General features: G+C 45.7%; 4 protein-coding genes and 2 long non-coding RNA genes across 6 annotated transcripts; 3 read left to right on the top strand and 3 right to left on the bottom strand.

Annotated features, from left to right (window-relative positions):
- Nucleotides 1-3,512: 3,512 nt before the first annotated feature.
- LOC100282315 (tyrosyl-tRNA synthetase) lies at nucleotides 3,513-7,283 on the bottom strand. Its single transcript, NM_001367062.1, has 9 exons — nucleotides 6,945-7,283; nucleotides 6,528-6,811; nucleotides 6,283-6,379; nucleotides 5,962-6,067; nucleotides 5,700-5,782; nucleotides 4,748-4,893; nucleotides 4,429-4,534; nucleotides 4,012-4,071; nucleotides 3,513-3,769 (listed from the first exon to the last, which is right to left on the bottom strand). Exons 1-9 carry the CDS (start codon nucleotides 7,188-7,190, stop codon nucleotides 3,749-3,751), a joined length of 1,149 nt encoding a protein of 382 aa, NP_001353991.1. The 5' UTR covers nucleotides 7,191-7,283; the 3' UTR covers nucleotides 3,513-3,748.
- Nucleotides 7,284-8,379: 1,096 nt separating this feature from the next.
- Nucleotides 8,380-9,810, bottom strand: LOC100284417 (aquaporin NIP5.1). Its single transcript, NM_001397565.1, has 4 exons — nucleotides 9,472-9,810; nucleotides 8,936-9,367; nucleotides 8,766-8,827; nucleotides 8,380-8,648 (listed from the first exon to the last, which is right to left on the bottom strand). Exons 1-4 carry the CDS (start codon nucleotides 9,721-9,723, stop codon nucleotides 8,504-8,506), a joined length of 891 nt encoding a protein of 296 aa, NP_001384494.1. The 5' UTR covers nucleotides 9,724-9,810; the 3' UTR covers nucleotides 8,380-8,503.
- A 10,923-nt stretch (nucleotides 9,811-20,733) lies between these two features.
- On the bottom strand, nucleotides 20,734-23,211 carry LOC109945494 (uncharacterized). The gene is made up of 2 exons (XR_002268690.1): nucleotides 22,735-23,211; nucleotides 20,734-21,072 (listed from the first exon to the last, which is right to left on the bottom strand). It is a non-coding gene; the product is annotated as an uncharacterized lncRNA (long non-coding RNA).
- Nucleotides 23,212-23,224: 13 nt separating this feature from the next.
- On the top strand, nucleotides 23,225-52,968 carry LOC103655213 (FCS-Like Zinc finger 10). Its single transcript, XM_020552027.1, has 4 exons — nucleotides 23,225-23,339; nucleotides 51,099-51,675; nucleotides 51,783-51,821; nucleotides 52,902-52,968. The coding sequence occupies exons 1-4, from the start codon at nucleotides 23,225-23,227 to the stop codon at nucleotides 52,966-52,968; spliced, it is 798 nt and encodes a 265-aa protein (XP_020407616.1).
- A 2,364-nt stretch (nucleotides 52,969-55,332) lies between these two features.
- Nucleotides 55,333-56,047, top strand: LOC109945493 (uncharacterized). Its single transcript, XR_002268689.1, has 3 exons — nucleotides 55,333-55,353; nucleotides 55,435-55,462; nucleotides 55,983-56,047. It is a non-coding gene; the product is annotated as an uncharacterized lncRNA (long non-coding RNA).
- A 6,105-nt stretch (nucleotides 56,048-62,152) lies between these two features.
- LOC542570 (basal layer antifungal protein 2) lies at nucleotides 62,153-62,748 on the top strand. The gene is made up of 2 exons (NM_001138521.2): nucleotides 62,153-62,294; nucleotides 62,405-62,748. Exons 1-2 carry the CDS (start codon nucleotides 62,204-62,206, stop codon nucleotides 62,599-62,601), a joined length of 288 nt encoding a protein of 95 aa, NP_001131993.1. The 5' UTR covers nucleotides 62,153-62,203; the 3' UTR covers nucleotides 62,602-62,748.
- The last annotated feature ends 9,014 nt before the right edge of the window (nucleotides 62,749-71,762 follow it).

Raw genomic sequence — 71,762 nt, 5'->3', positions numbered from 1 at the left:
GAACCTCGGTAAAACAAATCCTTGTGTCTCACTTCCTTATTAGCTTGCGATTTGTTTTTACGCCCTCTCTCGGACTCGATTACATTTCTAACGCTAACCCGGCTTGTAGTTGTGATTAACTTTATAAAATTTCAGTTTCGCCCTATTCACCCCCCCCCCCTCTAGGCAACTTTCAGGGGGCATATGTTGGGCACCAAATAGGCCGTGCGGACGGTCCACACTGGTGGGGCGGACGGTCCGCACGCGCAGAATCAGTTAGGGTTCCGAGTTCTTGCTATGGTTGTTGGCTAGATTCGCGGAATTAACTCGGGAGATTTGTTTGTAACGGGTCTAGCCCCCTCCTCTATAAATACAGAGGAATACGGCCGATTAAATCATCAACAATCGAATCAATAATCAGTTTATCTCTCATTTTTACCTTAGGCAATAGGAGTAGTTCTAGTTTAGTTCTAGTTTAGCCTCAATCCCCAAATTCTTCCCTTCTCTTCGGCTCTACGTCGATTAGAGGTGTCTAGGTCAGCCTGCTGACCCTAGAAAACACCTAGAATCTCTTCTCCCCGATGGGGTCCCTCCCGGGAGCGAGATTCAGGCGCCGTCGGAGAACTCTGTCGCCCCTACGCATGCGCGGATCGTCCGGCCCATCAGGCAGGGAACCCTTGCCCTGCTCCAGGTAAAGGACCATCCAGACCCTGGTCGCAGACCATCCATGCCTATGCAGAGAGCACCGCCGCCGGTTCTCAACGCAGTGATTGGCGCCCGAATCGGCGCCAACACAACGGTCTTTCATGATACTAGTTAAGTGCATGTACCTTGATAATACAGTTTCCATATACTCCTTTCGTTTTTTATTTCAAAAATAACTAGTGGGCGATAAATATTCGAGAACGAAAGCAATATTATATAAGTAGACCTTGTTAGATGAGATAGTTGTTCAAACACATTCCAAAACCTTTTCAATAATGTATGTTCTAACTGAACTGATCATTATATCTGATCTCAATGTGTCTACCATATAACCAGCATAAATGCATTTCATATGTCGAGTGGGAAACCACAATTCCAATCTAGCGATGTCTCCCGTGAGATGGCTTAGACGACACCAAACTCTAGCTAACATCGCCCCTGCCTCCTCCCCTCTCTGCCTTGGTGCCAATAGAGTAAGCACCCGAAAGTCCCGAGCGTGAGCACCCGAAAGTCCCGAGCCGCTTGCGCGTAGTTGCGGGTCCTCCTCACATGACATGGCATGGTTTAGGGGGACCAAGCAGGATCCAATTCATTAGAGATAAAAGTGAGCATCTGGATTGTTAGAACAAATTTAATATTTTAAAATAGATATGTATGAAATTTAATGTTGATCTTTTCTTATGTTATCAAGCACATTATTATAAATAAGAATAAAATTTTGTATTAATTGTTTTATGCATTATTTGCCTCCTACAACAAAAAAGTGAAAATATTCAAATCCGTACTCAAATCTGTATCCGAATTTTGTCTATAATTCAAAAACGATATATGATAAATTTGAGGTTTATATTTTATAATTTTTTACAAGCTCAATGCTAAAAACAAGAATAAGAATTTACATAACAGATTTTATATCCTATTTATTTGTAATCAAAGAAAAAAGATAAAAATGATATTCGAATAAGTATATGTTTTCATCCCTATAGCTCGTTGGTCACCGGGCCCATGTCGCCCAGACAAATCACCGTGTCATGCTTGGGCCTTAGGTGTGTGACAACGGCCTAGGTCTAGTATGGCTCGATTTATTTTTTTCTCGACTTCTTTTTATAAACATTTATATCATGCTTAGTATATAATATGTAAAAACGTGTGTTTTGTTGACTAGGTGGATGTAAATGTATTTAAAACCAACAATCATGGTAAGAGTATCTAAATTATGCTTGAATATAGAGTATAAAACATAAAGACACGTTTGTTTGAAATCAACATAGTTCAAATACCCATTTGTGCATAATTTCAGCTTTTTACCAAGTAAATGTGGCAATATATCTAGCCTAAAAACGATTAGGGTGCTAACATCAAATCTTTCACGTTAGGATTCATCATCTACAGTTAAGTGCAATCCCACATGAAGACAACACCCTATTATATAAAAATGTTGGAGTTCTTTAAAAAATAATATAAAAAGGGTGGAATTACACTCCACCATAGATGGAGATTCGATAGATAAGATTTGATATTTGTGTATTGGCACCCTAACCGTTTTTACAATAGATATGTTGCCTTTAAACGTAAAGAAGTATGGAGAGGTGAAGAGGTAGGGCTCATCCAAGTTCGAGCTGGCTCGTTAAGCTAACGAGCTGACTCGGCTCGTTAAGCTAACGAGCCACATAGTTAGCTCGACTTGGCTCGTTTATGAGCTTGAGCTGGCTCGTTTAGCTCGCGAGCCAGGGTAGAAAAACAATATGTATATAATAATTAATTTCTAGTTAATTTTAAACTGATTTAATAATAGAAAATAGTACTCATAGTTTTACATACCACATCAATGTAACACCAAATTAATAAAACTTATCACTCATCAATTCACAATTCACACACATGTTCATCAGTTTAACCTATAGTTATATTCACATAGACCAATTTAACACATAGACATAGTTCATCAATCATTAGTTTAACTCATAGGTTATAGACAACACACATACATATAACATGTTTATCAATTGTTACTAAATGATATGTATATAGTTTCGTTTTACTGAAATATGTTAGCTAGTTTAGCTCGTGAGCTAGCTCATTAACAAACCGAGCTGACTCGTTAACGAACCGAGCTAGGATGTCAGCTCAGCTTGTGAAAAATTTCAAACGAGCCGTTCCGAGCCTACCACGAACTGAGCGAGCTAACGAGCCACAAGTATTTCATTCAGCCATATGAAGAGGTCACGAATGAAACACAAAGAAACTATATATATTAGTAGAGATTATAGTAGTAGAGATAGAGATTGGTAAATACTTAGCGGATAACAGGTAGCTTGTATAGAGTTGTCTTCCTATTCTTATCCCTCCAATTTTAAGAGATAACTGAGGACAACCCTAGGATAGTCCAGTCTCAACTTTTGACTCTAAACCAAACAACCTTATTTAAGAGATCGTCTCATCTCGTCTCGTCCTGTTATTGTAACCAAACACACCCTAACTGATTAAAGGATTTGTATTATTAAAAAAAGTATAGTGTTTGATTCCAAAGTACGGTGGAATAAAGCCACTTTGTTCCTCATTTGTTATTGTTTAAATTGGTTCTATATAGAACATAGTGCTTATAAAAAGAGAAAAATATATTAAAATGTTGAACCATTTAACTCCCAAAATCTCTCGGGCACAACCGCACCCTAGCATGAAGTCGCTCTATCCCAACCGGCTGCAAAACCAAACTAACTAATTTAAGGATCCGTATTCCGTAGCAAAAGGAATCCCCAACGCTTGCTATTTAGCTCCATTGGACATGGCCAAAAGACATTTTTAAATCTACATGCCATCTCATGTCTCTCCTGGATATTGGCTTTGTTTATCTTTTATCGAATACTTACAGTGCAACACTGTTTAGGTTGAGCCCTATGATGCACATCAAGTAGTCAACAAGTAAAGTATTCTTTTTATATATCTAGAAACATGAAACTTTTGAGCTACCTATGCAACTAGTAACAGAATAGCATACAAGAATTTCAAACGGCGATATCCACCCTAATGTAAACATGCCCTAAAGATGGACAGCTTCCACTCCTCAATTGGTTACTCTGTACTTCTGCAGAAGCAAATGTTCCAATTAATTTCATTAGACGGGCAATGTTGACAATAAGAATCAACAGATGAGTCCTATGGAGAGCTACTACAGAAAAAAATGCAAGTTGAATGAGTTTATCTCCCTCTCTGATGGAATTTGCATAGTATGCCTCCTGGTTCACATTGTTACATTGTCTGCTAAACGATTTTATGCAGATAACCATAGCATATGTCTACCATGTGACTGTGTTCGAGACGATGTACCTTGACAGTGTTAAGAAGAACTTTGGCTTCGTTGTTGTTGTTGAAATGATCACGAACAGGCTGAAAAAGTGAGATTAGTGAGTCAAACCTACAAGTGTGAACCAGCTCTGAAAAAATTGTGCAATGATAGCTTCTTCCATAAGAAAGGAAGATCTAGCAATAGGCAAGACGGACAAGTTCATCTGAAACTAAACTAGCAAGAAACAAGACCCATGATGCAGCAATAAAACAGCCCATCAATTCATTTTGTCAGGACTCAGGATAGCAGGCTAGCAGCTGTCACAACTTCAAAGGCATCACAGTGTGCAAGACACGAAATTGGCAAAGATTCAGAATGTACATGTTTCTGACCAGAGAAAGACTACGATACTATTATATAGAAGAAAAAAACAAGGTCGAGTGAAGTGAAAAATTTACCTGCAAAATTTCATTTATTGCTTTTGCCAGTGCAGGTTTGACATCGGCAGGATGCAAAGCACCAGTCTCGTAATCAGAAATTAGTTCATTCATGCATGTAAATGTCCTGTTTGAAAGCAACCGCCTTAGAAGTCCCTCAGAGATAATAAATCATGTTATGTTGGAAATTCAATAACCTAATTTCTGCATAATTAATTGCATGACCACAGGTGTCAGCCAAATATAAATAATGATGGCACAGAACTTTATATCTCCCTGGTTCCACCACATTATTGTCGGAAAACAAATAATTTTAGCAGATGAGAAATAAAAATATTACTTGTTACCACCATTGCTTTCCTTACGGATGACCTCAAATCTTCCAAACCAAGGGAAAACAATGTATTTAATATACTCCAAACAAGGATTCCCCTCAACAATTTTGGGAGGGCAAAAGGCTTGCTTTATCTTCACATTAACTTGGGCCTGCAACAACAGCGAAGCTTATGAAACTATATTAACCTAGAAAGAAAGAAGTGTAGAACACATGCATGATGCTACTTAGCTACTAATCAAGATCAAACGTTTAAAAAGGCAGGTAATGTAGACAAACAAGAGAGCGAAAACTAATTCCATAAGGCAAATTTTAGATTGGAGGTTATTATTAGCTTTTTTTGTGCAAGGAAGTTATTATTAGCTTATAAAACAGTGATGACTGATGTCTGTACTCCATCTATATTCAATATAGTATCATGACTATTCATGAGCAGCAAAAGACATAATCCAAGCAAACTACAGATATATAAAAAGAAATGATAATTCAATTCATTAACTACAATAAGAAAATAAAATGAACAGCTAATTAGCATGTAGGACTATGGTTAATCAATTACAGGAACTTTTCATATATTAATGTAAACGATGCATCACCCCCATATACATATAGATGAACACCAGATTTTAAATATAGTTGTACATCTTTATTTTCTAGCAAGGAGATGACAAACATATACTACAACTGTGCAACATTTTAGCCAGGCAACAGGCATTATCCTTCACCATGCTACCATCTCCACTGACCCAAGCAAAATAGCGTTGAACTCGAACCACTCTTGAGCAAGCATTGATGCATAAAGCAATTTTGCGTTGACCTCGTTAATATTTTCGAGTAAGCTAATCAACTGATAAATATTACATTTTACTATTACACTGCACCATTAGGTGTCACAAGAAGCAAGGGCAACAAAAGAATGTTGGTGAAGAAGAAAAAATATTTCATGAGAAATATATACCTCATCATCTTCCATAAAGATAGCTGAGGATGGATCACTCTTTGACATTTTCTCCTGGCCTTCTTTAAAACCAGGGAGCATATCTGCAATTCGGGTTAAGCGAAAATACATGCTCCACAAACAAAGCAATGAACAACCACTTGTTATGAACTCCATCACTATACACATGACCATGACAAAGAGAAACACATGTCCCCAAAAAAATATTTAAAGGGAAAAAAAGAGAACAAGATCAAGGTCACTAATCACTTAATCAGGATACGATGCGAAAGAATAATTGGTTTGTTCTTCCGTTTGATGTCATCGCAGTACTCCCTAGCTAGCACGTTGACCTTCCTTTGGTCCATCCCCAACTGGCATATGTCAGCCTACAAAAGTTAAGAATAAGGAAAGCTATTTGTGTACAAAATTCTTATTTCCAGATTGAAGCTGCACACCATTGAAATATTAAAAGCCTTTCAACCATCATTAATATGAGTAAATACAGTCAGAATGGAGATACCAAAAGCCTTACAAACGCAAAGAGAATTTAAAAAAACTTTACTTTCAGACAATGGAATGCAATAGCGTCATAAATACTTGCCTTTAAGAAAAATATATCAGCACATTGCATGCAAGGGTAAAAAATCTGGGCAGCAGTCAAGTCGTCCTGATCACTTCTGCCCATAATCTGGCAGCATCTGCAAGTAAAAGAAAAATGGAATCACTTGCACAGTTGCACTTCGCAATAAGCACATGAAGATTAAAGAGGAGATAACCAACTATGTACATGCTCAAGCTCTCGAAGAAGGCTTCTAATGGAAAAAGGCAATCTAAACAAGCGTGTACCTCATTATCCTTTTGACGTTGTTTTTCCGGGCAATGTCCATCACAATTGGCCAGTACTCGTGTGCGCGCTTGTTGATCTCCTCGGAGGACCACAGGAACTCCACCCCGTCAAGGTTCATCCCAGCCGCTTTCCAAATCTCGATCATGTAGCGCCCTACCGTCTGGATCTTCTTCAGGTCGCCTCCCATCTTGTTGTTGAGCTGCGCGAACCAGTCGGCGATCCAAATTTTCACCTTGCACCCGGCGTTGACCATCTTGTTCACGTTGATGGTCTTCACAACGCCCTGAGGATACGAGACAGCGTATGTCACGATTCACACAACCAAGTCTGTCTTCGTTTGAACCGTGCAAAAAATCATGTTTTCCCTTCTACTGATGGTTCGCTGGATGCGGGGGGCTGAAGACAGAAGGTCAGACCTGAGCGATGTGCATGCGTCCAGAGGGCTCGAAGCCGTCGTAGCAGATGGGTACGGGCTTGTTCTCAAGCAGTCGCCTGAGCTCGTCCTCCTGGATGCACTCCTCCCCGATGCCCCGCAGCATTTCGAACCGCTCATCCAGGGTCATCGCCGCCACGCCCCCCGCAAGACCCTCGGCGGCCGCGGCAGCGGCGGGAGAGGAAGAGGACGCGCCGGGGGCTGCCTCGGGTGCCGGCGTGGAGTCCATGGAAGCGGCGGCGGAGGAGGGAGCCCGCGGAGACTGCCGAGAGCAGGGGATGCGCGGTGTGCCGTGTGCGTGAGAAGATGGCGGCTTTGGAGTGCCGCGGCCCGCGGAGGCGGCAAGGTTTTGCTGCGGATCGGGCCGTGGTTGCTCACATGTATACATGGCCAAATGGGCTGCCCTGCCCGGGCCGTGCCGTGCTGGTACGGCACTAGTGCCTAAGATCAGGTCTAAGCACGGCATTTAGCCTGCTTAGCCGTGTCGTGCCGGCACGGTAGGTCCATTTAGCTCGTTTAGTCCGTTTAGCCCATTTAGTCCGTTTAGCACTACACCACATAATTTTAGTCAGACATTCACAAACACAGTTAAAACATACTAAAATAGCTAATATTAAGCTGTTTAGTGTAATGGCTGACTCATTAAAAACCTATCTAGGTAAAAACTCACCCTTGTGAGAAAACCCTAGATATGAAAAAAGAGTACAACACACAGCTAACTAGTCGTTCTTGGATCTAATCATGCATAATCGTGTCTAACCGTGCCTAGGGGCTAATCGGGTCGTGCCCGTGCCGGCCCAGCATGCCCGGTGTTCGGCCCAGGCACGGCTACCAATCGGGTCGTGCCGTGCCGTGCTCCGGGCCGGCCCGATTAGCCCGGCACTATTGGCTATCTATACTCACATGTACAAGTGTTCCCGGTGTGGAAAAGTTCATTCTATCTTTATACTACACTGTATCTTCTAAAAAACTTCATACTCTTCTTCAATTGTATCCTGGTTTGGTGAAGTTTTGAAGATGCTTTTGTCTTTTTTCAGTTAAAAAATCCAATAAATACTTGTCAATTTTTAGAACCACAAAATACATTTCAAAACGTTTACTTTTTTTAAAAAAAAAATCTAGATATGTAGAGGGGATATGAAAAATCTAAACAAAATACTTATATCTGATGAAAACATCTCTTGATGTAGAGGACTAGAGGTGACAAATATATATTTGTAGTTTTTATCGGAGGAACTAGAATAAGTCGATCAACTTTGTAGTAATGTATACAATAATACAAACACCAGATGATGTGTCTATTCTAGTCTAGTACATGATGTGTCTATTCTTGTCAAGATCATATTTATTGGTGTACAAAAACACCAGATGATGGCAAGCACGATCGACTAGAGTATTACAAGATCAACCAATATTAATGCGTACGTTTGAGTGGTTTTCTACCATGCATGCATGCAACCGCATTTAGTTGCGAACATATGTATCGAGCACCTTCTGTTTCCGATCCATATCACTAGCTAGATTACATGGATGATAGATACATCACTTGAGCGCATGGTAAGCTCCACATCCAGCAATGGCGCCCAGCGGAGGCGCAACCATATAGACCCAGATCTTGGTGTACGTCCCCGTGGCGATCGCCGTCCCCAGCGTTCTCGCCGGATTCATCGACGCTCCGGTCGACTCCCTGCCACCATTTTGAGTGGAAACCTTATCAGTTACTCGATCCATCTAGAAATAATGAAAGAAGCGATATGATATTGGATCGATCGAGGATTTGTCGATGTGTGTTAAACGTACGTACCCGGAGATGAGAGCGCTCATCATCACCGCCGCGCCAGCTCCCACTGCCACCATTTCTTTCACCTGCAGATGGAATCGAGATTATATTGGTGGATCGACGTCCGCTAATTTGTTCGGATGGATTCAACAGTTCCTTATTATGTATGTATAGATCAAGAAAATAATTATTACTGCTTTGGGGTCTGTGGCAAGAGCGGTGACGACGAAGAGGACGACGAAGGTGGTGATGAACTCGACCCAAAACGCCTGAGAGGCGCCGACGCTAGGCACGGTGGCGACGGTGGGGCCTAGCAGGTTCGCCGGACCAGCGTAGAGCGCCTTGGCCACGAACGAGGCCGCCACGGACCCGAGGAGCTGGGCGGCGGCGTAGAGCGCGAGGTGAGCTGGCGGGAGGTGGCCGAACACCGCCATGGCGACGCTGACCGCCGGGTTGACGTGGCCTCCGGACACGTGGAAGATGGAGGAGACGACCACCACCACGGCCGTCCCCCCGGCCACTGCCACGCCGAGCACGCCCAGCGCTCCGCCGTGCGCCTCGTTCGTGATCAGCGCCGACAGCACGGTGAAGACCAGCAGGAACGTCCCCAGGAGCTCTGCTGCCACCTGATATATGGATAAAGCATGCAATGCAAATGAGCACACAGCATCATGTGGTAGTGCATGAGTTCGTCATGGTTTGCACTTCTTCCCATATATTATATTATTACCTTCTTGGTGAGTGCAAGCGCCACCCTCTTTGCTGAGACGGGACGAGCAGGTGAATGATCCGATGGTGCCTCGTTTCGCTGGAACCCTAGCGGCAGGATCTTGCTGGAAGGAGACCTGCTGTGCGGGATGATGATTGATATCCTGTCGTCGCTCGTGTTCTCCTTGTCCACCAGCATGGAAGCTGCTGCTGCTGAAGGGATGCTCACTGAGAAGTCCATGGAGACATTCCTGCGACGGCCGTCGTCCGCCATTAGCACTGCTCCTCCTATCCTAGCTATATATATCACACAGCAGCCGATGCTCGTGCGGTCATTAATTTGTTGATTACACTCTGACGAGCTCAGGATGAGAAGAACGGTAGCGATTGGGTGCATATATATACGGATCGAGAGCCCAGCATTATATAAGTATTATTTTGATCGATTGCTTTGGTTTTCTATCGGTAGCTGGCTCAGCATGCGTGGAGCAAAGCGATGGATGTGACGCACCTGTTTGGGGCCGACACAAACAAAAGCAAAAGTTCAGCTGAGAATGAACTGACAGATTCATCAATCATCACACGAGTTCAGAAAATAGCCAAATGGCACTACGAGATGCTCCGACCTACCAGCATTTTTACCTGTTCAAACCATGAGAACGGAAACATATATATACTTGTATCGATCACCTTCCATGGGAATCTTGGCGATGTTAATTACTGCTTGATGCCGTCTGCTTTCGCCGGCCGGACGAGACCGATCCGTTGCTTAGAGGATGTTTGTTTCGTCGAATGTCGAAATGTAACACAAATGATGGATTATATGAACTATTTTTTGTTTCTCTTTCTAATACTACTATCCAATCCAGTTATAACTAGTAACCAATATCGCAGATAAAAGATCCAATTATCATTCCGTATGAACCAAACAACACCTTAATCTGTAATGAACTGACACGTAAGGACCATTTTATGATATATACTGAGACTAAATATGCTACACTGTATAGATAATTATGCAATTCGGTATACTGCGTAAAAATCTGTTATCAGCTGCATGCGCACAAATTTATGATGAAAATAATATGCAATGAAAGGAAATGAATTGCATGCATAGAAACAAAAAATCGTATTTAATGTTTAATTTACTTCATAAATATAGTATCCCTCCAACAACCATGCACCTAAACACATTAGAATTAGTTTATGACTTATACTTATACTAATTATACTATACGGTGTAGATATTTATGCAATTCGGTACACTGCGTAAAAAAATCTAGCATGTTGTTCACTGGTGGACGCATCTCCAGGTTGTAGCGTAAAAACCATAAGTTTTAAGCATAAAATCTCTCAATTATAAGCGTAAATACCTGCCAATGTGAGAGGTTGATAGCTCTGGTAGGTTGTTATTACGATCCTATTTTTATGGTAGATTTCAAAAATATGGCAGTCGCATGCATGCAGTTTCTATTTTTATACAGATCCAAAAATTATGGCAAAATGCATGCATGAGTCAAACACGTTCTCTTGCATGCACGTAAATTTAGGAAAGATATGTGTGGCGGTTTCTATATTAAATGATTTATTTCCTCCATAAATTTAGGATCGCTGCAACAGACATGCAACTAAAACTCGTAATGACCATTTTATGATATATACTGATACTAAATATGCTACACTGTGTAGATAATTATGCAATTCGGTATACTGCGTAAAAATCTGCTACTAGCTGCATGCACACGAATTTATGATGGAAAGAATATGCAATGAAAGGAAATTAATTGCATGCATAGAAACAAAAATTCGCATTTAATGTTTTATTTCCTTCATAAATATAAGATCCCTCCAACAGCCATGCAGCTAAACGCATTAGAACTAGTTTATGATGTATACTGAAACAAATTATACTACACAGTGTAGGTATTTATGCAATTCCTTACACTGCGTAAAAAATCTGGCATGTTGTTCACTGGTGGACGCATCTCCGGGTGGAGCGTAAAAACCTTAAGTTTTGAGCATAAAATCCCTCAATTATAAGCGTAAATACCGAGTCAATTAGAGGTTGATAACTTTAGTAGGTTGTTATTACGATCCTATTTTTATGACAGATCCGAAAAACATGCCAGTCGCATGCATGCAGTTTCTATTTTTATACAGATCCAAAAATTATGGCAAAATCGTCGGAGTTTCCATTGCATGCGCGCAAATTACGAACAGCATAAATCAAGGAATTGTCTTTCCAATGTGCATGCAGTAAACTGATATACGAACTCTGTGTTTAAGCATAAAATCGTACAGTTTTTAGCGTAAATAATACATGTGGTAGGCATAAAACACAATAATCGAAAAGAAAAACTGCGCCGGATCGGAGGATTGTCGCAGAACCTCCCAAGTTATCGGGCCCACATGCACCTGTCCTTGTCTCAAAGACCTCAGACAGCTATGCATGTGCACCAAACAACTTAACAGGATCTGTCCGAGTGCCCCGAGGACCTCGGATAAACGACTTACCGCCAAGATCGTAGGATTAAGTAAACACAACTCACATACAAACACTTGCAGCGGAAATAAATTCTTTATTACAAAATGATTACAAGTTACAACATTTACAAGTTATAACAAGATTACAATATATATCATCGGAGTTGATTACAAAAGAAATTGATTTCAAAAGATTACAATTTGAATGTATAAAACATTTATAAGTTTTAAAATACATGCTAGCTTAAGTGACAATCCTCAATAAGGAAGCTAAAGATGGGATATACTTATATAAGAAGGCCGAGCCCACCGGCACTTAGCACCATCCACAACAGAACAAAATTACAACCTGAAAAACAACAGGGAATAAAACCCTGAGTACGCAATTACTCAGCAAGACTTACCCGACTAAAGAAAAGACTCTCAAGGGTATGCTGGATTTAAGGGATTCAAGGTAAAGCTTGTCAAATTTCAAAGACTCGTTTTTGCAGAAAAGCTTACTAGTAGTGGATCCTTATGCAAAATTTTTACTTCACAAATTAAGTACTTTTCCTGAATCTAGATTTGTCTGGTCTAGAGCATTCACTTGTCCTACACTAGCTTCATTTTATCAACTTTAATTTCACTTGTTATCTACGCTGAAGGTCGAAGATCCAGTCTTCATATCCGAGAAGTTCGGCGATCCGAATCGATTAATACCCAGCTGGGGATCTCCAACCACACGACATATGTAGCACTTAACCCTTGCATATGTCAACTCGCCCACGGTTTTCTCAAGACCAGAACGGGTCCCCGCCAACCGAGAGCTCAGTACCCCACCATCCAGCCTCTTGCCAGGTGGATACACGATACTCTCGCCATCTCTCCACTCCCATTGCGGGCCGGCCTTTCTGGTATTGGTCCAACCGAGGCTAAGCTTACCCATGATGAGGCATGTGGCCAGTTAAAGGGTCCTAGATCAGCAGGCCAACAATCGGAACGGTCCTTAATCGACACAGACGGGCGACCTTTCCTGCTCAACGTCTGGTCTCATTTTATTTAAACCATTTCCCAATCTTTGGTACCTGACAGAGGTACTTTTTCTGGATGTTGAATCCATCATGGCCATATGGATTCACCATCCCAATTTCTTTTTCACAAAAATTTCCCATATCCCATGTAACACATCATTTTTTTAAAAAAGAACAACTTTTAATTATCTAAGCAGGGCTAAGCATCTTTAGTTCTCTTTATAAAACAGGAATCAAGATAATCAAATTCCAAGGAATGGCAATGCATCAATTGTTTCATCACTCAACTCCTATCACCTAATGCAACATATAAGTGATAAAAGTTTTATAACAACAAGGAGGTGGCAAATGCACCGGGGCTTGCCTGGGATAACACTAAGTCAGTGTTGTTAGATGATGTTTGCTTGGCGAGCATCTCCCATTCTGGCACTTGTTTGATTCACCCATTTTAGCTTCGTCCATCAGCATTATCTTGAGATCAATCCAAACTTTGTCTTCCACATCACGTGATCAATTAACGTACCTAAATGACATGCATAATGCATATGAGTGAGTAGGAGCATATATAGCACAAGATAGATAAGCTATACTAAGGAGGATACAGACTTAAAGCAAAACATCACAACTAATTCTACATCAAACATGACGTTCTAGTCAATCGGACCTAAATCAATCATCAAGTAACATTAGCAACATACAAGTCCTAATATATTTAGAATATAACATTGATGTACCACAATACTTAAAAACAATTACTATATGTTGACATATCACTACGTATCACAATTACGTTTGTCTGGCTTAACCAAATCTAACACAAACATCAAAGAATATTGAACCCTACACAAGCTATGTATTTTCCTTAACTAGAACATAGGATCGAGAGTCAAGTAACAATTCAAGCTCACAATTATTGAACACATCTAAAACTTAGTATGGTTAAAAGTCACTCATCTAGCTTTCTCAAACATTCCTCTAGATTAACTATCAACGTATATCGACTAAACAAAACATCAAAACATACTTAGAACTAACGGATATTTCATTACCAATTAACATAGGGTTCAATGAAATTGCACTCATCTTAACTTAAAGGTCTAAATGGTCGCTAACTCAAATACACTCACCAAAGTATTTACTTCCTTCTTAAAATGCTAAAGTCTAAGGCAAGCATTAAGAAAGAAAAGAACAAACATATGCAACTACCATACTTCATTGATCAAGCCAAGGACTAACCAAATCTAGTTACCTACACAAGAAATTCCAAGCAAATCATTTTAATGCTTGCTGATTTTGGACAGCAATACAGCAGTCAGTTGTTTTATTCATAACTCACACGATATTCATCCAAAAATAGTAAACTAAGACTTTTTGGAAAGCTTATAAAGTCCTCTAAAATTTTGGTATTATCATCACAGTGAGATTCGACATATAGAAATATCAAACAGTACTAAACGCAATTTCTGTCCAGATTTAGACAGAATTCGACTACTCACTTCAAAAATCCATAACCGGAGTTTCAGAAATCCAAATCAGGTGATCCTACACTTTTTAGAAAGCTAATAGAATTGTCTACAATTTATTTGTAAACATCTCAGGGTGATTCAATGTGTATCGAAGTCAGTTAATACAAACAAACATTGCTGTCCAGATTTGGACAGATTCAGACATCACATTTCAAACAGCCATAACCTGACTTCTAGATCACCAAAAAGGGTGATCCAAAATTTGTTGGGAAGCTTAAGAAAAGTACTAAAATTCTTCTATAGTTACTAAAGACTGGTTCTCATTTTAACTTAGCCAAAAAATGCAATTTTCGAAACCTGTCCAGAATTGGGACAGATTCTGAAACTGGACTTGGAAAAATCATAACTCCTAAACTACTAGTCCTATGGTTATGAAATTTTAGCACAAGTAAGATGAAGAGGTTAGCTACAACTTTTGTATATAACACTTTCACAGAAAACATGATTTACTTCACTCAATTAGTTGCACAATCAAAACTGTACGTGCAGGTTTGGACAGCAATACCGTCATCACTTATTTTAACCATAACCATGAATACAATCATGTCACTATCCACGAAGAGGTATCACCACTAACTCATGATGCATATATATTCACCAAACACATCTATTCAATTCATCTAACAATTCAATCAATACTAAATAATGAATTAGCTTACCAACACTAAATAGACTCGGATTTCACAAGAGCAACAAGGATCTCCGGTTCATCCATTCCATCAAACACCTAGAGCGCGTCGAACTGAAACACTGTTTCTTCTCCATCGATTTCCCTAGAACTCTCTTCCAATCTCACACACAAACACATAGAGTTTCACAAGCGTCATGACATGGACAACAAACTGAAATCAAAATACAACACGCAAGGACTAGGGAAACAATAAAGAGATTTGGAGCTCACCACTTGACAAAAGGGAGGGGGCTGGCGCTTGGGCTTTCATTCATGGAGAACAAAAGAAGAAGGGGAAGCTGCTGCTGGCGTGGGGAGAAATCAGGGAGCAGAGAGGGGCGGCCATGAGGGGGCTAGGAACCTGGCTAGGGGCTTTGACGCCATGGGAAGCTGGAGCACGCCACAAACAGAGAGGGGCTGGGCGAGCTCAGCTTGGGAAGGAAGATGAGGGAGGGGCGGCCATGACAGGAGGAGGAAGATGGCCGTAGTTTCTGGATCGATGAAGATGACTGAGAATGGGATAAGGGAGGGGCTGGTCGCTGGAGGCCTGGAGAGGATGAGGTTGAGAGACACGGACGTGTGTGTAGGGATGGGTACCGTGACTTCTAGAGTTCACTGCGGATAATGAGAGGAGGATACGGTTTGGATAAGTCAAAGGCAAAATGGTGGAGATGATAAGTTAGGATTCTTTTTTTTAATAATTTATGGATAAATACGGGTGCTCGAATTAACATTTAACAGATGCAAATCGATTGGACCAAAATGAGATCGGTGATAATAGTTGAACAGTGTTTGATTTGGTAGGTATTCCCAGAATCAGATAAATTTTTATGAGATATTTATACCCGAACGTTTGAATCTAGGTGAGATACAATCGGAACGAACTGGAACGATGTCAACACCGATATTTTAGACCGCGTTCAATTTGATTTGAAATCAAATAATTTCATCTGTAGTCTGAACACCTGATTCCACGGCTATAGATAATTTACTGGAGAAACATATCTCATTTATAAATCCTTGGATGTGATGATTTCTCGGTTGGCAAGTAACCACTAAATTATTTTATACCCAAAAACTTAGTCGTCGACTTCTAATAAATTTATTTGGGGCTGAAATCGGAGGACTGAACTAAATTTTTAAGTTCGTATTTGCACGATCGATGAGTTTTAAATAATCACCAAACTCACTAATTTTCGGAACAAATACGTTCTGACTTCGCGAAACATTTAGAGTAGGCTGGATAGACAGAGATGAAAATGATATCGAAATTATGATCTTTTCGAAAGCGACATCACGCATCGCTCACGAGAGCGAGAGGCTGTGCGCTGTCCAGACACCGGTTAGCACCTGCCACGCGCCACGATGCTAGGCCACAGAGAGACACATGCAACGCAAGCGTGAAAGAATTTCAAATGAAGTTTAAGAAACCAGAATCGATTTCAAGGATTAGAGTTTGGGCAAGACGTCGATGGCTCAACCCAAACAATCCTGGATTCGATGTTCCGAAAATTACCAAAGGCTGAATTAAAAAATATAGATTTGGAAAAATTTAGACAGACGGAAACAAACACGATATCAAAATTGTGATAAATGAGGTTGATTAAAATTTAGTGACCTTTACATTCATAGCTATCACGTGTTAAAGTCCGCAATCGTGGTCGAGCAGACGATAAACACCTGGGGTGTTACAATCCTCCCCCCTTAAAAGAATCTCGTCCCGAGATTCGGAGCGAAAGACTTTTAAGAGTAGAGAAGCATGTAACTCCTGTCCATACTAGTGATAGCATAAGCTAGTTTCAAGTGAAGACGAGTGTCTCAGAATGTTGTTTCTCTAGTGGGTATAGCATGTATCACTTTCCAGCTAAGCAGAGAGGTCAACCATCAGAGTCGGTCTCAGCCAGAAGAACACTTAAGGCTCCATGTGTGCAGTTGCCACTAAGATCAAGAGAAAGGAGTCCTCACATGAAAAGGGTGATTTTATCACACGATCAGACACATATAGGTTTCGATTTTTGATGAAAGCTTCTAAACTGGTAAGAACTTTACTTAAGGAATACATCTGAGTTATATACTCTTTTGATCTAACACTGATGGCATATGTAGCTTGATCATTCTAACAAACAACATAGAAATCATTTCAACGAAGTAGTCTACGAAAGATAACATGTCAGTGTAGTTCCATAATGGATCATAGCCAGAGACTTCGATACCAGCGTACCGAACAACACTACCATGTGTCAGCCGCCACATGAGACTTTCGGTTTTACGCGGCACCATAAGTCATTAACTGGGACACCATCATCGAACTAGCACCGATAATGAATCTCACGTGGTAAGAACAATTTGCGCAAAGATAACATATCGATATAGTCTCATAATGGATTATGACTACTAACTGTGATACCAGCGCGTGCCAAGTAGCGCAACCATGTGTTGATCACCCACAGGAGGCCCTCGGTTTCGTCGCAGCACCATCAGTTTTAGTCATAACACCATTGCCAGATGTAATCAATAAGAAATCTCACATGGCATAGATAGACTGAGCAAGGGTGACAATATACAAAGAGACTCTACCTGTCAAAATAATTGCAAGTAGAGAGTCAAATAGATCATGGCCAAAACCTAAATTGGATGATGAAGGGAGTATGATGGGAGACTGTTATTTCAGCCCCAAGCATATTTCTATGCCCATCGCAGCAATTTCAAGGTCAAGGATGAGCGTCTGATTAAGTACGCAGGAAAAAAACGATCGGAAGATTAAATTAATATGCCTTCGAGAGCTATGAGGAAACCATTGGCATTCAATTCGAGAAAACGACTAGGCATTCCTTTCCTAGGTTAGATTGAGAAACCGACAATGTGATCCTCAAGCAGAGGCAAACTGGAATAGGGATACCAGTTTGCACCAACCGAACAAGTCGAAGCTTAGGAGGAAAACATGACCACTGAAGAGTCACATATTAAACGACGAAAAGACGTACTCGAGATCCTTGTCTTAAATTTAGGTGCATTTATTTTCTACGAGAAGATTACCTAAACACCTATTTAGATAAGCTTGGTCCTAAAGTAACGATGGAAATTCAGACTCGTCCACTTTTGAAAACTAGGAAAAATTTCAGGGAATTAACATCGATTTGGGTCATGGCTCCTAGATGAGGACATGGCCAAATTTTTAGTTTACACAAACATACCACCAACATTCTACCGGCACAAACACACCAGAACAAACACAAGTTGGACTAGCGGTCAAACTAAGAAGAACCATAGGCCACATAAATACATGTCTAAAGGACCCAACAAACAAGACTAGAAATTTGCTTATAAGATAGTAATGCTTCACACATTTTCCAATTATTTATTATCGGGATAAAGATGAGGGAAGCACGTTTGTTCACAATCATGAATTATTAGAATAAAGATGAGAGAAGCATATTTGTGCACAAATGACAAACACAATGCAACAATCAGGATGCATGCTCGTCCTATTCGTCCTCACGAATTTCGCCAACATAATGTGGCAATAGCGTTCTATATCGGTGGCATATCTACGTTCTCTCTCGGTATATTGCTAGTCGTCAGCTACACATACGTTTCGAAGTTAGTGTACCTGCAGAAAACTTCATCACAGCCCATTTCCCAATGATGCAATTCACACATGCCAGTTTATCACAGTTTATACTCCATATATTTCTATATGGAGGCCAGCTCCTCATTAAGCGCTGAGCCACGCATAGGCGCCGCTACCACACTTTAACCACAGGGCAGCCCATTATGGTAACTCACCTTCTTACCTGAGCGTAGGTGCGTCGTTGCGAGTACATTACATTTCTCAGTAGTCCCATGTCTGTATGCCCATACACATTTATGGGGTACTGAATCCCCAAAAAAGTAATTACTCCACATCGCAGCCTTCATATATACATATGTGTAACATGTATATAATCAAGCGCTTTTTATACTCTCCCCTAGACCGACGTTTGTTCGGTCATGCTCTCACATCTCACCTTACCTGAGCGTCGATCCATTCAAAACTGAATGGCTTTAAAAATAACATTACACATGTATGCATTACCCTTCCCAGGTTGTGGGTCAGTATTCTGAATTAGGCCACCTAGTAGTCCTTAATTTAGGGCTTAACAGAGGATGTCGCTAGCATTATAGTTTTTCAAATCTGTTTTTCAAAACCAAACAATGTGTTTAGTTGAAAATAGGTTTTCTAAAACCAAAACCTTGTTTTAAAAATATGTATGTGACCGTATTATACTTAATACAGCTCCGATACCAGCTGTCGCAGAACCTCCCAAGTTATCGGGCCCACATGCACCTGTCCTTGTCTCAAAGACCTCAGACAGCTATGCATGTGCACCAAACAACTTAACAGGATCTGTCCGAGTGCCCCGAGGACCTCGGATAAACGACTTACCGCCAAGATCGTAGGATTAAGTAAACACAACTCACATACAAACACTTGCAGCGGAAATAAATTCTTTATTACAAAATGATTACAAGTTACAACATTTACAAGTTATAACAAGATTACAATATATATCATCGGAGTTGATTACAAAAGAAATTGATTTCAAAAGATTACAATTTGAATGTATAAAACATTTATAAGTTTTAAAATACATGCTAGCTTAAGTGACAATCCTCAATAAGGAAGCTAAAGATGGGATATACTTATATAAGAAGGCCGAGCCCACCGGCACTTAGCACCATCCACAACAGAACAAAATTACAACCTGAAAAACAACAGGGAATAAAACCCTGAGTACGCAATTACTCAGCAAGACTTACCCGACTAAAGAAAAGACTCTCAAGGGTATGCTGGATTTAAGGGATTCAAGGTAAAGCTTGTCAAATTTCAAAGACTCGTTTTTGCAGAAAAGCTTACTAGTAGTGGATCCTTATGCAAAATTTTTACTTCACAAATTAAGTACTTTTCCTGAATCTAGATTTGTCTGGTCTAGAGCATTCACTTGTCCTACACTAGCTTCATTTTATCAACTTTAATTTCACTTGTTATCTACGCTGAAGGTCGAAGATCCAGTCTTCATATCCGAGAAGTTCGGCGATCCGAATCGATTAATACCCAGCTGGGGATCTCCAACCACACGACATATGTAGCACTTAACCCTTGCATATGTCAACTCGCCCACGGTTTTCTCAAGACCAGAACGGGTCCCCGCCAACCGAGAGCTCAGTACCCCACCATCCAGCCTCTTGCCAGGTGGATACACGATACTCTCGCCATCTCTCCACTCCCATTGCGGGCCGGCCTTTCTGGTATTGGTCCAACCGAGGCTAAGCTTACCCATGATGAGGCATGTGGCCAGTTAAAGGGTCCTAGATCAGCAGGCCAACAATCGGAACGGTCCTTAATCGACACAGACGGGCGACCTTTCCTGCTCAACGTCTGGTCTCATTTTATTTAAACCATTTCCCAATCTTTGGTACCTGACAGAGGTACTTTTTCTGGATGTTGAATCCATCATGGCCATATGGATTCACCATCCCAATTTCTTTTTCACAAAAATTTCCCATATCCCATGTAACACATCATTTTTTTAAAAAAGAACAACTTTTAATTATCTAAGCAGGGCTAAGCATCTTTAGTTCTCTTTATAAAACAGGAATCAAGGAAGATAATCAAATTCCAAGGAATGGCAATGCATCAATTGTTTCATCACTCAACTCCTATCACCTAATGCAACATATAAGTGATAAAAGTTTTATAACAACAAGGAGGTGGCAAATGCACCGGGGCTTGCCTGGGATAACACTAAGTCAGTGTTGTTAGATGATGTTTGCTTGGCGAGCATCTCCCATTCTGGCACTTGTTTGATTCACCCATTTTAGCTTCGTCCATCAGCATTATCTTGAGATCAATCCAAACTTTGTCTTCCACATCACGTGATCAATTAACGTACCTAAATGACATGCATAATGCATATGAGTGAGTAGGAGCATATATAGCACAAGATAGATAAGCTATACTAAGGAGGATACAGACTTAAAGCAAAACATCACAACTAATTCTACATCAAACATGACGTTCTAGTCAATCGGACCTAAATCAATCATCAAGTAACATTAGCAACATACAAGTCCTAATATATTTAGAATATAACATTGATGTACCACAATACTTAAAAACAATTACTATATGTTGACATATCACTACGTATCACAATTACGTTTGTCTGGCTTAACCAAATCTAACACAAACATCAAAGAATATTGAACCCTACACAAGCTATGTATTTTCCTTAACTAGAACATAGGATCGAGAGTCAAGTAACAATTCAAGCTCACAATTATTGAACACATCTAAAACTTAGTATGGTTAAAAGTCACTCATCTAGCTTTCTCAAACATTCCTCTAGATTAACTATCAACGTATATCGACTAAACAAAACATCAAAACATACTTAGAACTAACGGATATTTCATTACCAATTAACATAGGGTTCAATGAAATTGCACTCATCTTAACTTAAAGGTCTAAATGGTCGCTAACTCAAATACACTCACCAAAGTATTTACTTCCTTCTTAAAATGCTAAAGTCTAAGGCAAGCATTAAGAAAGAAAAGAACAAACATATGCAACTACCATACTTCATTGATCAAGCCAAGGACTAACCAAATCTAGTTACCTACACAAGAAATTCCAAGCAAATCATTTTAATGCTTGCTGATTTTGGACAGCAATACAGCAGTCAGTTGTTTTATTCATAACTCACACGATATTCATCCAAAAATAGTAAACTAAGACTTTTTGGAAAGCTTATAAAGTCCTCTAAAATTTTGGTATTATCATCACAGTGAGATTCGACATATAGAAATATCAAACAGTACTAAACGCAATTTCTGTCCAGATTTGGACAGAATTCGACTACTCACTTCAAAAATCCATAACCGGAGTTTCAGAAATCCAAATCAGGTGATCCTACACTTTTTAGAAAGCTAATAGAATTGTCTACAATTTATTTGTAAACATCTCAGGGTGATTCAATGTGTATCGAAGTCAGTTAATACAAACAAACATTGCTGTCCAGATTTGGACAGATTCAGACATCACATTTCAAACAGCCATAACCTGACTTCTAGATCACCAAAAAGGGTGATCCAAAATTTGTTGGGAAGCTTAAGAAAAGTACTAAAATTCTTCTATAGTTACTAAAGACTGGTTCTCATTTTAACTTAGCCAAAAAATGCAATTTTCGAAACCTGTCCAGAATTGGGACAGATTCTGAAACTGGACTTGGAAAAATCATAACTCCTAAACTACTAGTCCTATGGTTATGAAATTTTAGCACAAGTAAGATGAAGAGGTTAGCTACAACTTTTGTATATAACACTTTCACAGAAAACATGATTTACTTCACTCAATTAGTTGCACAATCAAAACTGTACGTGCAGGTTTGGACAGCAATACCGTCATCACTTATTTTAACCATAACCATGAATACAATCATGTCACTATCCACGAAGAGGTATCACCACTAACTCATGATGCATATATATTCACCAAACACATCTATTCAATTCATCTAACAATTCAATCAATACTAAATAATGAATTAGCTTACCAACACTAAATAGACTCGGATTTCACAAGAGCAACAAGGATCTCCGGTTCATCCATTCCATCAAACACCTAGAGCGCGTCGAACTGAAACACTGTTTCTTCTCCATCGATTTCCCTAGAACTCTCTTCCAATCTCACACACAAACACATAGAGTTTCACAAGCGTCATGACATGGACAACAAACTGAAATCAAAATACAACACGCAAGGACTAGGGAAACAATAAAGAGATTTGGAGCTCACCACTTGACAAAAGGGAGGGGGCTGGCGCTTGGGCTTTCATTCATGGAGAACAAAAGAAGAAGGGGGAAGCTGCTGCTGGCGTGGGGAGAAATCAGGGAGCAGAGAGGGGCGGCCATGAGGGGGCTAGGAACCTGGCTAGGGGCTTTGACGCCATGGGAAGCTGGAGCACGCCACAAACAGAGAGGGGCTGGGCGAGCTCAGCTTGGGGAGGAAGATGAGGGAGGGGCGGCCATGACAGGAGGAGGAAGATGGCCGTAGTTTCTGGATCGATGAAGATGACTGAGAATGGGATAAGGGAGGGGCTGGTCGCTGGAGGCCTGGAGAGGATGAGGTTGAGAGACACGGACGTGTGTGTAGGGATGGGTACCGTGACTTCTAGAGTTCACTGCGGATAATGAGAGGAGGATACGGTTTGGATAAGTCAAAGGCAAAATGGTGGAGATGATAAGTTAGGATTCTTTTTTTTAATAATCTATGGATAAATACGGGTGCTCGAATTAACATTTAACAGATGCAAATCGATTGGACCAAAATGAGATCGGTGATAATAGTTGAACAGTGTTTGATTTGGTAGGTATTCCCAGAATCAGATAAATTTTTATGAGATATTTATACCCGAACGTTTGAATCTAGGTGAGATACAATCGGAACGAACTGGAACGATGTCAACACCGATATTTTAGACCGCGTTCAATTTGATTTGAAATCAAATAATTTCATCTGTAGTCTGAACACCTGATTCCACGGCTATAGATAATTTACTGGAGAAACAGATCTCATTTATAAATCCTTGGATGTGATGATTTCTCGGTTGGCAAGTAACCACTAAATTATTTTATACCCAAAAACTTAGTCGTCGACTTCTAATAAATTTATTTGGGGCTGAAATCGGAGGACTGAACTAAATTTTTAAGTTCGTATTTGCACGATCGATGAGTTTTAAATAATCACCAAACTCACTAATTTTCGGAACAAATACGTTCTGACTTCGCGAAACATTTAGAGTAGGCTGGATAGACAGAGATGAAAATGATATCGAAATTATGATCTTTTCGAAAGCGACATCACGCATCGCTCACGAGAGCGAGAGGCTGTGCGCTGTCCAGACACCGGTTAGCACCTGCCACGCGCCACGATGCTAGGCCACAGAGAGACACATGCAACGCAAGCGTGAAAGAATTTCAAATGAAGTTTAAGAAACCAGAATCGATTTCAAGGATTAGAGTTTGGGCAAGACGTCGATGGCTCAACCCAAACAATCCTGGATTCGATGTTCCGAAAATTACCAAAGGCTGAATTAAAAAATATAGATTTGGAAAAATTTAGACAGACGGAAACAAACACGATATCAAAATTGTGATAAATGAGGTTGATTAAAATTTAGTGACCTTTACATTCATAGCTATCACGTGTTAAAGTCCGCAATCGTGGTCGAGCAGACGATAAACACCTGGGGTGTTACAAGGATGTCACGCGCGATTATCGCTGCGCGCATCTCGCGCCTTCCATGACGTCGCTCGCTCGAACATCGCGCCTCATGCGTCGTCGTTGCTCGCACGTCGACGGGCGTCGCTTGCTCGCCGGCCTTGGAAGTGCCGCCTCCTCGGGGCTTCGGGGACACCGCCGCTTGCCCGCACAAGGGCCCCGCTGTCGCTCGCCCTCTGGATCGAGGAACCGCTGTCACTACTCCAGATCGAGGAACCTCCGCCACCGCGCGTCGAGGTAATGGAGTTGCGGCCACCGGCCTGGGAACCGCCGCCACCGCACAAGGGCACTGCCGTCGCTCGCCCTCTAGATCGGGGGTCGCCGCCGCCGGCCTGGGAACCTTGGCCAAGTCGCCACGCCAACCGACCGAATCGCAGGGGCATTTAATGCAAAGGTGGCCTGACACCTTTATCCTGACGCGCGCCCTCCAGTCGACAGAGCCGAAGTGACCGTAGTCACTTCGCCGCTCCACTGACCGGTCTGACAAGAGGACTACGCCGCCTGCGCCGCTCCGACTGCTGTGCCACTCGACAGAGTGAGGCTGACAGCGGCCAAGTCCGGCTTCAGGCGTCATAGGAAACTCCGCTTCACCCGACCCTAGGGCTCGGACTCGGGCTCAGCCCCGAAAGACGACGAACTCCGCTTCGCCCGACCCCAGGGCTCGGACTCGGGCTCAGCCCCGGAAGACGACGAACTCCGCTTCGCCCAACCCCAGGGCTCGGACTCGGGCTCAGCCCCGGAAGACGACGAACTCCGCTTCGCCCGACCCCAGGGCTCGGACTCGGGCTCAGCCCCGGAAGACGACGAACTCCGCTTCGCCCGACCCCAGGGCTCGGACTCGGGCTCAGCCCCGGTAGACGACGAACTCCGCTCCGCCCGACCCTAGGGCTCGGACTCAGTCCTAGCCTCAGCCGACGGTCTCCGCCTCGCCCGACCCAGGGGCTCGGACTCGACCTCGGCCTTGGAAGACAGACTCGACCTCGACCTCGGAGGAGCCTCCACCTCGCCCAACCCAGGGCTCGGACCGACCACGTCATGGGGGTCGCCATCATTACCCTACCCCAAGCTGACTCAGGCTACGGGGAACAAGACTGGCGTCCCATCGGGCTCGCTCCGCTAAACAAGTAATGATGGCGCCCCGCACGCTCTATGACAACGGCGGCTCTCAGCCCCCTTACGGAAGCAAGAAGACGTCAGCAAGGACTCGACAGCCCCGACAGCTGTCCTTCCGCCAGGCTCCAGCGCTCCTCCGACGGCCACGACACCACACGAACCGGGTGCCAAAACCTCTCCGGCTGCCACGATGGCATGTACTTAGGGCACTAGCTCTCCTCCGCTAGACACGTTAGCACACTGCTACACCCCCCATTGTACACCTGGATCCTTTCCTTACGCCTATAAAAGGAAGGTCGAGGGCCCTCTTACAGAGGGTGGGCCGCGCGGAGAAGGACGGGACGGCGCTCGCGCAGGGCCGCTCGCTCCCTCCCGCGTGGACGCTTGTAACCCCCTACTGCAAGCGCACCCGACCTGGGCGCGGGACAAACACGAAGGCCGCGGGTTTCACCTCTCACGCCTGTCTCCCTCCGGCTCCTCTTCCCCCCTTCGCGCTCCGTCTCGCGCCGACCTATCTCGGCTGGGGCACGCGGCGACAATTTACTCGTCGGTCCAGGGACCCCCCGGGTTCGAAACGCCGACACCTAGCACTACGGATTTTCTTTTATATACGTCTGGACCTGGTCCGGCTCGACCGGATTGCACTGTCTGGCCTGGGCTTCCTTTAGTTATTGGAAGCCCAGGACTCCTAATATACAATCTATATATATATATATATTATCAGCTGGCAGCAGCTGGTGTCTTGGAGCTAATAGAACGCACTGACTGATCGAGTGACGACTGGCTCATATGTTTGCTTGCAAGTGCGCGCGTGTGGAAGGGAGCTCATCATCAGATTACTTCAGCTATCCATCAATCTCGACGTCCGACCAGGATCAGATCAAGGCCGACAGTTGGCGCGCCAGGTAGGGGCCTGCTGCGTGTTGACGAACAGCTTCCCGTCAAGCTCTAGATGGGCAGTCTCCAGCAACCTTTCCAGCCCGGGACGGTGCTCCGTTTCGGGAGTCTTGAGTTCATGTCCCTCGACGGCAGCTACGACATGATACTCCTTCCCCCGCCGCGCGACAGCGACAATGGCGGCCGATAACCCGCCCGCCGGCGGCGGAATCGACGACGTCTTCCCCATGTGGTGGAAGCACAACATTCGGGCTTGTCCCGTCCCCTCCCCCGCCGACGGAGGAGGAGGCGGGGCAACCAAGGCCAAGCAGGAGGCGGCACCTCGTCGGCTGTCGAGCGAGTCGACGGCGCCGGCGCCCCAATGGGGGGCAAGTCAGGCATCGACCTCGCGTTTGAGGCGAAGACGAGCGCCGTCTCCCCGCGACACGCCAGCCCCAAGCAAACGGACGATGCCAGCACGCTCGCAAATGACTTGCTGGGCGTCACCCTCGTACCTGAGACGGCGGTGCAGTCTACCCCTAACGTGACTTCGTCACCGCCCGTCGACCAAGAGGTACCGACCGATTCCCATCTCGCGCCTTTTGGATTCAGCCTCAACCCACCAAGCGACTTCGCTTTGGTGGACGCTCTCATAGAGGCGAGTCCAAACCCTCTGGGGTATCGTATGCGGTCACCCTGGGACCGGCTGACGGCCGTCTCGACCTACGGGCCCTCGGGGTCCGAGGAAGATGACGATCCCGACTTTAGTTGGGATTTCTCCGGACTTGGTAACCCCAGTGCCATGCGGGACTTTATGACCGCGTGCGACTACCGCCTTTTCGACTGTTCCGACGGTAGCCGCAGCCTCGACGACGAGGACTGCGGCCCAAGTCGTGAATGTTTCCACGTCAATCAAGGGGGTCCCAACGAAGGCAACCATCTTGGTATGCCGGAGAACGGTGACCTCCTAGGCCTGTGCCTCGCGTTGACATCCTTCGGGAGCTAGCTGTGGTCCCCGTCCCGGCGGGGGGTCATGACCCACAGCTCGAGTAAATCCGCGAGATGCAGGCCAGGCTCGACGAGGGAGCAGGAACACTTAAGCCGTTCCGCCGGGACAATGGGCAGGAATGGGCGGGCCAACCTCTGGTCGGAGAAGTGCGTCATCTACCCTAGGGCATCCAGCACCGCGTCGCCGATGATGTCAGGGTAAGGCCGCCACCGGTTTCCAGTGGGGTCGGCCAGAACCTGGCTGCAGCGGCAATACTTCTCCGCGCGATGCTGGAGCCATCAACCACCGAGGGGCGGTGTATCCAGGGAGAGCTCAAGAACCTCCTGGAGGATGCCACGGTCCGACGGGCCGAAAGCTCCGCCTCCCGAAGTCAGGGGTACCCCTCGGAACATCGCGCCGCGACTTCCCGATTCATGCGGGAAGCCTCGGTCCACACCGGGCGCACACGCAACATAGCGCCTGCGGCCCCGGGTCGCCTCGGCAACGAGCACCATCACCGCAACCGTCGGGCCCACCTCGACGAGAGGGTGCGCCGAGGCTACCACCCCAGGCGTGGGGGACGCTACGACAGCGGGGAGGATCGGAGTTCCTTGCCCGAACCACCCGGTCCGCAGGCTTTTAGCCACGCCATACGACGGGCACCGTTCCCTACCCAGTTCCGAACCCTGACTACTATCACAAAGTACTCGGGGGAGACGAGACCGGAACTGTGGCTCGCGGACTACCGGCTGGCCTGCCAACTAGGTGGAACGGACGATGACAACCTCATCATCCGCAACCTCCCCCTGTTCCTTTCCGACACCGCTCGCGCCTGGCTGGAGCACCTGCCTCCGGAGCAGATCTCCAACTGGGACGACCTGGTCCAAGCCTTCGCCGGCAATTTCCAGGGCACGTACGTGCGCCCTAGAAACTCCTGGGATCTCCGAAGCTGCCGCCAGCAACCGAGAGAGTCTCTCCGGGACTACATCCGGCGATTCTCGAAGCAGCGCACCGAGCTGCCCAACATCACCGATTCGGATGTCATCGGCGCGTTCCTCACCGGCACCACCTGCCGCGACCTGGTGAGCAAGCTGGGTCGCAAGACACCCACCAGGGCGAGCGAGCTGATGGACATCGCCACCAAGTTCGCCTCTAGCCAGGAGGCGGTCGAGGCTATCTTCCGGAAGGACAAGCAGCCCTAGGACTGCCCACCGAAAGATGTCCCTGAGGCGTCAACTCAGCGCGGCGCCAAGAAGAAAGGCAAGAAGAAGTCGCAAGCGAAACGCGACGCCGCCGACGCGGACCTTGTCGCCGCCGCCGAGTACAAGAACCCTCGGAAACCTCCCGGAGTGCCAACCTCTTCGACAAGATGCTCAAGGAGCTATGCCCCTATCATCAGGGGCCCGTCAAGCACACCCTTGAGGAGTGCGCCATGCTCCGGCGCCACTTTCACAATGCTGGGCCACCCGCGGAGGGTGGTAGGGCTCGCAACGACAACAAGAAGGAAGATCACTAGGCAAGAGAGTTCCCTGAGGTCCACGACTGCTTCATGATCTATGGTGGGCAAATGGCGAACGCCTCGGCTCGGCACCGCAAGCAGGAGCGTCGGGAGGTCTGTTCGGTAAAGGTGGCGACGCCAGTCTACCTAGACTGGTCCGACAAGCCCATCACCTTCGACCAAGACGACCACCCCGACCGCGTGCCGAGCCCGGGGAAATACCCGCTCGTTGTCGACCCCGTCATCGGCAACGTCAGGCTCACCAAGGTCCTCATGGACGGAGGCAGGAGCCTCAACATCATCTACGCCGAGACCCTCGGGCTCCTGCGGATCGATCTGACCTCGGTCCGAGCAAGCGCTGCGCCTTTCCATGGGATCATCCCCGGGAAGCGCGTCCAGCCCCTCGAACAACTCGATCTACCCGTCTACTTTGGGACACCCTCCAACTTCCGAAGGGAGACCCTCACGTTCGAGGTGGTCGGGTTCCGAGGAACCTACCATGCAGTACTGGGGAGGCCCTGCTACGCCAAGTTCATGGTCGTCCCCAACTACACCTACCTCAAGCTCAAGATGTCGGGCCCCAACGGGGTCATCACCGTCGGCCCCACGTACCGACACGCGTACGAATGCGACGTGGAGTGCGTGGAGTACGCCGAGGCCCTCGCCGAATCCGAGGCCCTCATCGCCGACCTGGAGAGCCTCTCTAAGGAGGCACCAGACGCGAAGCGCCACACCGGCAACTTCGAGCCAGCGGAGACGGTTAAATCCGTCCCTCTCGACCCCAGCAACGACGCCTCCAAGCAGATCCGGATCGGCTCCGAGCTCGATCCCAAATAGGAAGCAGTGCTCGTCGACTTTCTCCGTGCAAACGCCGACGTTTTCGCGTGGAGTCCCTCGGACATGCCCGGCATACCGAGGGATGTCGCCGAGCACTCGCTGGATATCCGAGCTGGAGCCTGACCCGTAAAGCAGCCTCTGCGCCGATTCGACGAAGAAAAGCGTAGAGCCATTGGCGAGGAGATCCACAAGCTAATGGCGGCAGGGTTCATCAAAGAGGTATTCCATCCCGAATGGCTCGCCAACCCTGTGCTTGTGAGAAAGAAAGGAGGGAAATGGCGGATGTGTGTAGACTACACTGGTCTGAACAAAGCATGTCCGAAAGTTCCCTACCCTCTGCCTCGCATCGATCAAATCGTGGATTCCACTGCTGGGTGCGAAACCCTGTTTTCCTCGATGCCTACTCGGGGTATCACCAGATCAGGATGAAAGCGTCCGACCAGCTCGCGACTTCTTTCATCACACCCTTCGGCATGTACTGCTATGTTACCATGCCGTTTGGTTTGAGGAATGCGGGTGCAACGTACCAACGGTGCATGAACCACATGTTCGGCGAACACATTGGCCGAACGGTCGAGGCCTACGTCGATGACGTCGTAGTCAAGACGAGGAAAGCCTCCGACCTCCTTTCCGACCTTGAAGCGACATTCCGATGTCTCAAGGCGAAAGGTGTGAAGCTCAATCTCGAGAAGTGTGTCTTCGGTGTTCCCCGAGGCATGCTCTTGGGGTTCATCGTCTCCGAGCGAGGCATCGAGGCCAACCCGCAGAAGATCGCAGCCATCACCAGCATGGGGCCCATCAAGGACCTGAAAGGCGTACATAGAGTCATGGGATGCCTTGCGGCTCTGAGCTGCTTCATCTCGCGCCTCGGCGAAAGAGGTCTACCCCTGTACCGCCTCTTGAGGAAGGCCGAGTGCTTCACTTGGACCCCCGAGGCCGAGGAAGCCCTCGGGAACCTGAAGGCGCTCCTCACGAATGCGCCCATCTTGGTGCCCCCCGCTGCCAGAGAAGCCCTCTTGATCTACGTCGCCGCTACCACTCAGGTGGTCAGCGCCGCGATCGTGGTTGAGAGGCGAGAAGAGGGGCATGCATTGCCTGTCTAGAGGCCAGTCTACTTCATCAGTGAGGTACTGTCCGAGACCAAGATCCGCTACCCACAAATTCAGAAGCTGCTGTACGCGGTGATCCTGACGCGACGGAAGTTGCGACACTACTTCGAGTCTCATCCGGTGACTGTGGTGTCATCCTTCCCCTAGGGGAGATCATCCAGTGCCGAGAGGCCTCGGGTAGGATTGCAAAGTGGGCGGTGGAAATCATGGGCAAGACGATCTCGTTCGCCCCTCGGAAGGCCATCAAGTCCCAGGTCTTAGCGGACTTTGTGGCTGAATGGGTCGACACCCAGCTCCCAACAGCTCCGATCCAACCAGAACTCTGGACCATGTTTTTCGACGGGTCGCTGATGAAGACAGGAGCAGGCACAGGCCTGCTCTTCATCTCGCCCCTCGGGAAGCACCTACGCTACATGCTACGCCTCCACTTCCCGGCGTCCAACAATGTGGCTGAGTACGAGGCCCTGGTCAACGGGTTGCGCATCGCCATCGAGTTGGGGGTCCGACGCCTCGACGCTCGCGGTGACTCGCAGCTCATCATCGACCAAGTCATGAAGAACTCCCACTGTTGTGACCCGAAGATGGAGGCCTACTGCGATGAGGTTCGGCGCCTGGAAGACAAGTTCTACGGGCTCGAGCTCAACCACATCGCCTGACGCCACAACGAGACTGCGGACGAGCTGGCTAAAATAGCCTCGGGGCGAACAACGGTTCCCCCGGACGTCTTCTCTCGAGACCTGCATCAACCCTCCGTCAATACTGACGACACGCCCGAGCCCGAGAAGGCCTCGGCTCAGCCCGAGGCACCCTCGGCTCGGCCCGAGGCACCCTCGGCTCAACCCGAGGCACCCTCGGCTCGGCCCGAGACACCCTCGGTCCCGAGGGTGAGGCACCGCGCATCGAGGAGGAGCAGAGCGGGGTCATGCCTAATCGAAACTGGCAGACCCCGTACCTGCAATATCTCCACCGAGGAGAGCTACCCCTCGACCGAGCCGAAGCTTGGCGGTTGGCGCGGCGTGCCAAGTCGTTCGTCTTGCTGGGAGACGGGAAGGAGCTCTACCACCGCAACCCCTCGGGCATCCTCCAGCGATGCATTTCCATCGCCGAAGGCCAGGAACTCCTACAAGAGATACACTCGGGGGCTTGCGGCCATCACGCAGCACCTCAAGCCCTTGTTGGAAACGCCTTCCGACAAGGTTTCTACTGGCCGACGGTGGTGGCCGACGCCACTAGAATTGTCCGCACCTGCGAAGGGTGTCAGTTCTACGCAAGGCAGACCCACCTGCCCGCTCAGGCCCTTCAGACCATACCCATCACCTGGCCATTTGCTGTGTGGGGTCTGGACCTAGTCGGCCCCTTGCAGAAGGCACCCGGGGGCTACACGCACCTGTTGGTCGCCATCGACAAATTCTCCAAGTGGATCGAGGTCCGACCCCTAAACAGCATCAGATCCGAACAGGCGGTGGCGTTCTTCACCAACATCATCCATCGCTTTGGGGTCCCGAACTCCATCATCACCGACAACGGCACCCAGTTCACCGGCAGAAAGTTCCTGGACTTCTGCGAGGATCACCACATCCGGGTGGACTGGGCCGCCGTGGCTCACCCCATGACGAATGGGCAAGTAGAGCGTGCCAACAGCATGATTCTACAAGGACTCAAGCCTCGGATCTACAACGACCTCAACAAGTTCGACAAGCGATGGATGAAGGAGCTCCCCTTTGTGGTCTGGAGTCTGAGGGCGACGCCGAGCCGAGCCACGGGCTTCACACCGTTCTTTCTAGTCTATGGGGTCGAGGCCATCTTGCCCACAGACTTAGAATACGGTTCCCTGAGGATGAGGGCCTACGCCGACCAAAGCAATCAAGCTAATCGAGAAGACTCACTCGACCAGCTGGAAGAGGCTCGGAACATGGCCTTACTACACTCGGCGCGGTACCAGCAGTCCCTGCGACGCTACCACGCCCGAGGGGTTCGGTCCCGAGACCTCCAGGTGGGCGACCTGGTGCTTCGGCTGCGACAAGACGCCCGAGGGCGGCACAAGCTCACGCCTCCCTAGGAAGGGCCTTTCGTCATCGCCAAAGTTCTAAAGCCCGGGACGTACAAGCTGGCCAACAGTCAAGGCGAAGTCTACAGCAACGCTTGGAACATCCGACAGCTACGTCGCTTCTACCCCTAAGATGCTTTCGAGTTGTTCGTATACCTCATTCACACACAAAGTTTAGTCATCAAGGAAGGGTTAGCCTTGCCTCGGCAAAGCCCGACCCTCCCTCGGGGGCTAAAAGGGGGAAACCCCCTCTGCGTCAAAATTTTCCTCGGAAAAAGATCTTTTCTGCCAGAATGTCTTTCGTGCTTTTCGACTACTTCGAAAGTGGATCCTGAAAACGACGGAGTACACGTAAGCAGCCAAGGCTGACCGAGCCAAGGGACTCCTACACCTCCGGGATACGGATACCTCACTCATCACCTTCTGCGATAAGTAACTCACGCTCGGATAAGTGATTCCGCGGACCGAACAAGTCTTCACGCTCGAAAACTCCTCTGCCGAAACGATTTTTCGGGCCTTCTCGACTACGTGGGTGACAGAACCCTATGGACGAGCAAGAGTGCACGTAAGCGGCAAGGCCGACCGAGCCGAGGGATTCCTACGCCTCCTGGATACGGATACCTCACTCATCACCTTCCGTGAAAAGTAACTCTCGCTCGGACGAACAATTCTGTTACCGACAAATAAGTCCGGATACTCAAAACAAGAGGAAAAGAAACGCAGCTTTACAACACGACGACAGTGTGTTTGGGCCTCGGTGGCCGCAGAAAACATACACGCACTACAAGATGATCCGATCCTGCAGGCTCGGATCCTGACAGTTGAAGGGAGCAGCAGCACCCTCGGCGTCAACTACACCTTCGGCGAGGTCCGACCTAGCCTCGGACGGCGACGCGGTCGGAGGATCTCCACTCCGAAGGACGACATCAGCACCACGCCCGAGCCATCGCTGCCAGGGCCTTCTCCAGGAATCCGGCTCGAGCAGACGGCTCAGGCCGGTCACCCCGAAGCCTCAGCCAGCTGTCCCCCGAGGGCATCGGCTCGGCTTGCGGCCTCGGCAACTCAACTCCGGCGTCGGTCCCGCCAGTGGACGGCCCGGCCAGGCTCCGGCCGACGAAGTCTTCTTTTTGAGCCAACTCCGCCTCTATCCACACTGACACCGCTGCCTTCGGCTTTGGCTCATTGAAGAGCGGCCGAGGGTTTCCTTTAACTGAGCAAGAGAAGCCTCGGACGGCAAGGCCGACCGAGCCGAGGGACTTCTACGCCTCCAGGATACGGATACCTCACTCGTCACCTTCGCACGAGGCAACTCACACTTGGTTAAGCGGTTCAGTTAGCCGACAGGCGAAGTCCTAGTGCTCTAAATGAGGAAAAAACACGGCTCTGTGCCGAAAATACATACATGTTTAGGCCCCGACAACCACAATGAACAGACACCGGCACTCAAGGTGCCATTACAAACGGAACTCCGGTTCCGCCTCCGCGGGTACGAACAACCCCCCACATTGGAGGGCCCGCGGGGCGATAAGGCTCTAGGTGGCTCACCGCCGCCCGCTCCAGCAATAGCGACAACGACCTCCGCTCCAGGCGGCCAAACTGCAGCGGCGATGGCCTCAGGGCGGACGCCACTGCGACAATGCCTTCGCCCACGTCTCCGCTCGAGGGGCGAGGACAAGCTATCAAAGCCAAAGAGCCGGAGGCCCGGAGCGCGGATGGTGGCGGTGATCCCATCGGCGACGAGGACTTCTTCAGCCGCCACCACCTCGGCGCAGACAACGGAAGCCATCTACCCGCCGGCAGGTCCCCACTCGGATCCTCCCGGACGGGCGAAGCACCGACCTCCACGCAGAGGCGCCGTACCGGGGCAAAGGCAGGACAGCCCCAGAACACGAATGCCGCCCTAGCAGCGCGCGACGTCTTGGGCGGTCCTTCGGTGCGCGCGGTGCGACAACCGCTCTTGCGGCGGGAGGGGGCACCGGGAGCCGAGCCAGAGCCAGCTGAGCCAGCGAGCCCAACACGCTGAAGCTGACGACGCTCGCCGCTGACCAGCCCCGCGTTGTCGAAGTCCGACCCTCCCGCTAGGCCGGTGAGCGCCCTCTCCCTTGAATGCTGAGGGAGAAGGTGACCCACGAACCCGCGCGGGAGGTAGAGCTCCGGCTCAGCCCAGCCTCCGCCCCAGCATGGATGATGAAGATCCTTGAAGCTAAGGGCGGGACCAAGATCGCAGCCCGGCTCGCTTCTCCCCACCATCGAGCTGGTGGTCACCGTCTTGGGTGACCACCGGCGAGGGGATGCAGTCGGGCCGCCTGATGAAAATCCTTGAAGCCAAATGATGGCTGAAAGGTACCAACTTCCACGAGGTTGCGTTCCTCCAACGACAAGGCGAAAGGATTGTGGGTGTTCCCCATCCGGGGGCTCGGAAGGTGGAAAGACGCGATGCATAAGGGAGCGCAAAGACATGGTCGCCTTTCAAGGGGATCACCCTCCTTTTAAAGGCAACTCTCCCCACTTGCGTCCTCAGCCATCGCGGGCTGAGTCTTCTCCAACACGCTCCAAGGTCCTCCCCCTACGGCACGGGGGCTGGGTCCCATGCGTCATGCAAGCTGGCCCAGGGCAGAAGAAGCCAAACCGCCGTGCGCGGTGCATGCAACCGCCCAGCGGTTATAAGCATTCCTCCACTTTCGCCCAGACCAGCGGGTGAAAGGGCGGACAACCATGCAGTCGGCATGCAACCGCGCCAAGTGGGCGCACCCCTCCGACTCCAACGCGCCCAGCATGGAGGCCCAGGCCCACACGTCATACAATCGGCGCGCCGATTGCCACGTGCGAGCAACTGCACCGCCACTCGCGCCACTACCGCGCCTCCTCGACTGCGGAACCAGTACCGCGACTCGAGGCAACCCTGCGTATGACCCAACAGCGCCAGCCAGGCGCATCGGTCACAGGCCAGTCAGCCGCGGCAGAAGGAGCGACGGTCGATGCGGCCAAAAATGGGCCAACAGTAATGGCGGTGGCAGGCGGGCAGAATCAGTGGTCACGTCGAGCTCACGTCCCCTCGTGGGACAGCGAGAGAACCCTCTCCCACGGCATGAAGACGACGCGCCCGTGTTCCATTCCTCGAACGGCCCGCACCCGCGCAATGGCTGCCCCGCGAACCACTCGCCCCGTCGCATTAACTCCGCGGCGGGACAGGCGGCGCCCTTGGCAGGAGAAGCGGGCGATGCTTCGCCTTCGCCACAATGACCGCGTCAAAAAAGGTGCGCCACGTCATCTCGATTTCATATTCTTTCCCTTTTCCTCTTTCTCTCTCTTACAACAGGGACCGGGAAAGGGGGATACCCCGAAAGGGATCCTTCTCCGCAAAGGAAACGGGCCCCGAGCCCCCCTACTGATCGGAGGTTCGAAGGCTGGCCCCTCGGAGGGGTTCAACAGCCACCTCAGAGCGCTCGTGCTCCGCGCCCACTACTGGTCAGAGGTTCGAGGGCCGGCCCCTCGAAAGGGTTCAACGGCCGCCTCAGGCCACTCGGGCTCCGCGCCCACTACTGATCAGGGGTTCGTAGGCTGGCCCACGAAGGGTTCACAGCCGCCTCAGACACAGAGCGAGGGATGACCCTGGGTACGTTCGATACATAACCAAGGCTCGGGCTACGCTCCCGAGGTACCCTAGTGTAGGATCTAGGACACCGGCTAGAGGGGGGGTGAATAGACGGTTTTGACTAAAAACAACAATACTAAGTAAATTTAATCAATACAACAGGAGGAATAAATTTACTAGTGTCAATAAGTAAACAATGTATGAAAGACAACTACGAAGATTGAATACTTGAAGAACAATAAGCAAATCACTAATCAATTGCGAGGCAATAAGTAAATGCGAGAAGGAATAGACACCGAAATTTATCCCGTGGTATCGGTGATTTGCCGATCACCCCTAATCCACGTTGAGGTGGACTTCAAGCTCTCACTTGCTCCTCTATCAAGACACGACTTGATCTTTGAGCCAAGTGGACAAGAAATCACTCAATACCTCGATTCCACTAATGTCACCTTTGCCGCTCCGGCGAGGTAGGCGCGAACCCCTCACAATCAACACCGCGGCTTCTCCACAATCTTCTTGGAGAGCTCGACGGAGACAATCACCCGAGCCGTCTAGCAGGCGGCAACCTCCAAGAGTAACAAGCCAACGACGCTTGCTCGGTGTATCACCTAGTGCCTCAAGAATCACCAAATGATGCAAATGCACTAGAAACCCTCAATCTCTCACTAGAATGCAATCTCAAGCAAAGAGTGTGAGAGAGTGAGTTGGAGGATCACAAGTGAGCTCAATGTATGCAAGGAATGGCCAAGAGAGGTCTCACACACGAGCTACCCTTCTATTTATAGTCCCCCATCTAAAACCAACCGTTATGTGCAAAAGAGGGCAGTTCTGCGCAGGCGCGGACCGTCCGCGCCCTAGGGCCGGACGGTCCGCCGTACACCATAACGGCTATAATGACCGTTGGAACATGTCAGAGTCGACTCAAAAGGTGGGTCCGGACAGTCCGCCCTTCAAGGTCGGACCGTCCGCGACCTGGCCATTTCAAACACCCGAGCCTCGGATCAAACTGAGTTAGCACACGCGGACCGTCCGGCTATAAATCCCGGACCGTCCGCGACCTGAGACAGTACTGTCCGGACTGGTCCCCCGGACCGTCCGTAGTACAAATCAATAAAAACACACAGTCCCTGTCCAAAAACGAGTTAGACACATGCGGACCGTCCGCGCCTCACAGGCGGACCGTCCGCCTATAATTCAGGGACTGACCCGAAGCCACCTTCCTTTGGTCAGGACTGCGGACGGTCCGGCCCTAAGGCCCGGACGGTCCGCAGTGCAAAAGAACACAGAGTCAATACAAATGGTCAAACCTCGGACCCTCTGGAGGATCGCGGACGGTCCGCCCCCAAGGGCCGGACAGTCCGCGCGACCAAGACTTCTCAAGTTTCAAACAAGCTTTTGAATGAACTTTTAACTCACGAAATGAGAAGCGCTGTTAGTTCTTATGCAAATGCAACTACTTGATGCTCTATGAGGCACTAAGTCTTACACAGATCTAAGTCATTGACCCCTCTTAATAGTACGGCTATCTAGCCTACTAATCCGGTCAGGTATCTTCTCTAAACTCCTCAAGACCGGCAAAAGTAAAACCTATATTATACCTTTGCCTTCATCTGATCCACAACCAATGCGTATGACTCTTCAACATTCTTATTTCTATGTGGTCCAACCCTGCATTCTTATTTCTCCAAGAATCGTTAGTCCACAAGTAGTTGTCATTAATTACTAAAACATTACCAAAGGGGCCTAGATGATTCACAATCTCCCCCTTTTTGGTAATTGATGACAACACCACATAGTATATTAAAGAGAAGTTTAGTTTCTCCAAATCTCTCTCATACCAAAGGTATAAAATAGATTTTGGAGATGAGTTTCATAGGACTTATCTTGAATTGAGGTTCTGTCCAAAAGATAGATAAATCCCAATAGAAACTCAGTATGCAAGAAAGGCTCCCCCTAAGTGTGTGCAGGATTATTTGAAGTTGAAGATATAACACACATAATATATTGGAGCTTGATGGAGACTTTCCTACAAACATGGTTATCGATACATACAAGAGATGATTCGTAGAGTGAGCGCAGCAATTATAATCACATCTCGATTAACCACACACAGAGTAATTTGAATTAAAACATAGTTCATCTCACAGAATATTACAGATAATAATCCACAGACATACGACATAGAGTTAATAGATCAAACAAAGTTCCAAATGCATAAGACATAAACTAAAACGGCACGAAAAAGATAAAATGCATATGCATGGTCTTAGTGTCCACATAGAACCACCAACTCCCCCTGAAGGAGACGCCTGACAACTTCTCATCACTTCTCTCCCCCTTTGGCATCAATTGCCACAAAGGAGAGGCCTTACTGATCACTCGGCGGAGGATGCATGTTGTAATAATGAGTGCTGAAGGTGTCAAACAGGGAGGAGAACTGGCCAAAGTCCTGCTGGAGCTGCTGCTGCCTCTGACTGATATCATGCATGTTGTCAGTTGTAGAAAGATTATCAAACTGACTGGAGAGAGCACCCATGTTATCTTGAAAGCTTTGTTGCATATTATTCAGCCTTGACATGATGGGATCAGTGACATTAGTGTGAATTTGATCACGAAAGTCAGAAAATTCAGAGTTGAGCGCATCCCAGTTGCTGTCAAAGCGAGACTGCATGTCATCGAGGCGGTGATCCACATGTGACATCAACCCCTCGAATCGAGTATCAATATGAGTCTCCAGCCCTTGCTGCATGTTTTGAAAATAAGGATCAAAATATCCTGGAGCAGGCTCCCAATAGTGCTGAGGCTGAGGAGGAGGTGGAGGAGGAGGCATCTGCTGTTCCTCAACATTAGGCGCTGCTCCACCCTCATAGCCAGGGTCTTCCTCATCATCTGGGAATGGAGTGAGTGGCCTGGTGAGAAACCCTATCTCATTCTTAAAAGGCCTGAATGGAGTGTGAACAATCTCACATGGGCCCTCAAATCTTGTCTTGGATTTGATAAGAGCCATGATGTATGGAGCATATGCCAAGTTTTGATTCTTGTCCATCTTTAAATCATTAAGCTGCCTCATCATGAAAAGAACAATGTTCATGACTTCTCCATTCATGATGTGCTGAATTATGTTCCAGAACTTATCTCGAATTTTACTCTTATCACCACTCTTGGGAAGAATGGTGACTCTGGCAATCTTGTTGATGACAGCAGGATGATGTCTGAGGCCTGCTGTTTCTCCAAATCTCCTGGGTATACCGAGCCTGGCTGGCTCATAAAACTGCACAAAATCCTCAAAGTTATCTTCAGTATAAAGATCCACCCCAGCAGAAATGGTGCCATAGTTCAGACTGTTGGCAGCGGCAAAGTCAGCAAAAGAAGCAGAATACCGCTTGAAGCCAGTCATCCATGTGATAGATTCTTCTGCAATATCAATCTCTGAGGTAGCCAAGAATTGCTTAACTGCCATTTCATTGAAATCAGTGCGCTGCCCCATAAACTGATATAACCCACATGTTTCAAATTTGGGAATGAGACCCTCCATGACTGATTGACTGAGCAAGAAGGACCAATCAATCACCTGATGCTTATGAAAGTTGGTATCCACCAGGGTGCCCCAAAAGACATCAAACTGCAGCTGAGTGTGGAAAAACTGAATATTGGTATCTGATGGCAGAGCATACTGGTTCACAGTCCGTCTGGAACAGTACTCAGCCATAGAAAATCGCCGCTTGGGATAAGTCCATCCTTGGATATCAATGGGATAATCTGGATGAACATGAAGAAAATCTTCAGCATCCATGGATTCAGTGCCCCCAGCTGAGGATTGGGCCTCTGAATCAGTGGTCGGTGTATAATCATCATCATTGCCACGAGGGCGCTTTGATTTAAAGCGACCTGCAAGTTTCTTGCGGAGACCACCAAAACCACTGCAACAAGGTGACAGACATCTAGAGATAAATAATTGATATCAATCGCCACTTATGAAAAGGAATGGAATGGTAAGACTCTGCCAGGGTCCGGACGGTCCGCGCTAGGGGGCCGGACGGTCCGCGCCAGAGGCCCGGACGGTCCGCGTCCACCAGGCGGACGGTCCGCGACCGACCAGGGGCGACTCCAAGAACCCTAGCCGCCACAGGTGTTCAATTTGATGTTTGTGAAGATAATACCCAGCCAAATAAGTTGAAAATTTTGCATAGCATGGATATTGAGAAGAACTAACAATCCCACCAATCAGATTTTGAAACCCACTGCTCAATTTCAGATCAGAGAAGAAACCCAAATAATCTCAAAGTTGATAAAATTTGATTAAATCCACAAGATTTGAAGATACCGTGATGAAGACATGTTGAGGGAATGTTGCTGCAAGCTGACGGACTGTCCGCACGCAACTTCACTTCACGGTCCGCGCACACTCGATACAAGAGAGTATATTGCGAGTGGAGAGCAAAAGAGAACAACCGAATGGGCACAACTGGCAAGTCTGCGGGCTCTGTCCCTTTTTCTGCCCTGTCGCGGACGGTCCGCGCGGGGGCGGCGGACGGTCCGCGCCCTGATGATCTCAGACGGTCTGCGAGGCTGCTCGGACTGTCCATTTCCTGATGCTGCGGACGGTCCGCGGTCCATGGGCGGACGGTCCGCGGCCTGATACTCATTTTTCCAATTTCTGTCCACTTTCTGATTTTGAATTCCGAATCCGAATTGGTGCTCATATATGGACATTTTGACCAATCCAAAAGTTGGTATGCATGCATATACTTATGATGTAATTGAGAAATGCAAGATTTTTGAATTAAACTATTTAGAGCAATTAGAAATGAAAAATACACAAATAATACCAAATAAATAGCATAAAAAGCATACTCAGACCCAAGATGCAAGGCGACACATGTGTGATCAACTTCAAGTCACATTAGAGATATCGATCACATTCATTTCACTTCTTAGAGAACAAAATCTTGTTTCATCCAAAGGTTTTGTAAAAATGTCTGCTAATTGATCATCGGTGCCAATGGAATAAATAGAGATATCTCCCTTGCCAACATGATCTCTTAAGAAGTGATGCCGTATATCAATATGCTTGGTTCTTGAGTGTTGGACCGGATTGGTAGCCAATTTCACCGCACTCTCATTATCACACATGAGAGGCACATTTTTGAAAATAATTCCATAGTCCAATAAGGTTTGTTTCATCCATAATAGTTGAGCACAACAATTTCCGGCCGATATATATTCCGCCTCGGCGGTAGATAGAGCAACCGAATTTTGTTTCTTAGAAGACCATGAAACAAGAGATCTACCAAGAAATTGACAACAACCGGAGGTGCTTTTTCTATCAACTTTGCACCCCGCATAGTCCGAATCCGAATATCCAATTAATTCAAATTGAGCACCTTTGGGATACCATAGACCAATATTGGGAGTATACTTCAAATATCTTAGAATTCTTTTAGCGGCCTTCAAGTGAATCTCTCTAGGAGAAGCTTGAAATCGAGCACACATGCATACACTAAACATAACATCGGGCCTAGATGCGGTAATATAAAGCAAACTACCAATTATTGAACGATAAAGTTTTTGATCAACTATAGTACCTCCTTCATCTAAGTCTAGATGACCATTTGTTGCCATTGGAGTCTTGATAGGCTTAGCATTTTCTAAACCAAACTTCTTGAGCATGTCCCTCAAATATTTTGATTGACTTATAAAAATTCCATCTTTCAATTGTTTGATTTGAAGGCCAAGAAAGAAGCTCAATTCTCCTATCATAGACATTTCAAATTCCTTTGACATCATTTTTCCGAACTCCTCGCAAAATAATTCATTAGTAGATCCAAAAATAATATCATCAACGTAGATTTGACAAACAAATAAATCTTTGCCAATTCTTTTAGTGAATAGAGTAGTGTCAACCTTCCCAATTTTGAAGTCTTTGGAAAGCAAGAAATCCCTAAGCCTTTCATACCAAGCGCGTGGAGCTTGCTTAAGCCCATAGAGAGCTTTAGAAAGCTTGAACACATGGTTAGGTCTTTTGGGGTCCTCAAAACCGGGAGGTTGTTCAACATACACTAGTTCACTAATCTTACCATTTAGAAAGGCACTCTTTACATCCATTTGGTAGAGCTTGATATTGTGTGCACAAGCATAAGCAAGTAGAATCCGGATTGCTTCTAATCTTGCTACGGGAGCAAATGTCTCCCCAAAATCCAATCCTTCAATTTGAGTATATCCTTGTGCAACTAATCTTGCCTTGTTTCTTACTACCACACCATCTTCATTGTGCTTGTTGCGAAACACCCATTTTGTACCAATAACATTGTGGTTCTTTGGTCTCTCAACAAGCTCCCAAACTTCATTTCGAGCGAAGTTATTTAATTCTTCATGCATTGCATTCACCCAATCAACATCAAGTAGAGCTTCATCTACACGGTTAGGTTCCATACAAGATACAAAAGAGAAATGTTCACAAAATGAAGCTATGCGAGAGCGAGTTTGAACACCCTTACTAATATCACCCACAATTTGATCAACCGGGTGATCCTTCACAATGGAATGATGAATTCTTGATACCGTTTGATAGTTGCTTGTTGAAGCATTAGGAGGAACCGTAGGTCTTGAAGTACCTTGATCATGAGTATCCAAGGTTTCATCGAGTTGTTGGCTTTGGTGATCTTCCTCATTTATAGTTGAGGATGAAGGAATAACAACTACACTATCTTCATCATCATCTTCCTTAGGTTTTATTTCACCAATGGCCATTGTTTTCATTGCATTTATCAATTGAGTTCCCCCAACATCATCGAGATTATCACTCTCATCTTGAGACCCATTTGTTTCATCAAATTCAACATCATATGCTTCCTCAATAATACCATGAGATTTGTTGAAGACTCTATAAGCCTTACTATTTGATGAATATCCAAGAAGAAAACCCTCATCACATTTCTTCTCAAATTTAGAAAGCCGGCTTCCCTTTCTCAAAATATAACATTTGCAACCAAATACCCTAAAATATGAGATATTTGGCTTTCTACCAATGAGCAATTCATATGGAGTTTTCTTCAAGAGTTTGTGACAATATAGTCTATTTGATGAATGACAAGCGGTATTTATTGCCTCGGCCCAATAAGAATCCGATATATTATATTCCGCTAACATAGACCTTGCCATATCAATAAGAGTTCTATTCTTTCTTTCAACAATACCGTTTTGTTCCGGGGTATATTTGGAAGAGAATTCATGTTTGATACCCTTGTCATCACAATATTGATCAATCCTTGCATTTTTGAATTTCGACCCATTATCACTTCTAACCTTTTTGATGTCGAAATCAAATTGATTTTGAGCCAATATAGCAAATGACTTGAATGTTTCAAACACATTGGATTTGTCTCGTAGAAAATAAACCCAAGTAAATCTTGAATAGTCATCCACAATCACAAGACAATAAGAATTACCACCAATACTTACAAAAGATGTGGGCCCAAATAAATCCATGTGAAGTAATTCCAAAGGTCGATGAGTGGACATTTGACTTTTATTTGGATGAGTATTTGCCACTTGCTTACCGGCTTGACAAGAGCTACACAATTTGTTTTTTTCAAACTTCACATCTTTCAAGCCTCGAACTAAGTCATGCTTGGTTAACCGATTGAGTTGCTTCATCCCAACATGACCAAGTCTTCTATGCCATAACCAACCTAGTGAAGCTTTTGAAAATAAGCAAGTTGTGAGCTTTGCCTCATTAGATGAGAAATCAACAAGATAAAGATTTTCATGTCTAAAACCTTTAAATTTAAGATTGCTACCATCAACACTAGAGATAATAACATCTTCAACCGTGAAATTGCAACAAAATCCTAAATCACATAATTGAGCTACGGAAAGTAAATTAAAATTCAAAGACTCAACCAATAGCACATTTGATATAGAATGATCATTTGAAATAGCAATTTTACCCAAACCTTTAACCTTTCCTTTACGATTATCTCCAAATGTGATACTATCATAATTTGAGCAATCTTCATCACTCATTTGGGTAAACATCTTCATATCCCCGGTCATGTGTTGAGTACATCCACTATCCAACACCCAATGATTCCCTCCCGCCTTGTAGTTTACCTACAAAAGGAAATCAATCTCTTTTAGGTACCCAAACTTGCTTGGGTCCTTGGATGTTAGTGACCAAGGTCTTTGGCACCCAAATAGCTTTCTTTTTGTTTCCAACAATTGAAGTACCAACAAATTTAGCATGAACACCTTTTGCATTATGAGAAAGAACATAACAATGCTCAAAACAAGTGGAGGATACATGTTTGAACTTGGGACAATTTTTCTTAACATGTCCCTTTTTGTGACACTTGTGACACACTTTGTCACATTCTTTCACAAACAATGTCTTTTGCTTTACAAAAGCATTCTTTCCTTTCTTGGGAACATATCCAAGACCTTCACGGTTAAGAGAGCATCGTTGACTTCCCAATATGAAATCCAAATTCTTCTTACCACCATATGCCTTTTCTAGGTCATGAGTTAGAGTACTTATTCTATCCACTAACACTTCATTCTCAACAATAATTTTTGATTCATCAAGAGCAATATTATCATTGAGAGAAATTTTGCATTTATCACAAATAGAGTTAGTAGGTAGTGGTTCACTTGTAAGACTATCAAGTAAGTCACAAGTGACTCCAACATCCTTAGTGACCACCTCAACTTCATGCACAATAGATGATTTTTGAGCATCCGCAAGCTTCTCACAATTTTCTTTGAGGTCATTGTGAGAGGTCTTGAGCTCCTCAAAAGACACTTGGAGGTTTTTATACAATTCCTTCAAGGCCTTAAATTTTTCTTTTTCTTTGTGCATGTAGTCATCGGCCTCACCTAACATTCTAACAAGATCATCATATGAATAGCCATCATCATCAACATCATCGATATCATCATCATCATTTATATCATTTAAATCGGTGATGATTTTTACCTTAGCATCTCCCTTTGCCATGAGACAATGGGGGATGAGAAGAGTGAGGGAGCTTCCTTGATGGCAATTCCGGCATTAAGCTTGGATGAGGTGTCATCATCATCATCATCCGAGCTATCATCCGAGTCCCATTCAACTAAGTAGGCTTTGCCATCTTTCTTCTTGTTATAGTATTTCTTTTTCTTCTTGTCACTTTCATCTTTGCCCTTCTTCTTCTTGCTTGGACAATTCATGGCAATGTGACCGGGTTCCCCACACTCAAAACATTTTCTATCATTGAAAGCATTTCTTCTAGATGTTTGACCTCTTCTAGGTTGACCTCTTTTCATCTTCATGAATTTATTGAATTTCCTTACAAATAAAGCCATGTCACCATCACTCTCGCTTTCATTTTCTTCATCATTGCTATCTTCCTTTTCAATTGCCTTTGAGGCCTTGGCTTTGAGAGCAATAGATTCATTTTTCACCTTCTTTGCCAAACTTAAAGCATCGGCTTGTGACTTCTTAAATATATCTTGAGTGAGAATTTCTCCCAATACTTCAGTTGGAGAGGTTGTAGATAGATCACTCCTTACTAGCATTGTCACAATAGTCTCATATTTCTCCGGAAGTGATCTAAGGAACTTGTGTGTGAAATCCACATCCGGTACATTAAAACCAAGTCCTTTGAGTTCATTTACAATCTCATTCAATCGATTGAACATATCGGATACACTCTCATCTTCTTTCATAATAAATTGCTCAAACTTCCCTTTGCACACATATAGTTTGGCACTCTTCACAATTGTAGTTCCTTCATGAATTTCCATTAGTTTTACCCAAATCTCATGAGCGGTTGTGAGATTCTTGATACGATTGAACTCATTTATATCAAGAGCATCATAAAAGACATTCATGGCTTGATCATTTGTGAGGATATTCTCATTATCACTAACGGATGGTTCATCTTCCTTCAATACAACGAATCCATCTCTAACAATTGGCCAAATTTTTCCACCCATTGCTCTAAGATGCATTGACATTCTTATTTTCCAATAATCATAATTGTTTCCATCAAAGTGCGGTGGCTTCCCAATGTGCACATTGTTGTTACTAGCCATTTTGTCCCACTCCGGGATGATTAGATCCACAAACAATGGAGTCCTCGGCTCTGATACCACTTGTAGGATCTAGGACACCGGCTAGAGGGGGGGTGAATAGACGGTTTTGACTAAAAACAACAATACTAAGTAAATTTAATCAATACAACAGGAGGAATAAATTTACTAGTGTCAATAAGTAAACAATGTATGAAAGACAACTACGGAGATTGAATACTTGAAGAACAATAAGCAAATCACTAATCAATTGCGAGGCAATAAGTAAATGCGAGAAGGAATAGACACCGAAATTTATCCCGTGGTATCGGTGATTTGCCGATCACCCCTAATCCACGTTGAGGTGGACTTCAAGCTCTCACTTGCTCCTCTATCAAGACACGACTTGATCTTTGAGCCAAGTGGACAAGAAATCACTCAATACCTCGATTCCACTAATGTCACCTTTGCCGCTCCGGCGAGGTAGGCGCGAACCCCTCACAATCAACACCGCGGCTTCTCCACAATCTTCTTGGAGAGCTCGACGGAGACAATCACCCGAGCCGTCTAGGAGGCGGCAACCTCCAAGAGTAACAAGCCAACGACGCTTGCTCGGTGTATCACCTAGTGCCTCAAGAATCACCAAATGATGCAAATGCACTAGAAACCCTCAATCTCTCACTAGAATGCAATCTCAAGCAAAGAGTGTGAGAGAGTGAGTTGGAGGATCACAAGTGAGCTCAATGTATGCAAGGAATGGCCAAGAGAGGTCTCACACACGAGCTACCCTTCTATTTATAGTCCCCCATCTAAAACCAACCGTTATGTGCAAAAGAGGGCAGTTCTGCGCAGGCGCGGACCGTCCGCGCCCTAGGGCCGGACGGTCCGCCGTACACCATAACGGCTATAATGACCGTTGGAACATGTCAGAGTCGACTCAAAAGGTGGGTCCGGACAGTCCGCCCTTCAAGGTCGGACCGTCCGCGACCTGGCCATTTCAAACACCCGAGCCTCGGATCAAACTGAGTTAGCACACGCGGACCGTCCGGCTATAAATCCCGGACCGTCCGCGACCTGAGACAGTACTGTCCGGACTGGTCCCCCGGACTGTCCGTAGTACAAATCAATAAAAACACACAGTCCCTGTCCAAAAACGAGTTAGACACATGCGGACCGTCCGCGCCTCACAGGCGGACTGTCCGCCTATAATTCAGGGACTGACCCGAAGCCACCTTCCTTTGGTCAGGACTGCGGACGGTCCGGCCCTAAGGACCGGACGGTCCGCAGTGCAAAAGAACACAGAGTCAATACAAATGGTCAAACCTCGGACCCTCTGGAGGATCGCGGACGGTCCGCCCCCAAGGGCCGGACAGTCCGCGCGACCAAGACTTCTCAAGTTTCAAACAAGCTTTTGAATGAACTTTTAACTCACGAAATGAGAAGCGCTGTTAGTCCTTATGCAAATGCAGCTACTTGATGCTCTATGAGGCACTAAGTCTTACACAGATCTAAGTCATTGACCCCTCTTAATAGTACGGCTATCTAGCCTACTAATCCGGTCAGGTATCTTCTCTAAACTCCTCAAGACCGGCAAAAGTAAAACCTATATTATACCTTTGCCTTCATCTGATCCACAACCAATGCGTATGACTCTTCAACATTCTTATTTCTATGTGGTCCAACCCTGCATTCTTATTTCTCCAAGAATCGTTAGTCCACAAGTAGTTGTCATTAATTACTAAAACATTACCAAAGGGGCCTAGATGATTCACACCTAGGACATTTCCGAGACCAGCGGGAACGATCTTGTAACGGAATCCCATCAGAGGGAGGCATCGAGCCCTCGGACCCCATCAAAAGGGGACCGGGTCCGGCAGATCACCCGCAGGTACTTTTAGAGCGCGCCTCCGGGCCTCTAGCCGACCCCTAACAAATGGGGCATGGGTGTCCACTTGGATTACCCGTCAGCAGCTCACTGGAGACACCATGTTCGGCGCCCTCCAAGGGCAACATGGCGCTTTTCCCCCCCTCCTCCTTGCGGAAAGGCGACGCGGGGGCGTATGTAAAAAAGTCGAGTATGTCCCTGACCGTCCTCTCGCCCTGTGTGGAGGCTCGGGGGCTGCTCTCGCAAACCCGGCTCCGGCCAAACCGTTGACAGCGTCAACATACCAGCCCGAGAACTTGGGACTCGACCGTGCACCCAGGCTACGGCCAGCTCGCATGAGGGAACAACCAGTCCGGCCGAAGCATTGCGAAATGCATTAAGACCTCGAAGAAGTCAAACCACTCCTCCGAGGCCTCGGGGGCTACACCCGGCGGGTGCGCTCGCGCGCACCCACCGGAACAAAACGCAACCGAGAAAGGCTGGTCCCCTTGCAAAAAGTGCAACAAAAGCCTCCAAGCGAGTATTAACACTCCCTTCGAGGCTCGAGGGCTACTGTCGGGGACCATAATTAGGGGTACCCTCAAGACTCCTAAATCTCAGCTGGTAACCCCCATCAGCACAAAGCTGCAAAGGCCTGATGGGTGCGATTAAGTCAAAGGTCGGTCCATTCGAGGGACGCGATCACGCCTCGCCCGAGCCCAGCCTCGGGCAAGGGCAGCCGACCCCGGAGGATCTACGTCTTGCCCGAGGACCCCCTCCAGCAACGGGCACACCTTCGGCTCGCCCGAGGCCCAGTCTTCGCCAAGAAGCAACCTTGGCCAAGTCGCCACGCCAACCGACCGAATCGCAGGGGCATTTAATGCAAAGGTGGCCTGACACCTTTATCCTAACGCGTGCCCTCCAGTCGACAGAGCCGAAGTGTCTGTAGTCACTTCGCCGCTCCACTAACCGGTCTGACAAGAGGACAGCGCCGCCTGCGCCGCTCCGACTGCTGTGCCACTCAACAGAGTGAGGCTGACAGCAGCCAAGTCCGGCTTCAGGCGTCATAGGAAACTCCGCTTCGCCCGACCCTAGGGCTCGGACTCGGGCTCAGCCCCGGAAGACGACGAACTCCGCTTCGCCCGACCCCAGGGCTCGGACTCGGGCTCAGCCCCGGAAGACGACGAACTCCGCTTCACCCGACCCCAGGGCTCGGACTCGGGCTCAGCCCCGGAAGACGACGAACTCCGCTTCGTCCGACCCCAGGGCTCGGACTCGGGCTCAGCCCCGGAAGACGACGAACTCCGCTTCGCCCGACCCCAGGGCTCGGACTCGGGCTCAGCCCCGGAAGACGACGAACTCCGCTTCGCTCGACCCCAGGGCTCGGACTCAGCCCTGGCCTCAGCCGACGGTCTCCGCCTCGCCCGACCCAGGGGCTCGGACTCGACCTCGGCCTTGGAAGACAGACTCGACCTCGACCTCGGAGGAGCCTCCACCTCGCCCAACCCAGGGCTCGGACCGACCACGTCATGGGGGGTCGCCATCATTACCCTACCCCAAGCTGACTCAGGCTACGGGGAACAAGACCGGCGTCCCATCGGGCTCGCTCCGCTAAACAAGTAATGATGGCGCCCCGCACGCTCTATGACGACGGCGGCTCTCAGCTCCCTTACGGAAGCAAGAAGACGTCAGCAAGGACTCGACAGCCCCGACAGCTGTCTTTCCACCAGGCTCCAGCGCTCCTCCGACGGCCACGACACCACACGAACCGGGTGCCAAAACCTCTCCGGCTGCCACGATGGCATGTACTTAGGGCACTAGCTCTCCTCCGCTAGACACGTTAGCACACTGCTACACCCCCCATTGTACACCTGGATCCTTTCCTTACGCCTATAAAAGGAAGGTCCAGGGCCCTCTTACAGAGGGTGGGCCGCGCGAAGAAGGACGGGACGGCGCTCGCGCAGGGCCGCTCGCTCCCTCCCGCGTGGACGCTTGTAACCCCCTACTGCAAGCGCACCCGACCTGGGCGCGGGACAAACACGAAGGTCGCGGGTTTCACCTCTCACGCCTGTCTCCCTCCGGCTCCTCTTCCCCCCTTCGCGCTCCGTCTCGCGCCGACCCATCTCAGCTGGGGCACGCGGCGACAATTTACTCGTCGGTCCAGGGACCCCCCGGGTTCGAAACGCCGACACCTAGCACTACAGATTTTCTTTTATATACGTCTGGATCTGGTCCGGCTCGACCGGATTGCACTGTCTGGCCTGGGCTTCCTTTAGTTATTGGAAGCCCAGGACTCCTAATATAATATATATATATATATATATATCTATACTACTTCTTAAGAGACTAACGTAGGCGTTCACAATCCACACGGTGCACGGTTCTGCCCAACCGCTGCCCCCCCCCCCCCCCAATCTCGCTCCGTGACCTCGCCCCCGCCCTCGCCCCCCAATCTCGCTCTGTGACCCCTCCCCGCGCGGCGGTCGCGGTCATCCCGCTGTCGACGCTACTTCAGCGAGATGAGCTTGCTCTCGACCCGGATCTCCCCTCAGCGTCAGGTGAAGGCTGCGGCACGCGTCTCCTCCTCCGCCTCCAGTCTCCGCCCATCTCAAAACCCTAGCAACCGCGCCTCCACCCCTACCCGAATCCCAATCAAGGTCCGATCTCCCGGTGGCGAGGACACCCGACGTCGATTCGTCCCTGCAGATCGACCGGGCAGGACAGATTCGGGTTCGGGGTCCGCTCGGGTCGCCTCGCCGGGGTCCACCGCGGCGGTCAGGGGGTATGGTGGGCGGCGGGAGGCGGGGCGGAGCGGCGGAGGAGGTCAAGCTCAACACCGGCAACGTGTTCGCGGCGCTCGAGTCCCTCAAGAAGAAGAAGAAGGGCGACAAAGGCAAGGCGGCCGGGAGGAGGACGGCGAGGGGGCCGCGGAACCCTAGGCAAACAGGCGAGCGAGTACGCCGACTGCGAGGAGTACACTTGCGTCATCTCGCGCGGGGCCGACCCGAGGACCACGCACATCCTCGCCGGCGAGACGGTGGAGGTGCGCAGGGGAGACGTAGGTGGTGGCTGCAGGAAGGTGGTTTTCAGCATCGAGCCGTTGGCATTGAGCGACCGGCAGCCGCCCACGTCTTCGTCTTCGTCGCTGGCGGCACCCGCCAGAGTCGTCGCGTCCGGCCGTTGCTGCTGCTGCATGAAGAGGTTGCTGGAGGACCGGGACATCTTCATCTACCTGTGAGTGAGCCTGGTTTCCATCAAATGCGTGTGATGTGTCATGTGAGACATGTTCCAACGCTGTTTGGTTCTTGATTTTTGACAGAACGTCTTGTGGTGGGGTGCAGGGGCGAGAAGGCCTTCTGCAGCGACGAGTGCAGGAACAGGTTCACTATGGACCGTTTGGCTCGAACTGTCTTGAGCCCAAGGAAATCTGGGCCTTTTTAATCGTCGTCACCTAGCTCGCGGATGGTCCGCACGCAGTTTCCACCGTCAGTATCGCATTTGAGTGAAACAACTCCCATCCTTGCCACCGGTTAGGAACTTAGGAATGGACTTGCCGGTGCTTGCTACGCTCGCGCGCACGCCAGCAAGATCGCAAGCGCGGGCGGGCAAGGTGGAAGCGGAGCCACCTCCCCGTCGGTCGCCTGCGTTCTACAGCTCCGTGTTCGCGCAGGTACGCCAGCCGCTCGATGAAATGCTGCACTGACATATGCCGTAAAGAAATCGTTTTTTTGCCCATATGTGGGGTTGGTGGCATGGCGTTTTTCTATTTGGACTTTTGCGCGTGCAGATCGAAGAGATCGGGTGGAAGCAGCTGGTGAGCGCCACAGGAGACGGAGTGTCCTGTCTCACCTTCCACGTCGTGTAAGGATTCAGGTTGCTGCCAGTCGGCACTAACCTCTTTCTATAGGTTTATATTGTACGACTGCTTGGAGAAAAAAACTACTGCCGTTCAGGCGGTTGAGCAAAGCTGGCGCATTACATACTGAATTTTGTCAGTTTGATAGTTGTTCGAAAAGGTTATTTCAGAAACCTGTCTGAACATTGTAATGCATATGAACAACAATCACAATTGTAGCTGCGTTTCTTTGGAGGCACCCCTTTAATTCTATTCTGTTGTTTGAAAGTTGAAACTATGGCTTATGTATCTGCCAGGGATGAACCAGGACAGATGCATTTACTGGAGATCACACTGCCCATGGGCTATCCCGAAAGTCCTCCTTCAATCTCTACAGTTAGTCTCTATCCTGATATTTCCATAAACTATGTCTGTTTTTATTATACTTTGCTATAATTGAACTTGTCTCATTAACAGGACGTACCATATCTCCCAAAAATACATTGGTCAAAAAACTCAAGACTGAAAGATGTTATTTGCCATGTCTCATTAACAGGACGTACCATATACTCACATATTTCCTGCATTGCATTGTACACATTTTCTTATATACTAACGAGTGTAGGAACGGGTTCATCGAGGAGGCGGAGGAGGAGGAGCTCATGATTCTAGATTCTGCTCGAAATCTTTGATCAAGATTTGTTAGCTGCTGTGGCAAAAGTAGAGAGTGTAATATTTGCCTGCAATATTTTGCTTCTACCTTCAACTTGGGGACTACTTGGCTGGGAGAGTGAGTGGGGGAAGGACAAAGGAAATGCCTCTCGTTCAAGTTTTTTGCTGTAAGGAGAGGTCGTCCCGGTTTGGCCAACCAGTGCAACGGCCGAGCCAGCCAATTTTCTTGGTTTGTTGCGCTCCATTTTGGCTACTGTCAGATTAGCTCTTCGCCATCAATTTCCGGGAGGAGGACGGCGAGGGGGTCGCACAACGGCAAGAGCCACCGCAGAAGGAGCTGTTCTAGGTTCCCGCGCCACTTACCACCAAGTCCTGGGCGGACGACGATGACGACGACTTCGCCACCACCGCGTCGCCGCGCCCCGCCTGGGGCACTGCCGGTGAGCCCGCCAAGGAAGAGGACGACATCAATGATGCTATGCGCGCCGCCCTTCAGGAGATATATTCTTCCACCTTCTCTATGTGCCTTGTGATTTGTTTGTGGAATGTGCCTATGAAATGTTCTTATACCTTAAGACTGTTCGTTGTTGTTTAATCTCCGTACTGGTTAGTTGACAGTTGGCGCGGCCGCGGAATCCTTGGAGTAAGACCAATCTGTAGGTTTACTTGTCCATTATGCTCTCGCCAACGAGGTCGGTTTAATTTGTTCTTTTATTTAGTAGCCTTTCGTTCTTTTAGGTAATGTCTTGTTTGATAAGAATCACCTGATTGTAGTATGGAGGGGCCTGTATTTATTTAGTAGAAAAATATGATCATAGATCAAAAACTGTTGGGTGCCTGGGTTACATAGAAGTTGGACTTCTCAGCCTTTTCCAGTTTATTTTATTTTTTATTTAGTAGCATTTTGTTAATTCCAGTTATGTTTGTTACAATGATTCCAGTTCGTTCTTGTAGCAATAGCTGGCTCTGGCTGAATTTTATGATCTATCAGTTTAATGTCATCATCATGATTAATGTGGACTTATCTAGACTGTTTTTGGATAGAGTAGTAGTTAGTGATTTCTGAACCGACTATCGTCACTGCAATCTTTCATGTTCTTTTTATTTAGTCTCACTTTGCTCCTTTTTCATTAATGGTTTATTCGTGGACATTTTCAACTTCTACCATCAAACCTTCTGAAGTTGGAACTTTATGTTCTATTCAATTATTTTACCCATAAAAAGAACTTGGATTTATTTTATACCTTTTATCTCTACTACTACTTAAGTGTCTATTGTAGGCATCCACAAAGACGGATGGTGCACGGTTCTGCCGGTTCCGCATCCCGCCGGATTGGGACGATTTCGGCATCGGCTCCACCAAAGGCTCCACGGATTCAGCATCGGCTCCACGGATTTTCGGTACCCATGCTTTGTTTAGCCAATGATTTTGGGAAATCATTATCCAGTAATTGTCAATTCGGGCGAGGTTTTCATTATCATAAGAGAACTGCATCTTCTTTTCATTATCATAAGGGTTTAGGGTTGCCTGGCTACGGTCGATAGTCGTCTATAGCCTTGTTTTCCGTTTTGCATTCTGCCTGGTTGTGTATATCTCTTATGAACACGTTTTTTGGATGAACACATTCTATCTGTTTTGCTAGGTTTAGAAATCATAGCAGTGCCGGTCAATGATTTCGGCAAACCATTATCCAACAATTGTTGCAGGAGTACGGTCAATAGTCATATGTTTTTTCTGTTTTGCTAGGATTCTGAAATACTGCCAATAGAAATCATAGCAGTGCATTGGACTTAATTAAAGTATAGAAATGAACCTCATAGCAGTAGCACTAATGGCATTGCTCTCTGTAGCAATAGAAATCCCCCAACCCACCCACCCACACAAGTTGCAATTGCCCTCTTAAATCTATTTTTTGGTGGAACAACTAAATTGACATTGAAGAAGTTTTTTGGAGTGTGCCCGTTCTGCATTTAGAAGACTTCTATAAGATCATTCTTCTCTTTGTTTTTTTCATTTAGCAACCTATGTTGGTTTTATGATTTTCATGGACCACAAAAATAGTTATGTATTCTGTTTCATACATTCATGTCTATATAACAATTTATTTGAAGGGCATTTATCTGTGCAGGGAGAGTTTTATAATTATTCTGGTTGTGGAAATAACTTCAATTGTAATCATCCTGTAATGCGTGGATTTACAGAGGATTGCTTGAGGTACAAATTTGTATATAACTTCTATTAAATTGCTCCTAATTTCCTTCTGTCGCTTGTCATTCTATTAGATGGTGCAATTGTTTATACACTAATAACTGAGTTTGATGTTGCAGATACTGGGTAATAGAAATGCATGTTTATGGTGTTCGTTTTGACCTTGCATTGCATATACAATGACCAGAGGATGCAGGTAAAATGTTATTTTTATTTTCTCCATATTTTGTCTTTTTAGGCATTTCTTAATAAATCAATCTTTCATTCTATGCATTAGGACTCAGTTTTCCTAAAGCTTCTTTTAGGTATGTTCTTAATCTTTTTCAGAACAGCGCCATAACCCACTAATAGTTGTTTATCATGATATTCTTTTGTTCCGACTATTCCTTGTAGTTTACTAGGGAGTTTTGGTGCTGGTAGGATTTTGGTAATAGTCCATGTGGAAAAAGTTATAGCAGAAAAAGCTCTATTTTTAGGTTTTCATTGAACATCATTTTGATAGGTTGAAGAGCCAAGGCTGACATATTTGTCTAAAAATGAGAATTATATATGTCAAAATAAATATTGCTTTACTAGCCTGAAATAGCCGAAATATCACACTACACCATAACAAAGAACATAGCTTAACAAAGTAAGAACATATTAAACCAAGTAGTTGTTATCTGCAGCTCCTTTAGGCTACAGAGGGGGCAACAAAGTCATGTTATATTTCAAGTAAACGAAACAAAACAAAACAAAGGAGGTGTGTGTTCACACAAAGAACTACATGCATTTACCTCGTTTTTTGTTTCATTTTATTCTATATTTTTTCACACTTTATTGTAGGTGGTTCGAAGTTCTATGATCATAAGACGCATTCAGGTCGATCTCACTCTTCATGTTCGTGCCCGCTGCGTAGAACGCCAATGCAGCACCGATGGAATTGTACGGTGTCATCAGGCTCGACTAGATCTAGATGGGATGGACTCTACTTGTGTTGAAGGAGAGGAAGCATGTGCTTGGCTTGCGGGGAGGGGGGCATATTTCTGTTCAACTTTTCTTATGGGTCATGTTACCTGTCATGTCAGATTACACAGCTTTAGGTATTTCTGTCTTTGTGAGAAAAGTACCAAAATAGTTTTACTGCATGGCTACTCAGGTGTGTTTAATTTGAATATTTTGTGTGCCGTTGCAACGCACGGGTACATACCTAGTATATATATATATATATATATATATATATATATATATATATATATATATATATATATATATATATATATATATATATATATATATATATTATCAGCTAGCAGGAGCTGGTGTCTTGGAGCTAATAGAACGCACTGACTGATCGAGTGACGACTGGCTCATATGTTTGCTTGCAAGTGCGCGCGTGTGGAAGGGAGCTCATCATCAGATTACTTCAGCTATCCATCAATCTCGGCGTCCGACCAGGATCAGATCAAGGCCAGGAAACACGATTATTTTCATCGGTCTGGTTAATTTCATGGAATTTAAATATTTTTTCATCGGTCCACTGTAAACCGATGAAAATAAAGTTAACTTTCATGGAATATACAGTAGGAGCCGATGGAAATAACTTAACTTCCATCGATTACAATCGAGGACGATGGAAATTACCTACATTATATTAGGAAGCCTACACATCCCTTCCGGATGGAGCTAGTTTGATGGAGTTAGTAATCCGTCGTTTAACTGGCGTTGGCTAGAGCCGGTGAAAATTAACCAAAACTGATGGAAATTAGCTAACTTTCATCGGGTTTAGTTAATTTCTGGCCAACGCAAATTAGCTAACTTCCATCAGTTTTAGTCAATTTCTATCCGCCTTGTTGGCGCCGGTTCGGGCACCAATCACCGTGTTGAGAACCTGCGGCGGTGCTCTCTGCACAGGCGCGAACGGTCCACGGCCAGGGGTCGAACGGTCTGCGACCTGGCGCAGGGCTCGGGTTCCCTGCCTGACGAGCCGACGGTCCGCGCCTGGAGGCCGGACGGTCCGCGTGTGCACAGGGGCGGCGAAGTTCGCCGGCGGCGCCTGAATCTCGCTCCCGGGAGGGACCCCGTCGGGGAAGAGAGATCCTAGGCTTCGTCTAGGGTCGGCAAGCCACCCTAGACACCTCTAATCGACGTAGAGCCGAAGAGAAGCGAAGAATTTGGGGTAGGGAAAGGTATCTAGAGCTAAACTAGAACTACTCCTAACGCATAAGTAAAACGAGAAATAGACTTTATTTGATTGATTGTTGGGGGTTCAATCGACCGTAGCCCTTCATCTATATAAAGGAGAGGTCTGGATCCGCTACAAGTTGTTTCCCAAGCTAATCCCACGATTTTAGGTAACAAATCCCGTGAGAAACTCGGAACCTTAACTGACTCTGCGCACGCGCGGACCATCCGGCCTCAGGGCCGGACCGTCCGCGAGGCCACTTTTTGAGCTCAACATGTGTCCCCTGCCTTTTGGTGGAGGTTGATGAACCACAAGTATATGAACTAAGCCTGATGCAAGCCACCAGATTTTTCAATTTAATATGGTGATCATTCAATAGAGCCCCAATGCATAAATATCGTTTAGGATTGCATCTTTCTCGGCCGTGATCATTTGATCAATGGAACAAAAGGAATAGAATGGAGGTGCCCCCCAGCCTGAATAGACAAAGGGAGTACGCATATACCATGGGTTCATCGTCGTACCATTCCATATTTGAATATGACAATACATCGACGATGAGTAGGTGGGTGGGAAGCATCCTGGCATGACAGGATGAACATGCGATGCTTGTTACGTCGTCTTTCGGACCGTTTTACTCGGCCATTTGTTTTAGTGGGTGACCAGGGTTTCTTTGTTGGTCGATCGCATAGAACGACCTTCTTGCCAGCATATTTGGCTAGCAATTGGTCGAAAGTAGGGCAGGCTTTTACCAGCCGACCATGTGCGTCATGTTGGCTTTGCCCTTGCGTCTGTTTCCTTGCTTTGTGTGGACGCTGACACCTCTAGCCATAGGCGGACTGTCCGGATGAGTTAGCTGGACCGTCTGTCTGAACACCAGACCGTCCGCACGTAGGTGTCGGACCATCCGTGATGCTTGGGTCAGGTTGTCGTGCTCGGCTCCTCAATTGAGTATGTCCCCTGGTGCATCTGGACTTGCTAGTCTCCTTGTCCGGAGCCTTCTGAGCAATCTCTTCTTGTGATATATTTGACGTACGAGGATTGTTAATGACGATGTTTTTGCCTTTGCCTTTATCGGCCACTCCGAGCCGAACCAAGACCTCTTTGCATGCGGGTTCTATGATATTGACAAGAAATGACTGCGTGTCCACTTGCATCTCCTGAAAAGCCAACCAACCCTCATTTATGGCCGATTGTATCTGTCGACGAAAAACATTACAATCATTGGTGGCATGGGAAAAAGAATTATGCCACTTACAATAAGCACGTCTCTTTAATTCTTACATAGGAGGAATAGTATGAGTTAATTTAATGTTGCCATTTTTTAGTAGTTCGCATTTTGCAACATTAAAGGTAAATTTAATCTCTTCTTGTCGTTTCTTTTGAATCGACTGTAAGGAAGAACATGCAGAAGATTTGGCCTTTGTTGGCCAAACAAACTCAGCGGTATATACATCTGCAAATTCATCATCTGAATTATCATGCTCTACTAGATGTATAGTACGGGCGGCCAATTTTGATGTCTCTTTAAATCGGCTTTCACAGGCTAAAGCCCGCTAATGTAGCTGAGCTATTGAAAAGAACTAGGTCCAATCTAATTTGTCTTTTGAGTAGAATAGCAACCCATTAAAAGCCAGCCCTGCTAGCTCTTTGTCTGTGACATGGATTCGAAACTGTTGGGGACCTTCGGCATCCGAAGGTCCTCAAAAACAGGATTTAACAGTATTTCTGGAAGTATAATGTGTGAGCAGGTACCTTCGAACTCAAGTCGGTATCACGACAGGAGAAGATCAGGATAATACGAAGGTCTTGATACAACGCCGAAGATGTTTGCAGAAGAGCTTCGGCGTGGTTGCAGAAAATGAAACCGACTTAAAGATGAAAAGGCTATTCAGACCTCGATAGATTACTATAGAATTATTATCAAATGTAAAGGGCATGAATGTAATTTTGTATGGGTTGTACCCCGTGCCTATAAATAGGTGAACAGTACCCCCGTACTGTTCACGCTGACTTGGCATTCGCTTTTTGCGTCACGCTTGTATTGTCATCTCCTTCCGATTGAAGGTACACTTGTAATTCAACGATATTTTTGTTTATGCCTGATAATAATATATATGGTTGTTCATATTGTCTTTTACATTCTTTATATTTCATCCTTTGTTATTGATTGATGAATTTGTGAAGGTACATCCTTCGTAACCTTCGTCCGTAAGCCATTACATCCCAAGGGAAATAATGCTTCGGAGGACGAAGGATTTTAACGATTAACATTTTTCTATGTTGCCTTGTTCTTAACTCATAGCACTTAAGAACAAGTCCCCAACAGAAAGCATTGGTTTCTAGTGTCCCAGAACCTCCGGATATAATCGTTAACCGATTCTTCGCGTCCCTGTCGGACTTAAGCTAAATCAGCTAGCCCTAATTCATATTCCCCAGAAAAGAAATGTTCATGAAACTTACTCTCTAAATCATTCTAGGAATTAATGGAATTAGGAGGTAGGGTGACATACCATGTAAATGCGGTACCAGTAAGGGATAAAGAAAATAAACGAACACGTAATGCTTCCCCATTGGCCAATTCGCCTAGGTGTGCTAGGAATTGGCCTATATGTTCGTGTGTGCTTCTCCCATTTTCACCAGAAAACTTAGAAAACTCCGATATTTTTGCCCCTTGTGGATATGGGACAATGTCAAACCGGTGATCATATGGCTTCTGATATGATTGCCCCACTCTAACTACAATAACTCCGAGCCTATCTCGAAATAGTTCAGCCATCTCTTCCCTAATTTTCTCCATCGCGTCCGGTGGCAAACCACCGGACCCTAGGCTATGGGGTTCATTCGGTCAGGCATTGTTATACCGACCTTCTTGCCGTGACTGATCGATAATGTTGATCGACCTGTGATCGTATGGCGTGCTGTGGTTTAAATATGTAGGGGGCGGAACGTACTGCTGCTGTGGTGTGTAACAATTTGGTGCGTAGTGTGCGACAGTAGGTTCTGCGTATGTGTATCGGGTCTGTACGGTGGTACATCCGAACTGGCCGGTCGTGTTCGCTATTATTGGGGCGCCACGCGGTAGATGTGGTGTGGTCCCGAACTGTCTGGCAGGGAAAGCCAGACGGTCTGCGTAAGGGCCGGACGGTCCGGGCAAAAGCTCGGACCGTCCGACCGTGTCCAGGGGTGCCGATATGCCAAGTAGGGACGACATCGGTGGTATTTTCCCTGGATATGAGTTCATCGGCATACCATATAATGGCTAGGGCTGCGAATTCCCATTTGTTGCCGATGTATTAGACATAGATATCCTGTTACTAGTTTCATATGATGGAAAACTAGGAGCAACAGACTTCTCCAACGTACGTGTTAATTTTCTAATTGATTCTTCTAACCCTCCAATTTGTTGTTTCATTTGATTCTGCTGATGATCTACATATTGTTTAATAGATTGGATGTCGTCGGGTGTACTTACGTTAGGGACTTGAAGCGGAGATAGAAGAGATGTGATGTCGGTCTCTCCATGTTTGACAACTTTCTGGTGGCGATCCACCGTGTATTGTGATAAGAATTTCTCCTTCGCTTGACACATGTAGTCCTCGTATTGCTGTTGCTCATCGGCCGTTAGTCTTTCAACAGCTGGCTTCAGGATATTGTCTAGGGAGATATCAGTGTGATCTTTAGAACCGGCCATTTGAGGGCCTGATTTTTAGTAGATCAAGACACCTGTCCCCAGCGGAGTCGCCAAAAAGTGTGTTGGCGCCGGTTCGGGCACCAATCACTGCGTTGAGAACCTGCGGCGGTGCTCTCTACACAGGCGCGGACGGTCCGCGGCCAGGGGCCAGACGGTCCGCGACCTGGTGCAGGGCTCGGGTTCCCTGTCTGACGAGACGGACGGTCCGCGCCAAGAGGCCGGACGGTCCGCGCGTGCACAGGGGCGGCAGAGTTCGTCGGCGGCGTCTGAATCTCGCTCCGGGGAGGGACCCCGTCAGGAGAGATCCTAGGCTTCGTCTAGGGTCGGCAGGCCACCCTAGACACCTCTAATCAACGTAGAGCCGAAGAGAAGCGAAGAATTTGGGGGTAGAGAAAGGCTAATCTAGAGCTAAACTAGAACTATTCCTAATGCATAAGTAAAACGAGAAATAGACTTGATTTGATCGATTGTTGGGGGTTCAATCGGCCGTAGCCCTTCATCTATATAAAGGGGAGGTCTGGATCCGCTATAAGTTGTTTCCCGAGCTAATCCCATAATTTTAGGTAACAAATCCCGCGAGAAACTCATAACCTTAACTGACTCTAGCCGACGTAAATTATCGAATTTCCTTGTAGTATCTGTCCCTAAGAATGAAAATACCTTTATAAGATGGCAAGGACCAACATTGTTCTAGAAAAGAAAAATCAGGAAAAGAGAGGGCATTGTATTGCCCACGGGAACATGCAACCGAGGTAATGATATTCATGAGGTGTTTGGTTCCATTGAACTAAAGTTTAGTATGTGCCACTTCGAATGTTCCAATGATAATTGTGAGTGTTAAATATAGTTTAAATATAAAAACTAATTATACAGATAAGACTAAAGGCGAGACAATTTTATTAAACCTAATTAGTTTGTATTTAATTCTCATAGTTGATATAACTAGATAGGTAGGCACATATATAGAGAGATAGATATAAATAGATATAAATAAGTAGATAGATAGATAGATAGATAGATAGATAGATAGATAGAGATAGATAGATAGATGGACTGGTAGATAGATTAAGAGACATGGAGATAGATAGACACGGATAGATGTTTAGTATATAAAGCAGGCGTGGTGATATCAAACACATCAACACATTTTTGGTATTAGACTATTGTAGCTCATATCATCTGTCACCCATGGCGAAGTGCAGCAGCTTCCAAGGATTATTCTGGTTGCTTTCCATGATTCTTCTAGCATCCTTTGTTGCTCATGCACGCACAACAAGTGGTAATCAATGAATTATTAGGCCCATTTTCTTTTGTGGTAAATAGGTATATCAATTTATTTAGTGTTCCTTAAATTAATCTGATGGAGTTGCACGTGATTGATCTTATTAGGGCACACCAAAGAGGACAGCAATGCTAGGAACATGACGATGACCAAGACGAGGGCATCGGGCAACATACTTGTTAGCCGTAATGACGACGGGCCATGCTATCTAGATTCCGGTCTTAATGAGTACGTCTGCAGAAAGACTAATAAGTGCTATAAGAGCTTGGTGCTCTGCGTGGCGAGTTGTCAACCATCATCATGAATTCATGATACTGCGGAGACATCATGATACTGCGGAGACAGACGGCGAGAGATGAGGCTAGCTAGATGCTGTTTCACCAAAATATTATGTAACACCCAAATCTCCCATTTTAAGAAATAAATAAGATTTTCGAAAAGATTATTTGAATTGGAGTGCTCTTACATATCGATTAATTATGCATTTAATATATTTTCCTAAAATGATCAATTGGGCAAAAGAATATATTTGTGATGTGCACTGCATTCTGGAGCATGGTTTATTACTGTTTGAATTTGAATTCGGATTTGAATCATTTGAATTCTCATTGGATTTGAATTGGAAACTAAAAAGAAAAAATAAAAAGAAAAATGCCTACGTGTGGCTCCCTCTCTGGTGTGTGGGCCGCTTCCTCGGCCGGCCCACTTCCACACCGGCAGCTCACGCCTAGGGGTAAAAACGGTCGAAAACGATCGGTAAACACTAAAATCAATTTTCTTTTCATATTTTTTCTCAGAAATAAGATCGAAAACGGTAACTCCGAAAACGAAAACGACATCGGTAATTTGGAAACATCAGAAACGAAAGTTCGGTACGAAAATTACACCGGTTACAATCGAAATCTTAAATTCGATCGGTAAAAACTGTAACGTGTACCCTCAATTGACTTTAAAAATTCACGCAAGTCATACATTCATATGAAATTAGTAATAACATATAAGGTAGGAGGTCACATTAAATATATAAGTTGAGAAGTATATAAACCATTATTATGTATTTAAGTAAACTAGAATCAAGATGTGTATAATGATATGACACTTACATTCTATTTGTACTACTACTTGGCATAGTAAATATAATTAGTGTCCTCTTGGTCCTTATTAAGTTATCGTGCAAATTATGAATATATGTATCAATAGTAATAACAGGTAAGAAAATATAAATAAAATTTATAAAAGTTTCAAATGATTCTAAACTATATACCATTAAATAGATCTTGATTTTAGGAAAATAATAAAATTAGTTTCATATTTTTCTAAGCTAACATGAATTTGTTATGAATTTATAAAGGATAGTACAGATTTAATATTTTTCTGAACAACACCGAATTTATTACCGACGGTAAAATACCGAATAAAAACAATAATTTTCGGAAAAGATAGGAAGAGGGCCAAACTGTTTCCGTTTCCGATTTTTTTACCGATTTCATTTCTGTTTCTGTTTAGACCTAAATTTTGGTAAAACTTCGAAAACGATTCTCGGTATCCGAAAATTACCGTTTCCATTTTCACCCCTACTCACGCCCACACCCGCATCGTCAATTGGCGTATTCACGAAAAGTTGTGTCTCTTCGGTTTCGCACACACTCGAGCCCCGCATTGTGACCGACCCATTGGGATGGACGTAACTACAGCTGTCTAGCTGACATGTGGGATCGACTATGGTCTAGCCCCACACGTCAGTCGCCGGACGTAACCACAGAGGAAGCACGTCTGTGATCGACACAGTAACATGGGGCCTGAAGTCAATATTGTCTTCAATGTTGAATCCGTTTTGGTTGTGGATGAAGAATCACATCGACACTCTACAACCCGACCATCGATCCCCTGTTTCATACTCTACCCTATTGTGGTATAAACACTCGACCACCCACACCCTATATCTCATCTAGCCTTAGGCTATCTCCAGCAGAGGCGGATCTAAGGATGGGGCAAAGGGGGCCATGGCCCCACCTCAATTTTTATATGCTATTATACCTAGATTTAGATATACATCAAAATAAAAAAAAAACTTTTATATAGTAGGTACAACCAAATCTAATGAAACCTAGTTTTAATCTAACTTTTTCTCGATAGTCCATTGCTCAGCCCGCTCTCCATACAAGTAGTTTGATTCCTTCCTCTAGCGGCTAGCTACTCGACCTACTCGTGGCTCGATCGCTCCTTCGATCATGACTGGATCGGTAGTGGGTGACCAGACCCGTCCGCTACCAGTGTCACCTTGTCTTCTCGTTAGTTCATCGCATTGTCGGGATCCCACATGCAGCGCCACTATTTTGCCTCCTATTCCACATCGACTGGTGGGCAAGCTATTGGTGGGATCCTACCTTGGCACCATGGTGCCACCACCATCTGCCCTCACTATGCCACCAGGGTCCCACCACGTCGTCGCAATACAACAATAGTTGTCGCTTGCCACTGTCTACAACTGCTTGCCCTCGCTGCCCCTCGCATTATTCCTTCCCACCCCCTTATGGGTGCTGCTCAAGCAGCTCAGGAGGCGCCAACCCCACAACCACAGGTAGAAGGAGTTCCAGGTGCGGCGTCCAGATCAGGGACTAGTGGCCCGTATGTTGCTGCCTCATCATCGCCATCTCAAGGCAGACTCACCACAATGACGCGTCGATGTGGCCGCTTCACCCGCCTTTCTGTAGGGTGGCCAAAATGGTTTTCTGATATTCATATCATTTTAGAACGCTCCTAGTATTATCACTGACCTTGTTATTATCATGAAGCTATTTTTATCTAGTCGTCTAGTATCGTGGTTTGTCTCTTATGGTGTCGCCCCACCTAAAATTTTGTTCTACGTCCGTCACTGATCTCCAGCACACAACAGTCTCCTTGTCTCACTCCTATCTCAATCTCTATTTCAAACTCTACTATAAACAGTGGAATCTATAGTTCAAAACATTGTTATACACATCCATATATATGCCGCGCTGGAGATGGCCTTAGAGTGCGTGATTTCGGATGCCGAGAGCTCGTGCCGCCGTGAACTGAGAGAGAAGAGCAACGAACCACCGCAACCTAAACGCTCCATCGCCATTGTACAAGCCTTGGTTAGCATCCTAGGAGGTTCACTGAGTTTTATAGAGGGGCTGCGTAGTGTTTGCAAGCGTGAAGACTGAAGAGTGACCGGACATCGGAGTGCACCTCGTTGGAATTCTAGATCTGCGTCTGCGCCATCCCACGTCATGGCGGGCCCCGTTCTGGTCGTCGTCGTCAGTGAGATACCCCTAGGCCCCTACCAAATCTTCCATCTCCTCCGCCTACTTTTGTCATGCAGTCGCGATCGGTTTGGGGCACCAGAGCACCGGTGTGCGGGTCACCAGAGGGCACCGTCGTGGAAACGCGACGGTGTAGCTCGGCCACTGTCAGAGGTGGAAGATGAGCCACTGACCATCAATCTGATAAACAGTTTAGATTAGATCTAAACATAATATCGCTTCACTTTATTTAATCTGGGATTCTACGGCTTTGGTCGCATGCACTTAAATTAGACGGATGTTTTGCAGATGAGTCCCTGAGTTATTTTGAAATAGCCCCACAGTCGCTCACTGTTTAAAAAGTGTTTCAAACAGGTCCTGTAATTTATAATTTTGACCTAAAGCTCTCTAGATTTCTAATCTGTCGTCCAGGGTGGCCCAATTCACATTGAGACCCATTGGTTTATATTAGAAATTAAGTTGAGGTTCTTAGATTTCACAAATGGGTCCCTAGAATTCTATTTTTAATATAAAATCAACCCTAAAACTTGTTTTTGCTATAACTTTTTCATTCTAACTCCGATTTTAGTGGTTCTTGAGCCTACGGATTCATCTCGATGCGTAGATTTGATTTATGCATATGGTTTCTCTATTTGGCACATTGTTATTTTTTATTTATGTTTTTCTTGCATGTTTGTATGTTGTGAATAGAAGAGCATGTGTTTGAGGGATCTGAAGACCAACCTTGTGAAGACCCTGAGCAACATGAGCTTGCTTTAGATGACAAGTTGTGTCCTTTATCACATTATTGTGTCATATATAATATTTACTATTATATTCTCACCTATGCATTGCACAATTAAGTTAAACTGAAGGGACCTATTAGGTGATGACTAATTTTGTTTTCCTTATACCTTGTTCGCACCACAGTTTACAATTTTGACCGAAATTCGGTGAAATTAGGTATTTTCCCGTTTTCGGTACTACATGAAAGTGAAATTTAGGTCTGGGAAACTATATATTTCAATTCCAAATTCAAAAAAATACAAAAGTCAAACTTTGATAAAACGAAATTTTGAACAGTAAAGACGAAATTGTAAACCATGGTTTACACCTAATTTACCTATCGTTGGGTAAACAAGCTAGTGCTTTACTTGGTTTATGGGATAATCTTACCCATGGAAAATAGAAATTATTTTATTCATATGGATATTGTTTTATTATTATGGTATCTTATTTGCAACATCACTATGTTTAACTAAGAACATGGAGCGAGAACACAAGAAAACAGTACAACCACAATGACTAATAGACTCTGGTCTTGGATAGTTAATTAGGGAAGCTAGTTATGTGTTAACCTTACTGAAAGGTCAAGTGGGGAGGTGTTGTCGGGAGTCTGGATCGCTTCTCGGGGTGATGGGGTCTATGGTATCTTTTCAACCAAGGGAGTTCTGTGCTACACCTCGTCCTGAAACCTAACTAGTGGGTTAACTTCATACTAGCGGATCTTTGTAAAGGCATCGTAGTGAACCCTGCCACACCTTTTGGAAGAGGTGAAGGGTCTAGCTAACACGGGCAAATGTGTAACACGACTTGTGGGTAAAGATGTACGACCTCTACAAGTGTAAAGCTGATATATCAGTGGTGTTAACGATCAAGAGCAGCTCGAATCTTCACACGATTAATCTATTAGAAACAAATTAAATGGATTTGCATGTGGTTTATTATTGTTGAATATTTCAATCATGATCTTATACTTAATTGAGATATATCAATTTATACTTAGTAATTGCTAATGAAATTTTGACCAACTTAATTAAAATATGTAATGTTATAGCCTCAACCTTATTCTTGGATAGCCTTACTCTACACTGTTTTTACACGCTTGCTGAGTACCAACCATAAGTGTACCCATTATTGCTAAATTTGGTGCTTAGAACATGGACAACACGAGGAGAACTTCTATGGAGACTTTTGAGGAGTTCTAGGTCTACGTTGCTCCGGTCAACCATCCTATGGATAGTCATTTAGTTTCTTTTATTTAGTTTATTTTATAAAGACATTTTATTTATGTAATAAAGTTTATGGCATTGGTTTCTATACAATAAAGTCATCACATGTGTGTAATTTGATCCTGTCACACATACGAGATGCATCTAGGTTTATCCTAAAATCCTGGTGTGACATATTAGATGGAGATTGATATGTTCTACCAAATCATTCATTCACAAATGACATATAAACTGTAACATGTATTGAAGGATCAAATCTGGCTACTAGAGGGGGTGAATTAGAGCCAATAAAAAACTTTGAAATTGAGCACTTAACCTCAATGGAAATGAAGAGAATGCTCAAACCAAAACATATCAACTAACTTGTGATTGCATGTATTTGGAAAAATTTCTAGGGACATACAAGAGTCTAATGAATCAGACGTATTGCAAAACGGACACCGAAAAGTCCAAAACGACCCAAAATTGTGCCATTTACTTAGGTTGTTTTCAACATCTCGAATTGAAGTTTTAGAATGCAAGATTGGTCCAAATGAACTTTGATTGAGCTAAAATGTTTCACACGCCTTCACAAGGAAGTTTCCAAGGCGGCCACAAAGGTTTAAGCTTCAAATTCAGATCATAAAACTCAAACTTGACTTGGAGTTTTGTTAGGGTTTTATCAAAAGAGCAAATCAGATAGAAAACTTATCTACGAGTTGGATCAACTCATATCAGAGGTTGTAATGAATCTTGGACAGTTTGTAAACCAAAGATTAACCCCCAAAACACTCCCCAAACTTGTGAGGCAAAGATCCACTCAAAAACTCAAATTAGAGGGATAGAAAAAGGGAAGAAACAACTCAAGAACAAAAACCATCAGATTTGACACGAAATGAAAACCCATAGGGCAAAGTGTGGTTACAGGCACACTTCCTCAAAATTTCATGAACTTAGACGACAAGGTTCAAAACATTTAAAGATCTTAAAACATGATAAGGAAAATAAAGACTATGAGCTAATCGAGGAAATAAAATGCTAAAAGCGATGGCTGAATAGTTCAGGCCTCCCCTCATATTTATAGAGGGTTATTCCTCTTTTCTAAACTACCCTTAGATACATACAATCTATCTACTTAGCCAAGGACAAAATGGACCAACTCTTAAAATTTTGATCTGATGGCCACACAATCTCTATGAAGTTGCTCTGCCTTCATCCAACCTCTGCGATGATGTCATAATAATTAGTCACCTTCTCTTGATCATCAACAACTCTATTTACAACTACAGAATTGGTTGTGGTGAGCAGCTTCGAACCTGGTAGAATGGAAACAGAAACCATTGACATCATACCGACCATAGCTTTTCATAGTATTTGTTCCTATGGACATTTGTCGAAGGTCTAGACGTATATTGCCACTCCTATCTACATAATAACAAAACCAACATATATAGGAAATTAGGCCTTCCTTCGTTTCCCTCTCGACACATCTAATCACGTTGATTCGATGTTGGTATAGGACCACACATCCAATTTTGAGAATCAAACTCACTGTTAGTACAAGAAAATAAACCTATTAGAACTAGAAAAAAGCAGGGTAGAAACAACGACTACAAAGTTTACACTTACATTAGAAACCGAGTAATCTCTTTTATGTTGTTATACATATAGAGCAAAGCAGTCTTCCATTCGTCATCGGTGAAAATAGTATGACGTGTTGGGACCTATAATTTTGCCCCTCCATTGAAAAAATTCAAGATCACTACAAGGTACCACCATATAGGTGTGCTGACGTTGTGTGTTCCTCTGCAAAGTATAGGCACTAATATGATTTGAATTACATAATAAAATTTACTTTCTCATGTTAAATAAACCACATTATTGAAAGTCGCCTAGAGGGGGGTTAATAGGCAAATCTGAAATTTATAAACTTTAAGCACAACTACAAGCCGGGTTAGCGTTAGAAATATAATCGAGTCCGAAAGAGAGGGCGAAAACAAATCACAAGCAAACAAAGCAGATGACACAGTGATTTTTTTACCGAGGTTCGGTTCTTGCAAACCTACTCCTTGTTGAGGTGGTCACAAAGACCGGGTCTCTTTCAACCCTTTCCCTCTCTCAAACGGTCACCTAGACCGAGTGAGCTTTTCTCCTCAATCAATGGGGTCACTTAGACCCTACAAGGACCACCACAACTTGGCGTCTCTTGCTTTGATTACAAAGGTGTTGAGAACAAGAAATGGGGAAGAAAAAAGCGATCCAAGAACAAGAGCTCAAAGAACACTAGCAAAAACTCTCTCTCTAGTCACTATTTGCTTGGAGTGGAAATGGGACTTGGAGAGGCTTTGATTCTATTGAATTTGTGTCTTGTATTGATTGCACTAGCTCTTGTATTGAATGTGAAGTCTGAAAACTTGGATGCCTTGAAGTGTGGTGGTTGGGTGGTATTTATAGCCCCAACCACCAAAGTGGCCGTTGGGGAGGCTGTCTGTCGATGGGCGCAGCGGACAGTCCGGTGCGCCAGCCATGTCACCCAACAGTTAGGGTTCGACCGTTGGAGCTCTGACAGGTGGGACCACCGGACAGTCTGGTGGTGCACCGGACAGGTACTATTCACTGTCTGGTGCACCTTCTGGCGCCTGCTCTAACTCTGTGCGCTCTGTCCACGCACTGTAGCGCTTTTACAGGTTTCCGTTGGAGTCGACCGTTGCGCTGTAGCCGTTGCTCCGCTGGCACACCAGACAGTCTGATGCTACACCTGACGGTCCGGTGAATTATAGCGGAGTGGCATTTCCAGAAACCCGAAGGTAGAGAGTTGGAGTTGATCCACCCTGGTGCACCGTACACTGTCCGATGCGCCAGACCAGGGCAGCCTTCAGTTGGTTTTGCTCCTTTCTTTTTGAACCCTATCTTGGGCTTTTTATTGGTTTGTGTTGAACCTTTGGCACCTATAGAACTTATAATCTAGGGCAAACTAGTTAGTCCAATTATTTGTGTTGGGCAATTCAACCACCAAAATTATTTAGGAAAAGGTTTGACCCTATTTCCCTTTCAATCTCCCCCTTTTTGGTGATTGATGCCAACACAAACCAAAGCAAATATATAAGTGCAGAATTGAACTAGTTTGCACAAGGTAAGTGTAAAGGTTGCTTGAGATTAAACCAATTTAAACTTTCATAAGATATGCATGGATTGCTTTCTTTCTTTTAACATTTTGGACCACGCTTGCACCACTTGTTTTGTTTTTGAAAATTCTTTTGGAAATTCTTTTCAAAGTATTTTTGCAAATAGTCAAAGGTAAAAGAATAAGATTTTGAGAAGCATTTTCATGATTTGAAATTTTCTCCCCCTATTTCAAATGCTTTTCCTTTGACTAAACAAAACTCCCCCTAGATGAAATTCTCCTCTTAGTGTTCAAGAGGGTTTTTCAAATTGAAAGAATGTCAAATATTTTAGATACCAAATTTTGAAAAACTCCTCCTCAAAATATAGATATCAATTGAGACAGAATTTTTTTAGAGGAATACTCAAAGATACCAATTGAAAAACATTTAACAATTTAAACTTGTTTCGAATTTTTTTGAAAATTGGCATGGTGGTGCGGTCCTTTTGCTTTGGGCTAATACTCTCTCTCCCTTTGGCATTAATCGCCAAAAACGGAGTCTTTAGAGCCCTTTTTAAATTCTCTCCCCCTTTGGCAAACAATTTATGAGTGAAGGATTATACCAACGTGGAGAGCGATGCGGAGTGATGGCGAAGGGTAAATAATACCGGTAGAGTGGAGTGGAAGCCTTGTCTTCGCCGAAGACTCCATTTCCCTTTCAATCTATGACTTAGCATGAAATACACTTGAATAACACATTAGTCGTAGCACATGAAAGAGATATGATCAAAGGTATATAAATGAGCTATGTGTGTAAAGTATCAATCAAAATTCCTAGAATCAAGTATGTTTAGCTCATTTCTAAGTTTGGTAAAGATTTTCTCATCTAGTGGTTTGGTAATGATATCGGCTAATTGTTCTTTGGTGCTAACATAAGTAATCTCGATATCCCCCCTTTGTTGGTGATCCCTCAAAAAGTGATACCGAATGGCTATGTGCTTAGTGTGGCTGTGCTCAACAGGATTATCCGCCATGCGGATTGCACTCTCATTATCACATAGGAGAGGGACTTTGGTTAATTTGTAACCATAATCCCTAAGGGTTT

This window comes from Zea mays, chromosome 4, assembly GCF_902167145.1.
Source record: "Zea mays cultivar B73 chromosome 4, Zm-B73-REFERENCE-NAM-5.0, whole genome shotgun sequence".
Taxonomy (NCBI): domain Eukaryota; kingdom Viridiplantae; phylum Streptophyta; class Magnoliopsida; order Poales; family Poaceae; genus Zea; species Zea mays.
This window is presented reverse-complemented; position numbering and strand designations above follow the sequence as displayed.

Excerpts from the sequence above, each read along its gene's own strand:
- LOC103655213 (XM_020552027.1), top strand. The coding sequence starts at position 23,225 with ATGGCCGTAGTTTCTGGATCGATGAAGATGACTGAGAATGGGATAAGG. Across the intron at positions 51,676-51,782 it reads CGGGACATCTTCATCTACCT|GGGCGAGAAGGCCTTCTGCA; the intron begins GTGAGTGAGCCT and ends GGTGGGGTGCAG. Across the intron at positions 51,822-52,901 it reads AGCGACGAGTGCAGGAACAG|GAACGGGTTCATCGAGGAGG; the intron begins GTTCACTATGGA and ends TAACGAGTGTAG.
- LOC542570 (NM_001138521.2), top strand. The coding sequence starts at position 62,204 with ATGGCGAAGTGCAGCAGCTTCCAAGGATTATTCTGGTTGCTTTCCATG. Across the intron at positions 62,295-62,404 it reads TCATGCACGCACAACAAGTG|GGCACACCAAAGAGGACAGC; the intron begins GTAATCAATGAA and ends TGATCTTATTAG.
- LOC100284417 (NM_001397565.1), bottom strand. The coding sequence starts at position 9,723 with ATGGCGGACGACGGCCGTCGCAGGAATGTCTCCATGGACTTCTCAGTG. Across the intron at positions 9,368-9,471 it reads CGCTTGCACTCACCAAGAAG|GTGGCAGCAGAGCTCCTGGG; the intron begins GTAATAATATAA and ends TCCATATATCAG. Across the intron at positions 8,828-8,935 it reads TTGCCACAGACCCCAAAGCA|GTGAAAGAAATGGTGGCAGT; the intron begins GTAATAATTATT and ends TTCCATCTGCAG.
- LOC100282315 (NM_001367062.1), bottom strand. The coding sequence starts at position 7,190 with ATGGACTCCACGCCGGCACCCGAGGCAGCCCCCGGCGCGTCCTCTTCC. Across the intron at positions 6,812-6,944 it reads GACGCATGCACATCGCTCAG|GGCGTTGTGAAGACCATCAA; the intron begins GTCTGACCTTCT and ends TCGTATCCTCAG. Across the intron at positions 6,068-6,282 it reads CTGATATATTTTTCTTAAAG|GCTGACATATGCCAGTTGGG; the intron begins GCAAGTATTTAT and ends TAACTTTTGTAG.